The sequence below is a fragment of the Argentina anserina genome, chromosome 6 (assembly GCF_933775445.1).
Source record: "Argentina anserina chromosome 6, drPotAnse1.1, whole genome shotgun sequence".
In the NCBI taxonomy this organism is placed as follows: Eukaryota; Viridiplantae; Streptophyta; class Magnoliopsida; order Rosales; family Rosaceae; genus Argentina; species Argentina anserina.
Window position 1 is genome coordinate 12,610,835 of NC_065877.1, and position 68,986 is coordinate 12,679,820.

At 38.6% G+C, this 68,986-nt stretch overlaps 9 protein-coding genes across 13 annotated transcripts; 5 read left to right on the plus strand and 4 right to left on the minus strand.

Annotated features, from left to right (window-relative positions):
* Positions 1-3,495: 3,495 nt before the first annotated feature.
* Positions 3,496-10,313, minus strand: LOC126800654 (DExH-box ATP-dependent RNA helicase DExH1). 2 transcript variants are annotated; one of them, XM_050528050.1, is made up of 16 exons: positions 9,994-10,313; positions 9,763-9,908; positions 9,558-9,657; positions 9,217-9,456; positions 9,020-9,115; positions 8,012-8,287; positions 7,002-7,205; positions 6,768-6,923; positions 6,471-6,563; positions 6,153-6,367; positions 5,679-5,838; positions 5,258-5,531; positions 4,991-5,183; positions 4,717-4,903; positions 3,915-4,283; positions 3,496-3,826 (listed from the first exon to the last, which is right to left on the minus strand). In XM_050528050.1, exons 1-16 carry the CDS (start codon positions 10,279-10,281, stop codon positions 3,698-3,700), a joined length of 3,126 nt encoding a protein of 1,041 aa, XP_050384007.1. In that variant the 5' UTR covers positions 10,282-10,313; the 3' UTR covers positions 3,496-3,697. The 2 variants fall into 2 exon arrangements, with proteins under 2 accessions (XP_050384007.1, XP_050384008.1); XM_050528051.1 differs by lacking the exon at positions 9,994-10,313 and having other exon boundaries at positions 9,558-9,661; positions 9,763-9,902.
* Positions 10,314-10,558: 245 nt separating this feature from the next.
* On the minus strand, positions 10,559-11,399 carry LOC126796907 (LOB domain-containing protein 24-like). The gene is made up of 2 exons (XM_050523619.1): positions 11,247-11,399; positions 10,559-10,861 (listed from the first exon to the last, which is right to left on the minus strand). Exons 1-2 carry the CDS (start codon positions 11,397-11,399, stop codon positions 10,559-10,561), a joined length of 456 nt encoding a protein of 151 aa, XP_050379576.1.
* A 2,008-nt stretch (positions 11,400-13,407) lies between these two features.
* LOC126800653 (uncharacterized) lies at positions 13,408-27,366 on the plus strand. Of its 3 annotated transcripts, none has more exons than XM_050528048.1 (28): positions 13,408-13,629; positions 13,759-13,853; positions 14,388-14,487; positions 14,787-14,891; positions 15,050-15,212; positions 17,348-17,465; positions 17,597-17,659; positions 17,782-17,862; positions 17,981-18,072; positions 18,161-18,311; positions 18,659-18,745; positions 19,670-19,789; positions 19,863-19,991; positions 20,114-20,211; positions 20,305-20,428; positions 20,784-20,888; positions 21,043-21,181; positions 21,992-22,102; positions 22,194-22,254; positions 22,884-22,956; positions 23,817-23,999; positions 24,099-24,209; positions 24,582-24,740; positions 24,839-24,997; positions 25,236-25,469; positions 25,920-26,093; positions 26,411-26,523; positions 26,649-27,366. In XM_050528048.1, exons 1-28 carry the CDS (start codon positions 13,467-13,469, stop codon positions 27,181-27,183), a joined length of 3,846 nt encoding a protein of 1,281 aa, XP_050384005.1. In that variant the 5' UTR covers positions 13,408-13,466; the 3' UTR covers positions 27,184-27,366. The 3 variants fall into 3 exon arrangements, with proteins under 3 accessions (XP_050384005.1, XP_050384004.1, XP_050384006.1); XM_050528047.1 differs by having other exon boundaries at positions 13,409-13,629; positions 20,781-20,888; XM_050528049.1 differs by lacking the exons at positions 13,408-13,629; positions 13,759-13,853 and having other exon boundaries at positions 14,469-14,487; positions 14,787-14,896; positions 20,781-20,888.
* A 418-nt stretch (positions 27,367-27,784) lies between these two features.
* On the plus strand, positions 27,785-29,258 carry LOC126800656 (syntaxin-121-like). The gene is made up of 2 exons (XM_050528052.1): positions 27,785-28,562; positions 28,652-29,258. The coding sequence occupies exons 1-2, from the start codon at positions 28,007-28,009 to the stop codon at positions 29,053-29,055; spliced, it is 960 nt and encodes a 319-aa protein (XP_050384009.1). The 5' UTR covers positions 27,785-28,006; the 3' UTR covers positions 29,056-29,258.
* Positions 29,259-36,583: 7,325 nt separating this feature from the next.
* Positions 36,584-37,111, plus strand: LOC126796908 (uncharacterized). Its single transcript, XM_050523620.1, has one exon. The coding sequence runs from the start codon at positions 36,584-36,586 to the stop codon at positions 37,109-37,111; it is 528 nt and encodes a 175-aa protein (XP_050379577.1).
* A 4,817-nt stretch (positions 37,112-41,928) lies between these two features.
* On the plus strand, positions 41,929-43,745 carry LOC126797600 (syntaxin-121-like). Its single transcript, XM_050524255.1, has 2 exons — positions 41,929-42,598; positions 43,122-43,745. The coding sequence occupies exons 1-2, from the start codon at positions 42,067-42,069 to the stop codon at positions 43,472-43,474; spliced, it is 885 nt and encodes a 294-aa protein (XP_050380212.1). The 5' UTR covers positions 41,929-42,066; the 3' UTR covers positions 43,475-43,745.
* A 140-nt stretch (positions 43,746-43,885) lies between these two features.
* LOC126797598 (uncharacterized) lies at positions 43,886-47,717 on the plus strand. 2 transcript variants are annotated; one of them, XM_050524253.1, is made up of 13 exons: positions 43,886-44,200; positions 44,297-44,317; positions 44,400-44,500; positions 44,606-44,663; positions 44,768-44,811; positions 44,912-44,992; positions 45,121-45,191; positions 45,327-45,437; positions 45,695-45,777; positions 46,136-46,195; positions 46,393-46,609; positions 47,166-47,249; positions 47,430-47,717. In XM_050524253.1, the coding sequence occupies exons 1-13, from the start codon at positions 44,179-44,181 to the stop codon at positions 47,494-47,496; spliced, it is 1,020 nt and encodes a 339-aa protein (XP_050380210.1). In that variant the 5' UTR covers positions 43,886-44,178; the 3' UTR covers positions 47,497-47,717. The 2 variants fall into 2 exon arrangements, with proteins under 2 accessions (XP_050380210.1, XP_050380211.1); XM_050524254.1 differs by lacking the exon at positions 46,136-46,195.
* Positions 47,718-47,836: 119 nt separating this feature from the next.
* On the minus strand, positions 47,837-50,799 carry LOC126797597 (33 kDa ribonucleoprotein, chloroplastic). The gene is made up of 4 exons (XM_050524252.1): positions 49,365-50,799; positions 49,169-49,270; positions 48,537-48,848; positions 47,837-48,444 (listed from the first exon to the last, which is right to left on the minus strand). Exons 1-4 carry the CDS (start codon positions 49,911-49,913, stop codon positions 48,199-48,201), a joined length of 1,209 nt encoding a protein of 402 aa, XP_050380209.1. The 5' UTR covers positions 49,914-50,799; the 3' UTR covers positions 47,837-48,198.
* Positions 50,800-53,765: 2,966 nt separating this feature from the next.
* On the minus strand, positions 53,766-58,667 carry LOC126798515 (nuclear transcription factor Y subunit A-10). Its single transcript, XM_050525515.1, has 6 exons — positions 58,485-58,667; positions 57,570-57,829; positions 55,822-55,913; positions 55,612-55,680; positions 55,093-55,233; positions 53,766-54,675 (listed from the first exon to the last, which is right to left on the minus strand). Exons 2-6 carry the CDS (start codon positions 57,814-57,816, stop codon positions 54,271-54,273), a joined length of 954 nt encoding a protein of 317 aa, XP_050381472.1. The 5' UTR covers positions 57,817-57,829; positions 58,485-58,667; the 3' UTR covers positions 53,766-54,270.
* Between the last annotated feature and the right edge of the window lie 10,319 nt (positions 58,668-68,986).

Below are 68,986 nucleotides of genomic sequence, written 5' to 3' on the forward strand. Positions count from 1 at the left end.
GGTATTTTCCCATTTGTTCTTTTTGGGAGGCATCGGCACATGCAACTCCTTCTTTCTCATGGAGAAGCATTTTTTCAACCAGGGATCATCTGAAGACTAATACTTTTTGGCAGGTGCACTTGGGATCATAAATTAGTATTTTTCATGATAACTGGCTCTTGGGTAGTGAGTTGGGGCAGCCGGTTTGCTTGCAGCCGGGAGACCCTGAGATTGACAGGGTTAGTGATCTTATGTCTGGTGGGGGTGAACAAGATGCTACAAAGATTCGTGGTATTTTTCTCTTATGGATGCTAATCTTATCTTGAGTATTCCTCTAAGTCGTAGGGTTGTTGATGATCGTCTTTGTTGGAAGTTAGCTAAGGACGGAAAATTCTCAATGAAGTCTATGTATCAGTATGTTTTCTTTCATTCATCTAGCTATTCACGTATTCATGTCTCTGTGGGGGAGAAATTTTGGAAAATGCTTTGGAAGACCAGAATTCCTAATAAAGCAAAGATACATGTATGGTGAGTCTGTATTTTGTGTGCTTAGGGAGTTTGAGTGCTAAAAATGTTGCAGTTGATTCTACTGTTTGTATTTTGTGTGGATTGGATGGAGAGACTACTCTTCATCTCTGTCGTGATTGTGAATTTATGCAGACTGTGTTGAGCTTTCTTCCTATCCTCATATCTATTTGTGCTCGATAGGGAGCTATTCATACTTTAGTACTGTCATGGCTAGTCCAATGTGCATATGAGCTTTTCTGTGCATTATTTTGGTGACCTGCTATTTGCTTTATGGCATGTCTAGAATGAGAGAAATGAGAGGGTTTAGAATCAAAAATATAGGGTGGCTATTGATGTTCATATGGATTTGTGTACTCATTTACATGATTTCAGGAACTATTTTGCTAGAACTCCCAGTTCTCGGCCTCGGCTTGGCACTGTGAGGTGGACACCGCCACCGGTTGGGATTCTGAAAGTAGACATTAATGGTTCTTATAAGCATACTACAAGGTTGGGTGGTATTAGCTTTGTTATGCATGATTTCAGTGGTAAGATAATGGCGGGAAGAGCTTGACTGGTTTGGGGCTTGCTCTCTGCTGAACACACGAAGTTGTTGGCATGTAAGGCAGGGTTTTGAGTAGGTGGTGATTGAAACTAATGCTCAAGAGGTTTCTCGTCAATTAAAGCCTTCACTTATGCCCAACACTACTGTTCTTGGGCGTATCTATGAGGATGTTTGGGCAAAGTTGTTCACTCTAGTGTCATGGAAGTTGTCCCACGTTCGTCGAACTGGCAACATGGTTGCTCATAGCTTAGCTGCTCATGCTTGTTCATTAGAACAAGTTGCTTTTTATTTTTCAGTTCCTAGTTTTCTTGAGGCTGCTATTGCAGCTGAACTTTGTATCATTTGATTTCTTTCTCCTTAATATTAATTTGTCCTTTGAATAAAAAAAACAAATAAACACAAGAATTTAACTAGTGTAAATCTTCCTCAAGGTAAAAACCATTACGTAACATAGTCTACACAAGATCAACTAACTATTTGAAGATTGTACAAGTCAAGTAGATTTTTTTAAATGAATCTCTTTTATAAGCAACAATGCAAACTTGTTCTATTCTTAACAACCTGAAGTTCTTATCAACTTGAGTAGATCAAACTACAAAAACAGTTTCTCGATTTTGAATAGCAAGATCATTCTTCAATATCTAAAGCCTCAGTTCCAATTCGAGAGAGCCAACACACATGTGCTGCCAAGGTTTTCCTTAAGATCTGTTCAAAATAAAGCAACACGATATAACCAAACAATTAAACTGAGAGTTAACAAGTGAATATATATAGAATATATAGAGGTATAGAGGGGACCCCCCCCCTAATTTGCTCTCCTACAAGATCTGATCAAGGATATATACAAACAAATAAGGGCAAATCAATTAGATCAAATCTGTATTAAACAGATTAAAATAATTAGAATCAATCTAAAAGAGATGGACACAATTACCACTTAAACGAGATCTGCAATTTGATAGCACTTTGATGCTCCAGAGGAGGATATGTGGTGTGCTCCTCATGGAGCGTATCTTGAGAATAGGTATGTGAAGAAAGAAATGAGAAAGTTAATGGGGTAAGGACATACGGTTTTTGTGATTAAGTAGAATGTTTTAAAGTGCATAATACTTTGTTTATTTGTGCAAATGTTACCAAATCTTCACTTGTAGAGATAAATACTCATCATTGAGAGCCTGAGTTTCGAGACATGGCTATTAAAGCAATTGATGAATAGAGACAGAACAATGAAAGAAATACATATCAGGTTCTCAACCTTGATGATGCATGGTCATACATTGTCGTTCCCTATCGATATACACCTTATAGTGAATGGTTATGATATTCATCAAGCTATGGAGCTAAATGCACTGAAGGTATGGAACTTGTCTTCCTCGTTGAGTGTTAAATTGTACTTTCTTCTGTTAAGAGTTCGTTTTCTTATACGACATAACAACTACTGCTATTTTTATTGGATTTAGTTAAAAGATGAGATGAAGTGGTTCAATTCAGAGGCATAATCGATTGAAGGGGATTTCAACACATTAGAGTCAAAGGAAGATTTGAGATCTGTGTTAATCGCAACACCTGTTTTGGTGTATAGTCTTGAACTAACTCGAGCACAGATATTACGGAGAGCCCTGAACTATAAAGATTTTTCCCTGTATATTCTAGTAAGTAGATATAGTGAAAAGATATAAAAGATATGACAAAATATAGCTCAATAAGATCGTTTCATGTATTGAACTGTCGCACCCCAACTTTCTTGAGTAGAGTTCGTGTGACCACTGTTCTAAAAAATGTCATTTATTCCGCCTAGGCGGCGTTTAGGCGCTCAACGGAGGGTTGCCGTTGCGTTTTTACGCAATTCGGTCGTTCATGGCGGTTGGATGCTTAGGCGGCCACCTAGGCGGTGTTAGACGGTTTTTGACCTTTAATATTTTTTTAAATCTCATTTGTTTTGATTTGGGGATTTAGCTTATAATATTTAGTTATTTACTTTTTGTTCTAAATTTCTAATATTATGGTATTAACTTTAGACTTTAAATTATTATGAGTTGAGACTATTTTAATTTTTGAACATTAATATTGAGCATTTTTTTACTCATTATATATTTTAATTATATAAATAGTATTAAATATATGTATAAAAATAAATAAAATATTTAATAATTCGAAAACCGTCTAGGCGCCGTCTATACACCCGCCTAGTTGTCTAGGCACTAGACAGTTGGTGACCGCCCGGCCACCGCCTAACGTTTTTTCGAACCTTAGGTGCGACTAATATTAGTTAAAGAATAAAATCATGAGACTAGTGTAGTGACTGTAGTCCCTTTGAATGAATTGCAACAATAAAAAGCTCTGGTCTCATTTAAAACATGGATTGTCCAGTTTTTAAATACTAATGCATTCAAACATGATTGAACAAAAAGCCAGTAAAGGGAGCCAAAAGAACATGATAGTGCTACTGTTTTCCAGAAAATTATGCAGCTGAACTGTGTTCAAAAACATACAAGTAATTCGGTAAGTTAACATGTTACTATCCTATCCATAACCTTCTATATTATTACATGATCCAGTAAGTGCCAAAACTGTTTGAACTTCCTTTCCTATAGAAAAATGGTTGGATAACAGAATCGTGCTGACTGAACACAAGGAACTAAGAATTTAGCGTTCAATTGGGCTATGCAATAGCTCAACCACAGCAGATACCACTCTCTTTCCCTCACTAGACACATCCAATGCTGGGTTGTCAATCTTCCTGTTTAGAAGCTTGTCAAGTTCACGGCGCAATCTCTGCGAGAACCAATAATGAAAAACGAAACAATTCAGGACATGTGTACAGAAACAATAAAATTTAGCAAAATATCCCAAGAAACGTTACCCGAATCAACTCCAAAACACTCTTTGATGCAGAGAAATGAAGGTAACCTCCGAGCATCTCAATGCCCTCCCCAGTTTTGGTTGGGATGAGATTACCACCAAATAAAAGCAGAGAATAATCTGATATATTTGTAGAGTCTCTGATGTAAATGCTGGCTGTCTTCACTTTTTCACTATAAACCATGTAAGGCAGAGGGAATAAATGAATCCCAGCATTGACTGATCCAGGATGGATATCAACTTTACCAACTTCTTTAGTGTAGAACGCTGTTCGCTTTCCTCTTCTTTTACACTGCACAACATTTGGATAAAGCCCAGCACAGAGAATTGCAGACACCATCTCCAAGTCATGGCTGTATTCATTGTAAGCCTGCACACACATGCTAAGGTCATATTACAAAAGCGGACTCTTTCTATAGACATATGCCACTAGACCAAATAACTTGGAAGAACAAAAAAAGGAAAGAAAACTAAGTGCAGAATCAATAAAATCATGCAATGGGGACCCTAAAAGATGATCAACCAAAATAATACTTGATTGTACTGTTGGTAAGACATCAAAAAATTTGTTACTTGTCTTGCAAGTTACAGGGAGGAGAAGATACAAATAGTAAGGAAGGGAAGAACAGGCCTACTGAGTTCATAACTTGAAACAAATGGTTTCCAGCTTTTATATAAACTCCTGAATAATTTTGTTTTTGTTACTTCTCTCTAACTAATGGTCTTATGTTATCTTCTATCCCCACACACACACACACACACACAAAGGATGCCAAATGAGCCCTTAAAGTTCAGAGGCTTACACTAGCACCCTTAGATTTGTCGATAAAGCCAATGGTTGATAACAGATCTACAAACTGGAGCCTCATATCCTCCATCATCTGCAAGGTGACTGGTGATAAAAAGTTATCCCAACAGAATGATTTTCCTGATCCGTTACGTTTTGCATCTTTCCATCCTTCAAAAGCTTTGACAACTGCTATGTGATCACTGCATAAATGAAAAATTTCAAGATTAGCCATAAAACCAAGGTCAAACTTCTGAATTCCAGCAATGATGTTCATCAAATGAGCTTACCTGAAAGAATCACCAGCAAAGGATCTTTTTGCAGCATCAGCTTCCTCTTTCCTATCTATTGGTAGGATAAATGGGTCTCGATGAGCAAGGGCAGCAGCAATTGTTAAGGCAGGATTGAGGCATTGAAAGATAGAACCCATTAGAAGCATCTTTCCGATGTTTGGATCCAATGGAAGTGTGCAGAGATGGCGGCCTAATAGAACAAGATTTTTCAATCAACTATGGCAGTGATATAGTGGATAGGTATTTGCATAAATTAAGACATACCAAGAGGAGTAAGCTCCTCCATATCATCTAAAGCTCCAATAGTCTTGAGAAGTTCGATGGCATTATGAACTGCAAGAGAATCTGGTGGTTGAAGTGCTTTTGCCAAAAATGATTCAACAGCTCCAAGCTGCAAACTTTTTATGTGGAGGCATAGCTCTTGCAAAGGTGTCCGAAGAATTTCAGGTAACTGATATTGGAGCATTGCATCATGAATCATTTTTGGATATAGTCTGTAACAAACACCAGGTTGGACACGGCCTGCACGCCCTCGTCTCTGAAATCATCTCACCAAAGTCAGAAACTGTCTCCTCTTAGCAAAAAAGATTTAGTACATGTTAAAGAAACAAAAACAGATCCAGCTACACAGGTCTCAAGAAGAACAGATAAAGCAACTGATTTGATGCTACTGCTCCTATTTTACCTGATGTGCTGAAGCCTTTGAAATCCATGACGGCAAAAGACAAGCCAACTTGTTTAAGGCATCATAACTGGTTTCCTTTGCCTTTCCACAGTCTATGACATATACAACATCATCTATGGTAATGCTGCTCTCTGCAATGTTTGTCGCTAGCACTATTTTTCTACAAACATGGATAAAGAAATTTAAAATTTAAAAGGGCTGCTGAAATAGAGAAAATGTAGGGATACTGCCAATGAACAATTACACTATGGAGTGTGCAAGATAGTATAGTGATTCCACTAATGTTAGCACAGACAAATAGAACTGAACCGCAAAATCTCCGCTTGGTTTACTACTACTATACAATAACCAATCAAAATACCATATGGCCCAAGAGATAATCATAAGAAAACTGATCTATAGAAATTAGAAGGTAAGATAAAATGATGGTCCTAAATGCCTGAATGAAATTGTCCGAGACAACAATATGCTTGCCTTTTGTTAGGGGGAGGACGATCAAATATTTCTCGTTGATTGACCGTAGGCATTGATCCATGCAGGGGAAGAACCATGAACTTCTCAGAATCTCCAAGGAATCTATTTCCCTTAATTTTGTCAAGTAACTTTGATATATCATCCCAGCCCGTAAGGAACACGAGAACTGCTCCCTCTCTCTCATAGCGACATATATGTTCCACAGTTGCCTCTACCTACAAATGATAAGGTAAGTAAAACACATCAATTAGAAGATATAAGACAAAGAATCTTCAAGGAAGTCACGCATTTTGGACAGTCTAATAGCAAGTGGCTTACCAGACCCAAATCAAGCTGTAAACCAGACCAAGCTTCTAGAGACTTTCTTGTACATGTGCTATAAGTTTTGTAGCGAAGATCAATATCAACATCCTGCAAAACCCCACAGATTTACCCATAAATACTTAAAGAAACAATGTAGGAACTGCTGGAAGTTATAGGTCGGAAACAAAGGATCTACACTAAGTTATCAAAGCATTTTGTGCACCAAGATTGGTACAATAGCTTCATAATGTTATATAGATGATTTAAAATTGATTTGGTAAGAAGTTCAGAATAGTAGGAAGGTAAGGTTGCCTCAAATAGTTCTGTTAATGGATCCTTCTTAGAGTCTTGCTGTCTCTTTCTCCTGGAATTTCCTCTCTCCATCTTGTCGGACTCTGACTTGATTTTGTATTGAGTTTTCTCCAAAATATCTTCTAGAAATAGCTCTGCTACTGGAAACGTTAATCCCTGCAATTTCAAAAGCATATGTAAGCTTAGAAAGAACATGAGAATAAGTCATGTAACAAGAGTATAACAGGATTATACCGGTATATGTATTGTTGGGGCATTTCCAAAGTACTTGGAAAACAAATCAGCATTAATGGTTGCACTCATTAAAATAAGTCGTAGATCTGGACGTCGAGGAAGAAGGTCACGCAAAATTATTAGCAGAAAGTCTTCGTTCATGCCTCTTTCATGGATTTCATCAACCAATAAATGGCTCACACCAGTTAACTGTGGGTCTTGAACCTGCACAAGTTCACATCAAACAAACAACATTGTCAGGGATAGTGTGTACATGTACCAATAAGATTCCTGATATATCACTATTATGATGAAGTATTTATGTAACCAGTACCAAAGACTTGGTACCTTGGAATTCTATTGATACTTTTTAAGACTGTACAAATTGATTTTCACAATCAAGATTACATTTTTATCATCACTTTTCAAATAAATACACATGTGGTACTAATTTGAGATACATGAACATACAAGCATGTTCTTATGAAGAAAAATTAATTAAAAAAATGATTTAAAATGACTTAATGACATTTCTAACCAAAATAAGCTGATACAAAATATATATATAATAAAAAGTAGGTTAAGTATTTCTTTCCACACGAAATAGTAGGTTAAGTAGTTTGCGTCTTCAAAACAGATATCCACAAAAGGGTACGAGATAGAGATTTAGCTTAAATCTCCAAAGAGAAAACATTGCGAGTTATTCCTCTAACAATTATAATATAACACTAATATATGTATATCCAGAATAGTTCACAAAGTAAAATTTTGTTTGGGTATCACATGAAAGATTATGATCTCCTAAAGTAAGGTACACACTAGGATAATCACTTGTTTATACAGTGGAGATTGAAACAATTAACTGAAAGAGTCAACAGTCAAAACCAATGTAAATCACATAAATTGAGCCAAACTACGCATTAATCACATGTCCAGTAATTCAAGAGCAACATATTGATGTGTGCCAGGCATCTGGGTGGAAAAATAAGGATACTACGTACTAGAAATATAATTAAAAATAATAATATTACCAACTGACGAAGTAATACTCCAGTGGTGCAAAATAACAATCTAGTTTGAGCAGAGCGCTTTGATTCCAGTCGGATCTGATAACCAACAGTTTCACCAAGATTCTCTCCCCTTTCAGAGGATATACGAGCAGCAACAGACACAGCAGATATCCGACGAGGTTGAGTGCATATAATATTGCAGTCAGCACCATGCAGACGTGAGATCTCATCTTCTAGAATAAACTGAGGAAGTTGTGTTGTTTTGCCACAACCCGTCTCACCTGAGACTACCAACACCTATTGTATAAAGACAAAGATATATTATTTAGTTCAGCAATTAAGAGACTCTCTGATTTACTAAGGGTTTCTCACATTTTAAATTTTACAGAATTACCTGGTTTTCTGGAATCAACTAGCCAAGTATCACAAGCCTATCAAGATGCTAGACCACATTACTGTACCCCTATTATTCTATAATGAAACACATGAACCTCTAAGTTGACACTGTCAACCTATCCAATCACAAATTTATCATTCCATTTCAACCTTCTTCCTTTTTAAAACACCTATAATGTGTATTTTTAAGGAGAAAAGGAATGCCTAAACTGTGTTTAAAATATACAAATATATACATGTATAAGTTACATATGCAGAGATAACTGGTTCATTACCATAAAAATCCTCAGTTGTACTATATTCATTTGTAAAACTGAAAACACAACGGGACATTCATTGATCATTTGCAATATAATACATTAAAAAATTTCTATCTCAAACTTACATTCAATTATAATGTAATCGGTGATGATCAATCACCACATCAACAGAAACTCGTGAAATGTCCCATTAGTTTTTTTTTTTTTTGCATTGTGAAAATAACACATTTGTGTGTATCAATGCCAATAATGCATTAATGCACAAAGTTTCTCGCATACGAATAAATACTAAATTTATCAACTCCTAAACTGGTACAGGTTCCACAGTTTCCCATATAGAGACAGGCAAAATTAGATTATAAAAATATCACACCTGATTTTCAGAAACAGCTCTCAAGAACTCAGACTTCACATTGCATGCTGGAAGCTTTTCTCGGAACATCAGCATTTCTTTCAGACTATTACTTAACTGCATAGATATGACCAAAAGAAAGAAAAAAAATCAATTACTTCACATTTAAGCAGCAACATATGGTGTCAAACTTCAGAATTTATATATGATATATGTACCTTTATTTTTTCTTGTGACTCCTTGAGTTGAAGGCTAAGTTTCTCTTTCTCCATACCAGTATCAGGCTCCAACCTGGAGCAAGGCCTGGTTGCATTTTCATTAACAGGTGTTTGTTTGATTCCCTGGCCAGAACCAGACGCGGCCAAAGCCACATTGCCAGAAGCTTGTTTGCTTCCCTGCCCCTGCGAGCTCTGCAAAAGACTTCCGACTCTCTCTGCAGTCTCTGTAGACATCCGAATCTGCACGAAAACCAAAAATGTCAAATACTTGAGTACAAACTCAAAATAACAGTACGAGAGAAAACAAAAACAAAAACAAAAAAAGAACAAAAAGATGCTACCTCTTTTTGTGTGGAACCATGAACATCATCAAGGTCGGCGCGGTAATCCGGCAACGGCACCTTGCTGACCACAATAGCCTTCCCCTTATTATAAGCATGGCTTCCTTTGCACAAAGCACACATAAAACACACAGAAACAAATTACATTAAATTCCCCGACCAACCACAAATGCACATTGTTCAAATTCTCCGTTGCGAAACTTACAAGTGAAGCCCTAGCTCATAAGCCATATCATACAGGGTTTGCTGATCATGCCGACTAAAACTACGCCGGATTATCATCTCCTGCTCAGCTCCGCCTTTAAACTGCTCCATCTTCCCCCAGTACTCATTCGAATCAAGAACCTCCATCTGCTTCCGTATCAACCACATATTCAGACTCAAACTCTCTCGACCTTTATCAACCAAATCAAAAGAGACGAGTATTAGCGATTACCTCGGCGGCTTGTTGCCGCAGTCGCTCCGCTCGCCAGACCGGGTCCCACCAGCGCTGTTCGCCGCCTCGTCCTCCACGGCCTCCGCCGCCGCGACCACCACCACGACGGCCTCCGCCGCCGCGGGAGTTGGGGCCGGCACCCCTGCGGCCGCCGCGGAAGTTAGGGCGGCTGGACATGGCGAGAGTGGAGAAGGGGGAGCGGAAAGTGAGGAGAGGTGGAGCGGCGAAGAAGTGAGTGGGGAGGAAGCGGTGGGTGGTTGTGCGGAGAGTGGAGAGTAAATAACACATGGACTGCGCAAACTAGTAGTGGGTTCGCGGGAGTCACGGTTAACAGTGGTCTGGTCTCACTCCGACTTTTTTGGCACATAAATGTTTGTTTGGCCTTCCACTAAGCTTAGGAGGGGATTTTCAACTCGTTCGTTCGTGCCGTTTCATGTTCCACCATTCTAAGTAAATTCTTACTTGCAAGTTTGGGGACAATTATATCCTTATTTATTGAATTAAAGGTTTGAAACTATATATGTTTCTTCTTATGACATATAATTAAGAATAAAAAAACTTATTATTACTTCAAGGAACTTTGGAAGGAAAAACTAAATCCAGTCTGCCCAACATTGCTTTGCTCCTGCAAAAGACTTAGGTTGTCTTCAACTTCATCAAGAATCTGCATAGCTTGAGCTTGTTGTCCAATATCAGAGTGGAGGACAATGTCAGCTCGTGTCTTAGCCAATTCACTTTCAACTTCGTTAATTTGTTCAATTAATCGGGAAATGACCCCAACACATCCGTATACCGGATCTCCAACTCTGTATTCAGCCTCATAATACAAAGTGTCTGCAGCTTGAGCCCGAAGATCAGCTGGGAGTTGCTGATTAATTGTGAACAAATTTTTAAAAATTAGTCATAAAACAAGATATACAATCAATTAACATATAAAATCAGAATATATATATATATATATATATATGTTTTGTTTAAAACAGTGAGGAGCTGGACTATTCAAACTCGAAAGTTCGATGAAGCGATGGAGTATACGCTAGTTACCACTAAATAAGTTAATTGACTACAATTTGTAGTAATTAAAACACCATTGTTGAAATATTATTGATTCTTGTCCTGAATCATATATGCTTTAGTTTTTGGATCTTCTCCTTCTTTAGGCTGTTTGAAGTTTAATTAGAAATCACTGAAAATAGAAATAGTTTAGGATATACCGTATAAGCTGAGTGATACTTAATATGTATATATGTTACCTGGAGCATTCTTGCAACATTGCTGGCACCATAGATTCTATGAACAGAAGCAAATCTTTGAGGATTATTTGGTGGAAAATATGGAGCGAATGTGCAATCTGAAGGGCATCTCCTTCTCAAAAATCTACAAGCTGCACAACGACCATAAACCATAGCTCCAAAATCTAGAGGAGGATAAATCAAAATCTCAAGTAACCCACGAAAGAATTCATCAATTTTGATCTTTGGAAGAAAAGAAATCTTACAAAGATTTTCTGTAGATTGTGTCTAAATTTTTCAAGATTACAAGTATATGTACTGTGGTATGTGTTAACTCTTAGAAAGGTTTTAATCCCAACGGCTAATTTTTTCCAAATTGAAGGAAAATGAGGTTAATTTTCTTAACATGGCAGTAGCAGACGTATAATCAGGGTAATTTAATATGTTCTTCAACTTTAACAAAAATGTCACTAGGATAGTATGGAAGGCTGTGTGTTAGCTCTTAATTAGTCCAACGGCTACTAAAGAATGTTTGGAAGTTTTTTTTAGCATGGTAATAAGACTTATAATTAGCTAATTTGACTGCATGCATCACAAAAGGTTTCCCTAATATTTTTAAATTTGGTGCTGGATCCCTTATTTAACATACATTTTCATTTTCATTAGCCGGAAAGTCACTCTATAGTTAGGGAGATTAATTACTTAAACTAAGATTTTTTTTTTGCTTTAATTATACAGGGGTTTTATTTGCACCTCTAAAAGTGTTATATGTACCTCCATTACTAACTACATCTCCCTAGCACTTTATAACACCTTTAAATTCTAAAATGTACCTCTTTTTACTTACCAAAATACCCTCACTCTCCAATTGAATCGGAATGAATATATAACCAAATTAGAGTCGAAGGATTAGATGAGGGTGTGTGGGTGGGATGAACTAATTATTAAGCTTTGAATTTGAAATCTGGGTTTTTTTTGTTCCTTTAGTAGAGCCACGAATTTGTGTTGGGAATTAGACGGAATGGGCATCCCACTATACCCCCTCATTCAATTATTACTTTTTCTGGTGTATATATGCTTGTTTCTTTAGTTTGGTCATTTGTTATTGAAAGTCTTTCCCACCACCAGATCTTAGCCTCAGTAGAAGAAGACAAGAAACCATAGTTCTAAAATTCAGTATTTGGGTTGGAAATTTCAGTAATTGACCCTAAAATCCAATTGAGCGAGAGAAAGAGAATATGTGGTAAAGAATTGGGTGCAGAATCTTGACATAAGTTTTAGTTGGTCAGAGCCTTTAGATATGCTTCATTTAAATATATATAACGGCTGAAAATTGTCGTCTTTATTAGTGTTTTCATTTGAGTTAAAAAAGTCAAATAAAATTAGAAAAATGGCAGAGCTACACATGTCATTTTTGGAAGCGCAAATAGAACCCATATACAAAGAGAACAAACAAAAATAAACACTAACGATCATAGATATTCAAAATATCCGACTAGACTTTGACCTAGTTAAGGAATGACACTGGCGAAAGTGCCACAACCAACGAGAGTTGCATCCACCTTAGCTTGTTTGCTTGAACTTGACTCATGAGGCTTACAAATTGGGTAGGCTACGTCCTTACGTGACTAGCAATATTAACAACTATGATTAAATACTTGTGACACCCTATATTCTAGGTGTAAAAATAGTTTTGTCATTCTACTTTCAAATTTAATCTGTATATCCTTTAACTCTTATTTGTTAACAGTTTTGTCCTTTTACTTTCAAATTAAACTTGTATATCTTTTAACTCTTATATTTTAACAGTTTTGTCCTTCTTTTTTTAAGAGTTTAGTCAATTCCGTTAGTTGACCGTCAAAAAATTCCGTTAAGCCGTTAAAATGCCTATATACAGATTAAATTTGAAAGTATAAGGACAAAACTGTTTTTACACCTAACCTAGTTAGTCTAATCATCGAGTCATCGGACTACAAAAGAATTTCTAACGACGGGCTTTACACCGACAAATACAGACCGAACAAGCCCAAAAACCGACCCGAAATAGCCAGGCTCATTGACGACAGTCCATACAACAAAAACCAAGTCGCATCTCTTCTCAAAAATCCTTCCCATTCTGGCTCTCTGTTTTCCATCGACGCCTGGGATCTGAAACCCCCCGGAGTCACCGAGTCGCATTCAGCCCGAGCTCGCCCTCGTCCCACCTAGGCGCATTGTATTGCTCAATCGAAGAAGACGACCATGGCGGATCCGGCGAATACGCCACTCGGCAAAATGCTAATGGAGGAGATCACTCCGGTGGTGATGGTGCTCCGGACGCCTCTGGTCGAGGAAGCTTGCCAGAAGAACGGCCTCTCCTTCGTTCAAATGCTCAGGCCTTTCTGCGTCTTCAACAACTTCGACGGTGAGAGCCAAAAGCCTCTTCTCTCACTCTTTTCACTGATTGATGTATTTGAAAATATCACACGTTAGGGTTTCTGAGAGTGAATCAGAGTGAGATTTGAGCCATGTATTCGTCTGTTTTTGATCACAGTGCCTGTTCGGACGGCGAGTGATCAACCTTACCGGCTTCAGAAGTTCAGATTACGCTTGTTTTATGACTCTGACGTCCGCCAACCCGATTTGGAGGTAAAATTTTGGTTCATGTGAAAGATATTGGATCCTTGGAGTTCCGAATTTTCGATGAAAACCTTCATTTCAGTTTGGATTATAGACTGATAGCTTTGTGGCTTAGTCTTAGAGCTTGTGCAGTAGCACCAGATTATTAGTAACTTCACTCGGTTTCTTTGGTTATCAGTGTACTAGTGGATAGTAGGTTGCTCTCGTTAACATTATGATTTCAAAAGAACAAAGAGTTTAAAAGAAAACATTGTCAATTTGGTGCGGAGAGCTTCAGTGGTTAAAAAATATAAGCTTTTCATTGAAAAAACTCAGATATATAACTTTGTAGATGTTCTATTTCCCTCGTAAGTTGGTAGAAGCTACCATGTTGCTGTGACATAAAGTTGGAGGGAAGTATGTTGTGGAGATTTAGGAGGGTTTTGGTTTTTGAAAATAAGCTGCATTGTGTATGTGTTGTTTTATGGTTTATGGTTCAGGTTAATTTAGTCTGAATTCTGCATATGTTGGAGCATGAGATGTATTGTTTTAACTTTGAAATAGGTATCAAAAGAACGGATAAAGCAAGTAATAACTCAGGCTGGGGAGAAGAATCTTTCAGAGTTGTGCTCGGAATTGCCTCAAATTAATAATTCTCTTTCCAGTAAGTACCTTCCTCCCTCATGTTGATTCATGGTACAGTTTCTTACTAGAAATATTGTGTGAGTGAGGATATCCCCTTTGAGATTCTTTATGTCAGTCCATATAGTAGTTCCATTCTGCTTTCAAGGGAGTCATATTGTATGTAAACTATGTATTATTCTTGTTTCTAGATACGTAGTGCGTGATTCTATATTTATAAACTATCTTATGCATCTGTAGTTCATTGTATATACTTGGAACTGGGATCTCTTGTTTTGTCAGATGGGCAGTTTGAGAGGGATACATGGCTTCTTTTTGCAGGACCAGAACCTGAAGCTCTGCCATCATGGTTTCAGTTTTTCAACAAAGAGCTTGTACATACAGTTTCTTTTTCTGACCACGAAGCTTTTGATCATCCTGTGGCATGTAAGGTGTTGAAACTTGTGAAATACCGATCTTTTGCGATTAATTACAGCATGTGCTCGACACTTATAAACTCTAATTCACGCTATTAATCATGGTTCATAAAATAATTATATTTGAGTTATATTCTATTGTGAGTTTGTTTCTGTTTTGCCTTTTAGGTCTTATTGTGGTTTCTTCGAAGGATGATCAACCCATCAACAGATTTGTGGACCTCTATAATTCGAACAAGTTGCCCTCCCTGCTGAACAATGGAGCTATGGACCCAAAGATTTTAAAGCATTATTTACTGGTGCATGATAATCAAGACGACTCTTCAGAGAAGTACATATATTTTCTGGTTTCTTAATGATATTAGAATTGTTATCTAAGCTGCATGTTTTTAAATTGCTATATTTGCTGGTCAGAACCTAGCATGAATTAGTTGATGTCTGCATAATTTCAAAAAGTTTAGTAAATACATTGAGGAGGCTAGTAACTAGGTGTAATTATAAATCAATGAGGTATCTTTTCTTCATAAGAGATGAACATGATAATCTAGATAATATTTTTTAATTTCTAGAAAATTAAATTATAACTTTTGTTGAAGTTAAAAAAAAAAAAAACTCGTTCAGTTTTATGGTCACCACCAGTTCTTACAAGATACCTGTCTTGGGGTTAGTTCCACGGTCAACCTGACTTGTATTTCTTTGGAAGACACTCTGGGTTGTAAAACTCATCAAGTATTTGAATGGGAGCTGGAAAGAGAACTTGTGGCCATTCGGACTCCGTATTACTGTTGATGTATTGGTGGTGGAGATAGCAAAAAGGTGCAACCTGCTTGAAGTGCTAGAAATGGAAGGAGTAGGTTGTACGAGCTGGTGTGACTTTGGATAATTTATACACAAGAAAGAAGTGTAAAGGAGATAGCATCAGTTTTGGGATGGAGAGGGGAGGTGGCCATTTAAGTATATAGCTTTGCTACTTGGTGGTAACTGGTACCCAAGGCTGTTGAGTTTTTTGGATTCAATGGTGGAAACGGTAGAGAGGACTAGAAGGTTGGAACAAAGCTTGCTTATAGTATGGAGGAAGAGTAACTGTACTTATTCAATTCAAGTAATTCGCTAGTCTGTCAGTCTCTATGTTTCAATTGTTTTTTCACCTGGCTGAAAGAATTGAGAAAATGATTAGAGAATTTTTGGGAAGGGGTATGAGGAGGAAAGATGGTTAACTTATTCAACTGGGAAATGCAACTGGAAGAAAGAAGACGTTGCACGCATGACTTGGGATGGGGATGTGAATCTTCTAGAAAAGGATAATTTAGACAAGTTTTGTGTGATATGTTGTCATTAGATATGAATAGGGGTTGCGAGTAAATTGCAGAAAAATTTTGTATTTTGATTTGGGGTTTGAGTTTTTTTCTTTTTTTTGAATGAAGCCCCAGAAAATCAGAATATCAAGTGGCAATGCATCATCGTATTTTTGCTTGATGAAAATATATGGTGGGTAACGAGGAATGGATGAGGTTGGGATGGAGAAAACCAAATTATATAATTGTTAGATCAGTCATTTTCCATATAGCTAGGGTGTGTAATAATTTCTGTACTCTTCATGAGAGTTCAGATATTAGGTTAAGTGGGACCTCTAATAACATGGAAGCTGGGAGCTTAATATCTTACCAGTGCTGGTTTCATCTAGACCAGACAAAAGGAAGTGGATGCTGGAATCAATAGGCGAAGTCTTTGTAAATTATTCGCATTTAATGGTCGATCCCTCCTTGTTTGAATATTTCTGCAATATGGAACGGGTGTTGCCTTGGAGTCTCCCTATGGGGAAGCCAAATGCATTAGTAATGGTTTGTGTTTCATGGTTTAGAGCAGAAGATATGTTTCTGTTTCCATAACTGGTTGAAATATGTTAAGCACTTATGCTGGTTCTGAAGCTGTGAACCATTAGATTGTACAATGTCAGGCTACATTAACTCTACAGAAAATGGTAATTTTAGGGAGTCTAATTTCAGGTGGGATGATCGTATAGATAAGTGGTAAAGGCTGTGACCTTATAAGTGAAGATTACAAGTTCTATAATAGGAGGAGGAAAGGGATCAGTGCTCTGGTCTGATGTGGCGTAATAGCTGTATTTTGGGTAATTTGGATAGTTAGTAATAAAGAGTAATTTGTTTTTCTGGGAAATGATTTGCTTACAGGCTGGCATGGGCATTGGTTTCCTCAGTATTCAGACATCGTTCATCGAAAATGCACTTCTTTATAGTTGCAATGCTTACATGGTCTAGTTATGTTACTTTTTGCTGTAGGTTTGCAGGACACTGTATTGAGTTGAGTCGAGATCTTTCACTCTGTTCTTATTTGTTTTTGTGTGTTCGTTCTTGATACACATATTCTAGGGGGTTTAGGAATTCTAAATAAGGCAACCACGACAACCATGGAAAATTGACTGGTTCATCTTATTTACTTTTGCAGGGCAAGTAAAGTATTAATTCAAATGAGGAGCACTTTTGGCTCTGATTGTCAATTACTATGCATCAATTCTTCTCAAGATGGTATAGTTGAACATCAAAATAATCCCTGGGTGATTCATGTAAGTTAGTCAAACTCATGTTGTTACATGCATTTTACTGATTTCCAGATTAACGTCTATTGTCAGAAGTATGTCTAAACTTATTAGATTAAGTTACCCTAATGTTAGATTTTTGTGTGTTTAAATGACAGAGTTCTCAAGATTTACCTAGTCAACCTCTTCGTTGCTTCCTTACCGTTGATGATTTTAATGAGGTAAACTGCTTTCATAAATCATTAGCTAATGTTCTTATAATCCTATGTAGGGTTGATGATTCAAATTTTTTGCTTACATCAGAATTTGACCATGATCTCCAATTTGTACAAACTGGGAACAGATAAAAGATCTCATGCAAGATTTTTCGTCTAAGCACATTATTCCATACATGGAGCAAAAGATACGTGTGCTGAATCAGCAGGTATTTTCAATAACATATTTTGTAGTTAGGGAACCATTTTACATTTCAGTCTATAATTTGTTTCACATCTCTTCTACAGACATATTTGATTCTAATGTCATATTCTTTCCTTCTCCAGGTAGCTGCAACAAGAAAGGGTTTCCGGAACCAAATAAAAAATTTGTGGTGGAGAAAGAAAGACGACGTTGTTGATTCACCCAGTGGCCCGACGTATGTCGTGCAAAATATTTTATTTTTTGTCGTCACCAAGTGTTTAGTCTCCGTTCTTCTAATATGACTTTTTAATTTTCTATTCTAGGTATACCTTTACCTCCATTGAATCTCAGATTAGAGTTTTGGGTGATTACGCCTTCATGCTACGTGATTATGAACTTGCATTGTCGAACTATCGCCTACTATCGACAGATTACAAGCTTGATAAAGCCTGGAAACGCTATGCTGGCGCACAGGTGGGGGTTTAATGTCTTCAGGATTGTTTTCCAACAGATAATAAATTCTAAACTGATCATGTACCATATTTAAATGACATGATGGGCACTTTCATGTGGCAATGAAACTTTGTCTAACATCCTGTGGGATCACTTGCTTATCTATATCAAATTTTATATTGTCTCTAGCATCTAAATGTCACATCAACTGGACATAGCATGGTTTAAGTGACGTAGAAGACAATGTGGCCCCTTTCGTTTATCCTTTCCAAAAATTTGCGATTTATTCATGTTTGTTTTCATAGATCTGCTTTTAATTTCCTTATTTGATTACTGTAAAAGGGTTAACAATTGTATTTCTCGTGCAGGAAATGATGGGGCTTGCATATTTCATGTTGGACCAGTCAAGAAAGGAGGCAGAGAGTTGCATGGATACTGCATTTACTTCCTATTTAGTATGTATACATTCAATTTCCATTTTTTTTGTTTTTATTTTTTTGCTTTCCTTTTCTTTTCTAAAAAGGACTACTCATTCTGCGAAAAAAACACCTACCACATGTGTGAATAAGACCTAAATTTACTCAGGACTCTTATCTTTTAACACCTCGCTACTGTTGGTTACAAAAGAACACCGTCTTTAGAAACTATAAGGATCTGCACAATCACATGTCATCCAAATATAAAATAAGCATATTGTATTTCAAGTCAAACATATTTAGTGGCATTAGTGCTATATAGACAAACAAAAAATCTTAATACCACTTGCAGAGGTTAGATTATCTTACCAGTAACGATCCAACAACCTTGTTGTGGACGGCCGGAACTAGGATTAGACGTGTGTGTGTGGGTGGGGGTCCAAATATAAGTGGTAAATAACGATATCAATAATACATTAATCTACTAGGAAAGATAATTTCAACAACATAAGACAAATAAGAAAATCATAACTAATTATTCACTGAATTAATATTGCATAAGCTTATTTTTTAGCTTAAGACATGATTATGCGTGAATATAGTTGATGAATGCATGTAGAGTTTGAAAAGCTGGTGGCGGTCTGAACCCCCCAAGATCTAGACGTAGGTCCACCACTGGTTGTGGATAAACCAACCAACCCAAGGGAGTGTTCCCGTCCTAGTTGAACAGTGTCTTAATCTGGACAGCAATTAAACACATCTACCTGAAGTTCATCTCTCTTATATGTTGCATATAACCTATTTTAAACAGCTGCGAAGCTTCTTATCAATTCCATCTTTGCTGTCTACAACTTTCCTAGTTGTTGTTCTATTTTATTTTTCAGAATTATGTGGTTAAATAATACAAAACATGCAGCTTTCTCTCCTCTTTGTTTTTTTTAATGTTCAATTGTATTCTTGCAGAAATATGCATTATCTAGTCAGCAGAATGCAACACGATGTGGTCTTTGGTGGGTAGAGATGTTGAAGGCAAGATATCAATACAGAGATGCTGCCACCGTTTACTTTCGTGTCGGTGCTGAGGTAATGATCATTCTTTCAATATGTTACATAAGGACAATTCTCTTTCTTGCTGCTGACAAATTTTTTTTCTCAGGAGCCTCTACATTCCGCTGTGATGCTTGAGCAAGCATCCTATTGTTATTTATTGTCCAAACCACCTATGCTACATAAATATGGGTTTCATCTTGTTCTTTCTGGTGATCGTTACAAGAAATGTGATCAGGTAGCTATATCATAAGATCATAATAGAAAAGCATATTCTAAAGATCATGAGTAATTAACAAGTTAGTTTGTTAATTGCTGCAATTTCTGATTTTTCCCTTTGTTGCCCTATATACTCTCCAGATCAAACATGCAATTCGCACATACAGAAGTGCCATGTCTGTTTATAAAGGAACTACGTGGAGCCATATCAAAGACCATATCCATTTCCATCTCGGACAGTAAGTTAACTTGGACCTGGGTCTAGCTTGTGATCCCTTGTATACCTTGTTGGATAAATTATACCGAATTTTCTTCATACCATTCTGTGTCAGGTGGTACGCTCTTCTAGGGTTATATGATTTGGCTGTATCACATATGTTGGAGGTTCTAGCCTGTGGGCATCAATCCAAAACAATGCAGGAGTTATTCCTGAGGGACTTCCTTGAAATTGTTCAGGTAGGGGAGGGAAAATGGCTGTGTTTGTTATTTATCCATCTATTGTTATCAATATAAAATGTGGGTTGTGTTATCTCTCTCAGAGAATTTGTCTGGTTTGGCATGACTTTTTAACTGTGTGTTTGTGTACTTTTTGGAGAAAAATACATATATGTCCTTTGCTATTCCAACCTTGTGTCCTTGTAGAAAGTTCAAAATAACACTTGAGTCTGAAAAGTTAAATATGATCCTGCTAGAAATAGGAAAAGCTCTTGGCTAGACAAACTGGTGGATAATTTCTCTAACTAATAGTGAATGTTGTGAAACCCTACTTATCACTCTCACTGATTGTTACTTTCTGTATATCCTACAGAAAACTGGGAAAACATTTGAGGTTTCAAACCTGCAGTTGCCTGAAATCAACATTCCATCTCTTAGGGTCTTTTTTGAAGATCATCGAACGTATGCTTCACCTGCAGCTGTAAGTTGTAGTACCTTTCCTAGAAATGTTTTAATTAATGGTCTCTCTCTTTCTCTGTATCTCCTTTCGTATTTTTATTTTTTTGGTTTCTTTCTTGTTATTTTTATTAATCTCAGTTGATGGTCGTGGCTTGTGTTGTATTTAAACATTCCAGGCTTCTGTTAAAGAGAGAATATGGCTCTCTTTAGAGGAGGAAATGGTTCCATCTTCATCAACTGCCAGAACTAATTGGTTGGAGTTGCACTCAAAGCTTATCCCAATGTACAAAGAATCAAATGTTTGTGTTGCAGGAGGTATGATGTGATTGTGTATTGCACTAAAAAAGTTGCATGGTCATTGGCAGTGTTCTAAATATCGGATATATCGACCGATATATCGGCGATATATCGGTGATATTCAGAAAACGATACGATATCGCCCATATTGGTCAACGGTCAAATATCGGTCAAACTTTGATTTTTTTTCCTTCAATTTTTTTAATATTTCTTTCCTCTCTTTTTTTGGAGAAGTTATTTTATTTTTCATTTTTCATATATATTTTTAATTTTTATATATATTTTAAATATATGTGATGAATTTCAAGCCTAATTTGTATTATTATGTGCCGTTCGTGTACTTTAATTGTCACAAAATCAAGTATTTATTTTCTTTAGTTTACTTAGTACCGTTTTTTTAGTTGATTTGGTACATATTGAAGTATAATTTTATAAATTTTATTGAAAATAAGCAAATCCGATGAAACCGATATATATCGATATATTCCCGATATATCCCCGATATATCTCCGATATATCGTTTTACCCCCAACCGATACAATACCGATAAGCGATATTTAGACCATTGGTCATTGGTCATCATATGTCAGAATTTCACGAAAAACCTTCTAGGATTGAATATCAAAAGAACATGAGATTGTTATCAAGATTTATTTTCCCAGTCCTAAATTTCAATTTAGAAGTAGGTGGTAACAGATACTGCAACATTCACTTGTTATATATGCTTGACTAGTATCGAAGAAGATAGGGCTGGGTTTTATTTATCCAAAAAAAAAAAGTGAAGATATAGTTGGCTGAATATCTATCTTGTTCATCACCCATTTGCAGAAGCAGTCAAGATTGATATTGAGTTCAAGAATCCTCTGCAAATTCCTCTCCTTCTATCAAGTGTTTCCCTAATATGTGAGCTTTCTGCCAACTCTAATGAAGTGAAAGCGGGTAATTACTCCCCTTGCTTTTATTTTTCAAGTTGATTGTCAATAGTAAGTATTACATTTACAATATGGCTAATCAATCTGTGATGATGCAGATGCAAATAGTTCACTGGTGGGGGTTGAAAATAATGATGATTCAATGACATTAAACCACAGGTATCTACTTTATTTAAGCAATTGATTATTTTAATTGAAGGATTTGAAGGTATTGGTGAGGTATCTGTTAGGCAACTCAACCCATAGCTGTAGGCATTCTTTGAGTCTTTTGAGTTAGTGAATATCCCAATTCTAATATTAAATAGTTTTGTTTGATTTTTATGGAAAATGAAATGAATAGACTACCTCCACTTATTGATTGTTTGAGAAAACTAAAGGCACAGAACCAAATGGCTCCTTCTGAAGCATGAATGTATTGATTTTGATCAGCACGAATGCACGATAGACAACTAAAGTTATAGAATGATATTAAGTTGGTGTATTTTTGATTGAGCCGTAGACTAATTACATATGATTTTATTGTGGGAAGTTTGAGTGTCAAAGGCTTCTAGATTCTAGCTATATGCCAATATGCCTTGCATTTTGCTTCTTACGATTTTTTTTTTCTATCGATGGTTATGCTTTGTCTTGTGGGTGAGGATACGTCTCATTTAACTAATGAACATGAATTTGTTGTTGTAAAACATGACAACATTATTGCCGCAAATTCAGTTTCTTCTTTCTTTTTTAAAGGATCATTAGGTCATGTTTGTAGTAGCTAAAATGAATATATGTTTTGAGCGGTGCAGGGATGCAAATTCTGAGACATTGTTTTCTTTGTCTGATGTGGACGTTTCATTGAGAGGAGGTGAAACAACTCTGGTGAGTATTTTGTTTGATTGGTGGAAGTAAATAAATGGCTTTTTGTCTTGCATGTAATTTCCTTATGACGACTGTCGTGAAATGTGAATTTCAAATATATAGAATCATGTACTGAAGTGATGTTCTCTTCTGCAGTTAGGATATTCCCTGCTGATAATAACCCTAATTGCCATCTAAATATTTCTGAATAGATATATTTCTCCTTTGTCAAAAGGATGTCAGTACTGCTGATGATAACTGCAATTGAGATATTCACAAAGATACCATAAAATGACATAAAAGTTAGTGAACAAATTATGCTGACACTTACTCCAGAGGTCAACTGGAAATTATCACGACTTAATTAGAAAAGAGGTGTTAATTAGATATTCTCTGTTGTGGTAAAAATTGAATAATTTCAAGGAATTCATTGTAAGTTCAAATAAGCTGTTGTTATATTTCATTTCATTAAGCCAGTGTGATCCACAATAGTGGCTAGTGTGAATGTAATGGCAGTTATTGGTAAGATCTATACTGCAATTTAACATATGTTCGCATGTATATTTCTTAAGCAGATAGATAATGGAGGTTAAAAGTAATTAGCTGATCATAAACATGACTTGTATAAATGGTATTTCATTCTGTTTCGGATGTTACGATATACTAGTGTTAATTCTTGTATGTCTACTTCCTGTGTGCATTGGTTCCACTATATTTTACATATGGAAAGAACTAACATCTCTTATGAGTTACACTGTTTACATCAATACGACAATACCCTAACAGTCTTAGTTTTCATGTTCTCATATTCTACTGATGCATAATGCTCCAACCTCATTTTACCTTTTGGGTTTCTCATTTTCTATTTTTGGTACTTCCAGGTGCAACTAACAGTTATTCCCAGAGTAGAAGGTGTTTTACAAATTACTGGCGTAAAGTGGAAATTATCAGATTTTATTGTCGGTTTCCATAAATTTGACACTAGTCCGGTGAAGATAACCGGAAAACGGAGACAGAAGGCTAAGCGTCCTGAAAGAATAAATTTAAAGTTTGCAGTGGTTAAGGTGAATTTCCCCCCTCTTTTTCTATCTTCATATTTTGCCACATAGACCATGTCAGGGAAAAATTTTCTTTTCTGTTAATTGTGTTCTTTCCAATATCAGAGTTTGCCCAAGCTTGAAGGTGTCATTCATTCACTACCTAAAAGGGCATATACAGGAGATATACGACAGTTTGTGTTAGAGTTGAAGAACCAATCAGAATTTGCTGTCAAGGTATGAGCTTTTGCACTCAATCATCTTACAGTACTTTTGTAAATGAAGATTGTGCTCATCTTGAACTTTGTGACATCGGAATCTTAACGCCCTTATTGGCATGGTGATATCATTGCATGAAGCCATGAGCTATTGATGTAAACGCTTTTCTATCCAGCTCTTGGGTAGCATAGCCGAGTTTGTCTATATGTCATCTCAGGGGCTGTATCTGAATGCATGTCTGTGCATCAGTGTAATTATATGAACTGATGCAGTTTATAGTCAAGCTCAGCTATATGTCATGTCAAAAGGGGCTAACTTTGTGTCTGAATTGTCTGTGTATTGGTGTGTGATTATATGAACTTCTGAACTGATGCAGTTTTTCTTATACAGAATTTGAAAATGAAGATTAGTCATCCCAGATTTCTAAATGTTGGGAAACAGGAAAGTTTGAACTCAGAGTTTCCTGCTTGCTTGGAAAAGAAAACATCTCCGCATTCTGATACACGTTTGGACCCCAACGTGTCTCATTCTCTGTTTCTATTTCCAGAGGTCAGTATCCAATTTCTTCCCAGGTGTTTGAGGAATTATTCCAAAAATTGTAACCGGTACGTTTCTGATGTTTTATCTCATCTGTCTCTTTTCTCTAGGATACCACTATTCAGGGGGAAAAACCGTTGCTGTGGCCTCTTTGGTTTCGGGCAGCTCTACCTGGGGACATTTCTTTGGACATATCTATATATTATGAGATGGGGGATATGTCGAGCAGCATTAAATATCGCACATTACGCATGCATTACAATTTGCAGGTGAGCATATTATAACTGTGAGAATTTCTTGATGTAATTAATTCTTTAAAACTTGATAATGTTTTATGTTTATTATTGATGTTGATGTCTGAGTTTATATGGTGACCCTTGTGTCATTTATTATTATTATTATTATTATTATTATTATTATTATTATTATTATTATTATGTTTATGTTTATGTTTATGTTTATGTAAGTAAAACCTGATCAGTGAGCTACTTATATTCATTGACATAGGTATGGCCATCATTGGATTTGTCATTCCAAATCAGCCCTTGTCCATCAAGATTGCGGGAATTCCTTGTTCGTATGGATGTTGTTAACAAGACCAGCTCAGAGAGTTTCCAAGTTCACCAGTTATCATCTGTTGGTCAGAAATGGGAGGTCTCATTACTTCAACCTGTTGATGCCATTTTTCCTTCACAATCTTTAATGGCCCATCAAGCATTATCATGCTTCTTCATGCTTAAGGTTAGTACAGCAGCACTGGGACTCCCTGTTTATATATTGAACACCTTTCTATATTGCCTTTATCTATCGTTTTAATGTTTTACATTACTACCTCCATATATTAACATCATGCTGTATATAAAATGGTTAAGGTCTCATGGCCGTTTTCTAGTATTAGTTATGTATATAATACATATCCCTTTCTATTTATTTATCCTTGGTTGTTTTAAGGATTTATGCAATACTTTTTGGATCCTGCTGCACAATTATCGAAGATAGGGGCTTTACACTATTTTTGTTTAAAATCTCCCTGTTAAATGTTTAAGCCTAAGAATCTCTTTGGTTGCTTGACATTTTGCATTACTGTCCACCAGGCTGTGATAAATGGATTGCTGGTATATTAACATTTACTTGTGAACTTTCTTGACTTGTCATGTCTTTGGTTGTAAACTGCTATCGTTTTGTATTCAGAATCGAAGCGAGCCATCAACTTTTGAAGATGAAACGTCCTCTTTTTCCTCGCTTCTGGGAACTGATGTGAGATTGGGTGCTGAGGACAGCTCTGGACCACTTTTCGATATAGCGAGCTCACCACTGATGGATTTCCACCATTGTGAAAGACTGCAGCAGGAAATTTCACATAAGGTTGGTTCTTTTGTTGCTATATTGTTTCTGTTATTTGTATTCTTCATTATTCCTCATTGCATTTGGTTGTTGACTTCTGAATCTCCACATCCTAATTGGTAGCCTGGTTTGAATATCGGTGATGGTAATGAATGGACCCAATATTCTTTGAGCATTGTTTTGTTATTGTTAGATGGTTGTAAAAAGGGCAGAGGTGCCAGATAATAATTGGTCTTGTCACTTACTGTTCATGGATTTTTTTGATGAATCAGCTTATCCTTGTGCGTATTGTTGTTCCTTCTCAGCAATTTAATCATATGGTATCTTCTCTTGGTCAGGGAGATGAGAATACAGTTGACTTCATATTGATCTCTCGACCACTGAAGAGTGATACATACCCTGTGGTTTCTGATCCACCACAGCTTTTTTCTCATCATGCATGTCACTGCAGGCAAGTAGCAACAGATTGATTAAGAATCTGAAATACATCTTGTTTTTTTTGTCTATTTTAACATTCTGATTTTGCTTTAAATGTGTTTGGTTACACTAACACTTGTATGGTGTTTATTTTTACAGTACCGAGAGCACAAGTCCCATATCATGGCTAGTGGATGGTCCTCGAACCTTATATCACAACTTCACAGCTTCTTTTTGTGAAGTAAATTTTCACATGACTATATACAACTCATCAGATGGCATTGCTTCTGTAAGCATAAAAACCTATGACTCCAGCAATAGTGATCCTTTGAGTGATTCAACTTCAGTTCAGTCTGCCACATCTTCTAGCAACCAAGATGGATGGCATGATCTCTCGCTAGTTAATGAAATAAAAGTGACTTCTGATGTCCTTGGCATTCGGACTGGGAAGTCATCATCAGTGGAGAGTATTTCTCCATTTATTTGGTCCGGGTCAAGCTCTACTAAAGTCGAACTGGAGCCTAAGTCAAGAACTGAGGTTCCCCTTCAAGTTTGTTTGTTCTCTCCTGGGACATATGATCTCTCAAGTTATGTTTTGCACTGGAACCTTTTACTTCCTAACGGTGATAGTCGGCAGTCTACCGGGGCATGTCAGGGATATCCCTATTATCTTACTGTGCTCCAGTCTGCCTGAAGTTTTCTTTCCTTTTTTACTCCCCTCTCAAATTATAGGCACTGTCGATGTACCATAATTTTGTAACATTGGCCTGTGTAATCATTATATTTGCCATGTAAGGCATATAGTAGTTACAGGTAGTTAGCAGAGTCAATGAAATTGTTCTTGTTCAATGATCAATAATCATAGAAATGAATACTATTCGTTCTTCGCCATTTTATACACGAATGCTGCATTCTGAATAGAAATACATACTTACGTGCCGCCATATGCTTTTTCTTACCGTCTCAAGCTCATGTGATTCAACTCTGAAGACAACTCATTACTGGCCGACTGGTACCTTGTTTGTCTGGTAAAAACTAATAATTAGAACACGAAAATCTTTCACTGATTTTTGCATAATTACATTCCATATGGCACCCTCAAAACCGGAGATGAAGCCAAAAACGAAAGCGCAGAGAAGAAGAAGAAGAAGAAGAAGAAGAAGAAGAAGACAATATCCAAATTCAAGAAGCGACCTAGTCCAATTGAGAAATAGAGGTTCTCAGATGATAAATATATAAAGCAGCAGACACCAAGCTAATTTTCTCTACCGTGACGCGTTTACGGAAATTCCAAACTGTTAACACACTTCCTGCCATCCTTCCTTCCTCTTTCTCCTTTCTCATTACAAAGACCGCGTCCATCATCAACTACGTCGTTGACTATTCTCAAGCCGCCTCCACCAACTCTCTCTACTTCTTCTTCTTCTTCTTCCTCTTCCTCTCTAATCCTCCCCGCATTTTCTTCTCTCTATCTCTCACTTTATTGATCTTATCCAAACTCCGGTGAGTTGTTAGAGATGAATGATCTGTTCTCGGGGTCCTTCTCCCGGTTCCGCAGCGAGCCGGACAACGACGAGCACGTCATCGAGATGTCGTCGGCGACGGGGGCGTCCGGCACCGGCGTCAATCTCGACAAGTTCTTCGGCGACGTGGAGTCGGTCAAGGACGAGCTCAAGGAGCTGGAGAGGATCCACCAGAACCTCCAGACGGCTCACGAGCAGAGCAAGACGCTCCACAACGCCAACACCGTCAAGGACCTCCGATCTCGTATGGACGGTGACGTCACTCTCGCTCTCAAGAAGGCCAAAGTCATTAAGGTCCGCCTCGAGGCGCTGGATCGCTCCAACGCCGCCAACCGGAGCCTGCCTGGCTGCGGCCCGGGGTCGTCGTCGGACCGGACCAGGATCTCCGTCGTCAACGGGCTGAGGAAGAAGCTGAAAGACTCCATGGACGGCTTCAACTCGCTGAGACAGAAGATCTCTCTCGAGTACAGAGAGACCGTCCAGAGGAGGTACTACACCGTCTCCGGCGAGAATCCTGATGAGAAAACCCTCGACCTCCTCATCTCCACCGGTAAGATTGAATCAAACTTGACTCCACTATTTGTATCATTTGGGTTCTAGTCTGCATTGTTGATGATGGACATGCTCATGTCGCTGCAGGCCAGAGCGAAACGTTCCTGCAGAAGGCGATCCAAGAGCAAGGCAGGGGACAAGTGCTGGACACGATCAACGAGATCCAGGAGCGGCACGACGCCGTTAAGGACATGGAGAAGAATCTGCAGGAGCTGCACCAGGTGTTTCTGGACATGGCGGTGCTGGTCCAGGCCCAGGGGGAGCAGCTGGACGACATCGAGAGCCATGTCCAGAGAGCCAGCTCCTTCGTCAGGGGTGGGACGCAGGAGCTGGGCAAGGCCAGGGTGTACCAGAAGAACACCCGCAAGTGGACTTGCTACTTGATCATATTGTTGCTGGTGATTGCTTTGATTATTATTTTGAGTTTGAAGCCGTGGAATTGGGGCGGCGGTAACACCACGCCAGCACCGCCACCGCCTCCAGCGGCGTAGGAGGAGCAGTGTTGTTGATATTGTTATTGGTTATGGTTACATAGTAGCAGTAATTTCAGTTATTGATTTGTTGTATATTTTTTGAACTGTGGGGATTCCTAAATTTTCTCTGTAATTAGATTGCAATCCTGATCGGGTAACCGGGTTGCTTTGCTCTTTTGCAATCTTTAACTATGCATCTAAGAACTGGTTACGATTTTTCACCTTAAGTTTGAACCCAAGGTGTATAAATCAGTAAAGCTGTTTTCCCGTAGTGTTTAGGAGAACTCTTTCGATCATACATCTCTTTCTGCCAAAAGTGGCAGTTTTTGTTGTAGTGGAGAACTGAAGACTTCTCTTTAGAGATTACTGTTTATCTGTCAAAGGACATGTACCGAAAATCACGTATACAATTCACCATTCAAGTAGGTGAAAATCTGAATATCTTCACTGAAAATTATACAATTAATCGTAAGTCATGGGATGAACCAATTGGCAGTGGTCATGGTCATTGGTATTATTCGTTCATTTCGTTGTGGGGTAGCAACGGGGGCGATTGCAGAATTGAATAGAAATGGCTAAAAAAATTGGTAAATAAGTAATGCACTAATGCTGCTTCCTATCCCAAAATTGGCAGTTTTATAATCCTTTCTATCCCAAAGAGCCACTGACTATAGAACAAGAGGGGTCAAGTGGGTAGAGCATTATTGACTAGAGACTTAATGTTACATGACTTACATCCGAACCTCCAAGTGAATCATGAATATTCCACATTTTCACATCAAGAAAGTGATCCCTCATCAGAAAAGAAGAAGAAGAAGATCTAGTTGAGCTCATTAACAATCAAATGTACCCTGTCTTTTGATTTATGACTTGTGGGAAATGTCGGTTGACATGATTATACCGCTGTAAGTATTAAGCTTCTGTATTTCTTTGTAAGTATTACACAAATCATATAGAGATCAACATGTGTTATGTTGCATGGATCAATAGTGAATGATTACAGACTTGCAGTGGTCGATTGTCGGGGTAAACTGGACAAGTCATGGTAATCGTTTTTCGTATCATGTTGAAAGGGGAAGCAATTAGGTTATTAGCCATGAAACTATATGATTCTTGAAAATAAGATTTAATTTTAAGGGATATATTTTCTCAAAATGATTAAAAAAAAGTAGTGTTAAAAAACAGGACAGTTTAGAGAAGCATTCTGAAGGGGATGAGATGGCTGTCATGTACTTGGTTTCTCACTGTTCTGAACTTGTGACTCATGATTCATGAGCCATGGCATGAAGTAATGGTTGTTATGTACTTGGTTTAACTTCTGGTGCTCGGAACATACATACTTCTTCGGTTCCGATTGCTAAAAGTTGCGCCCTCAAAGATGGTCTACTTGCTGCAATTAAGCTCAACATTCAAGCCCTTGAAATTGAAGGTGATTTGCCCTTATTATCAATTGTTCCTTTGGTGACACCTCTCCTCCTTGGTTGATCAAGTCAATCATTAGAGATATCAAAACTCGCATTGGAAACATCACAGAAGTCAAGATCTCTCATGTTTACAGAGAAGCAAACTTCTTTGTGGATAGAATTGTAAATTTAAAACTCTCATTGTCGTCTCCTGCTAGATGGAATGATATTCCCTTCCAGACTAATTTAGCTCTTATTTTTTATTCTTCTTCTATTGGGCGCCCTAAAGGTGTGTGGCTCTTTATGATTTATTTTTTCTGTTAAAGAAGAATGTAAGTCTAATTAGTTTACAGAAATGTGTGATGTTTTTTTAACATAAACTTAGACAATTTTAGTGACACCAAATGTAGCTGAATGCAATCGTGCAATGTTGTATATCATGTGCGGGAGCTTATTCAAGGAACCAAGGTGCACTTGAACCTAACAGATTGATTTAACGGACGTTAGTGAACAAAGAATTAAATGCAGTGAAAACCCAGAAACTCAAACAAGTGCATCGAATTACCTCGCAAGATTGGTCCTCGTTGGCCTCACCCCATTGCTAATGAAAAGGTCAATGGGAAGGGCTTCTGCTTCACCCACTAATTATGGAGCCATGTAAACCTTAATTAACAAACTAACCATCTAATCTGGGTTGAAAACATATGTCACTTGCTGGAAACACACAGAAGCTTTGGGTTTTGGAACCTCCAATCTCTCCCTGACATTGCGACAAATATCTCAACACCACAGAGATGCCGCCAATTCAATCCAAATTCCTAATTCAATCTGGGAGAGACGTTTACAATTTCGAGATCCCCAATTCAATCCGAAAAGGCAGAAACAATCTAAGCTCGACCAATCACCAATAGGCCAAAATTCTATAACGCAGTTTGATCAAAACCCAATCGAATTTGAAAAATATTTAAAGCAACATGGAGATCTCTTATGCAAGTTCTTGACATAGGCTTATTGCCCAGCCATAATCAGCGTGACTATTAGCACACTTAGACTCAAAAGTAACCCAGTCCCGCAGTACAACCAGAAAGCCAGCCACACCAGCTGTGTAACGAGCCGCTCCGCGGCCCGAATCGACTACGGACACGCCCTCACACGCATCTTAAAGGGAGCTCCAAAAAACACATCCACTGGACTTAGTCCCACATCGGAGGATGAGTGAATGATCTAACTCAACTCAACCATAAAAGGTCAAACTCTTGACCTCATAAGTTAAGCAAATTAAACCACTTATTGTTACTATGCATAAATTACTATCTATCTGACTTAAGCATTGGAGAGTTAAAGACCACGCCGCCGTGGTCTCCACTCTGACGAGTTGTGCTACTTGTGACAGCAACGAGAACAAGGAGCATGGCGTAGTCAGTGCACGAGTAGTGGAGTGTATTACCACAGCGCAATATACTACATTAACATTGACGTCGTTTGTGGGAAACCGTAACAAAGAGTTCCCGTGATACACATTCAACACCTTGTAAAACAACTGCATTTCGAAATGAGCACCCCTAACTCCTTGCCACCCAACCCGGTCGATGGTTACGTGGAGGACATCACAGACCTTAGCTTAAACAATCCCCTACCTTCCACAAATGATCTCATAATTCTCACCCCCACTCCCGGGACTGTTGCGAGCACTAGTGCGTAGGGGTGGATTGGTAGGTATACCAACCTCATTTTTTCAATATCATGTACCAACTAACATATAATCGGTATGAAAAATCCACCTTTAAACCAACTAATAACGTTGGTATACCAACTAATTGGTACGGTTGGTAATAGGCTTCTACCAATATGTTTATGGCCCAAAAATTTAAAGGCCAATCCAAATAAGTAATAACAAATAACAACACAAATACAAAGTTTTATACAACTTCAACAACCAAATTATCAAGTACAAAGTCATAAATTAAACATGCCAAAGTCCAAAAATTATAAATTTAACAAAAATCTACGGTTGAGATTTATTTTTCACTAAATTTACGACTGAAATATTTATGGATATATATAGTTTTTAAGAATATATATATTCTTTTTTATGAGTTGTTGTAATTGCAATGATAGCCTAGTGGTAGTTGGCTTCAATTTGCGTGGAAGAAGATCAAATTCGACTCACCATGGATGCATATATTAGAGTTTTTTTTCATAAAACTTCTATTTCGGTTGCTACGACATACCATGGTACACTAAAAAATTGTACCACCTACCAACCATCTTTTGAAGTATGGTACGGTATACTGTACCGTGTACCATGTACTAATTTGGTGGTATATCAATACATTTGGTATTTGGTACGGCTGGTATGCGACGCCCGACCCCGTGGCCGCTGCAAGGTTAGCAAACATGGCAAAAGACCTCGTCGAGTGTAAGTAGCGAGAGGCGATCAAGCGCAAGAAGGCTGCAACTTTGCAGGCCGAACTTGACAAGATGAGAACAAGTGCAAAGGTAACGTACAATCAAAAGGGCGAGAACAAGTTAATCTGAGCATTAGCTTAACCCCCTCTGAGCTTGCTAGGAAACGGCCTACATCCCCCAAGCGCATTCGTAACCATGAGGAAAGGAGTATGAGCGTCACTTCCCGCTCACGACCCCACACTGGTGGCAACAATACGGACCCACGCTGGCCTTAATATTACAACAGCTAACTGCCATAGAGCAGCGGGACGCCAATCCACGTTACCAACCAGTATTCCCAGTCAAAGAGCCCGAAGATAACGCCGTACATGGGTGAGGGAGACTCATTCCGGCACATCGATAATTTCAAGAAAGTCACTGTCAGTAGAGAGTTCGATGACGCCACACTCTGCCACATGTTCAGCGAGACATTGGATGGGGACGCCATGAATTGGTTTTTCGAGCAGCCAGCAAATTCCATGGACTCGCTCACACAGTTGACCACGACGTTCCTTAACCGGTTCATCCTCATGGTTGGCGCAACGCACACCACATACGGTTTGTTCCAAGTGAAGTAGGAAAGCAGAGAGACTATGGGTGCCTTTGTCATGAGATGGCAGACAGCCGCATCCAAATGCCGCAACCTTAACAAAACATTTGCTCTAGCTGCATTCAAGGAGGGATTGCGGTCTGAGAATTTCATGTTCCACATCAATGTAGACCCACGGATGCATGACGCCACCTATGATGAAATCATGACAGAGGAGGTACGGTATGCTCAAGAAGAGTATGTCACATACGCGGAAAAGCGAATGCCTGTGCCGTCAGATAAAAGTAGTGCGACGCAGTCGTCCGTACCTCCAGGCACGGTCCCTATACATCGTGAGCTATTCCCTAGAAATGAGGACCACAAAAAAGGAAGCAAGTGAGAGTGGCAACAATCGAATCGCCACGACAGGCGTAATTATGATCGACAAGAGGGCCGAGGTAAACACAGGAGGCCGGGCGGCGAGCGCCGCGACAACAAAAACTTTGGTCAAGTTAACGCGAAGGGTCACCGCGGTGACCAGACACCGCCGAGAGAAATCTAGAGAGAAAGCCTTGACGACTTCTTCCACAAACAAAAGGAGACATTAAGAAAGCCAGGGATGCCACAACACCCTTAAGCCGAGACAGATACTAGTAAGTGGTGCAAGTTCCATGATAATGGGAGCCATAACACAAATGATTGTAGAACCCTCCGCACAATGAGAGCCAATGGTGATACAAGAGCTAGGACGGTGCATCCAAGAGCACAACAAAACGTGGTGGCATCGGTTGAGAACTTATGCTGCATCAATGTAATTGAGGGTGAAGCCCCAATGACAAGCATGTCCAACCCGCAGCCATCACCCGCGACAAGTGTGCGCCATCGCGGGGGGAAACGCCAAAAGGCCAAAGGAATTATGGAAGCAGATCACCTTCACTGAAGAGGAGGAAATCGACATCTCCCTACCCAATTAAGACGCATTCCTCATAGATGCAGTCTTGGGTTGACAGTGGGACGTAGGCAAAATGATGATCGATACGGGATCCACAGTTAATGTTCTATTTAAAGGATGCTACGAAAAGATGGAGCGTAGTGGTAAGAAGTTACTACAAGACCACGAACCAGTGATCAGCTTTTCGAGAGACATAACCCAAGCTCTGGGCTCGGACTACATGACAGTACGCATTGGAATTGTGCCATGCACAGTCTGCGTCGAAGCTGAGTTCATCGTAGTCGATGCCTACAGTTCATACAACGGGATCATCACTCGGCCTACTCTCAACCGAATGTGAACTTTCATCGTGAGATATATGATGCTCATAAAGTTCCCAACCCCAAACAGAACATGGCAGGTCCGAGGATCACAATTTGCGGCGAAAGAGTGTCAAACACGCGCAGTCAGGCACACGCGCAACATGTACGAAATCTTGGCAGTACATGCTGCAACAAACTTAATAGACAAAGTCGTTGATGCAAGAGATGGGGAAGTGGCAAAGAGTAAGGGCAAGAAAAAGACTACGCCTTACGAAGCCAAGACACCGGCGAATCCCGAATCTTCCTTAAAGAGCATCACACCCTTCCCACAACACCCAGAGCAAAAGATCAAGATCAGTGCTACCCTTAGCCCTGCAGTAGAAAGGGATCTAACCAACTTCTTCAGAGAGAGCATGGAAGTATTTTCATGGTCATATGAAGATATTCCTGGCATCTCGCCTGACATCATCATGCACGAGCTACACATCAAACCTTCCACATATCCAGTCAAATAAAAGAGCCGCATCGTTGATGACGAAAAAAGTATCGTGATACGACAAGAGGTCGACAAGTTGAAGGGCATGAAGTTCATTAGGGAGGTTCAGTACCCAAAGTGGATTTCAAACTGTGTCATGTTCCGTAAAGCCAACGACAAATGGCGGATGTGTGTGGATTACAAGAATGTGAACAAGGCATGTCCTAAATATAGCTTCCCTCTACCCAGAATTGACCAACTAATTGACGCAACAACATGTCATGAGTTGCTAAGCATGATGGACGCCTACTCTGGGTACAACCAGATACACATGAACCCTGCGGATCAAGAAGCTACGACCTTCATTACGGACAGAGGCCTTTATTGCTACAATGTCATGCCATTTGGGTTAAAGAATACAGTGGTTACATACGTACGATGTGTTACACAAATGTTCTATAAGCACATCATCAGTGAGATTGAAGTCTATGTAGACAATATGTTGGCCAAAAGCGTCAAAGCTGAAGACCATGTGGCCAACCTTAGAACCATTTTCAACGTACTTAAAAAGTACAAGATGCGGCTGAATCTAGAAAAGTGTTTTTTCGACGTAAAGAGAAGCAAGTTCCTGGGCTACATCGTTAGCCAACGCGACATAGAAACAAACCCGGAAAAAGTGCAGGCCATTCTGGACGAGGCGCCTGTAATGTAGCGGAGTACGAGGCACTGATTGCAGGACTACAATTGGCCTTCAGCACTGGCGCAATGAGTATCAACGTATTCAGTGACTCTTAGTTGGTAGTCAATCAAGACACCGGGTCTTTCACCGCCAAAGACGAGCAATTAGCAGTTTACTTGGCATACGTCACGGCGCTATTGAAACGATTCAAATTCTATCACTTCACTCAGATTCCAAGGCCAGTAACGCAAGGGCGGACTCCTTAGCAAAGCTTGCCACGACGCAACTACATCAGTGCCATAAAGATATCAGGGTCAAAGTGCTCCACCATCCTTCCATCTCCAAGACCTTATAGGAAATATGCCAGATAGAAGAACAACTAGGCTCGTGGATAGATGAGATCGTAGCATTTAAACATGATGACAAGCTACCCGAGGACAAGGATGCCGCAAGACAGCTAAAGAGGCGCGCTGTGAGATACCACTTGCAAAACAACATACTCTATCGCTAATGACTTCTAAACGCCAGCTTAAGTTGTGTCACAACTGAAGAAGGCAAACAGATCTTGCAAGAAATTCACAGTGGCAACTGCGGTAATCACTATGGCAGTCGCGCACTAGCCTGAAAGACATTGTGGATAGGCTATTACTGGCCCACACTTGCAGTCGACGCACATGAGTTAGCAAGATCCTATACTGCGACAACCCTCAGAACCACTATCATACATAGTCAGCGCATGGATCAGCTGCCTCAGGGGCATGGATTTCCAACTTCCCGTCGGAAAATCCCAGTTCAAGTGGGTCATCGTGTGCATCGATTATCTCACTAAGTGGATTGAAACTGCACCCTTGGCCGCAATAACAACTGAGAAGGTCCAGCATTTCCTACAACGCAATATCTTTTACCGCCATGGTACGCCGGAGTCCATCATCATGGACAATGGCAAACAGTTCAATAATGACCTCCAAATCACGTGGAGCAAAGCAAGGGGGACTACGCTAAAATTTGTCTCTGTCGCACACCCCAAAACTAATGGGCAAGTGGAGGCCGCCAACAAACTAATCAAATGTCTCATAAGGAAGAAGTTGGATGATGCAAAAGGACTTTGGCCCGAGAAGCTTGACGAAACATTATGGGCAATCCGAACCACGCCAACAGAGGCCACGGGCGAGACACCCTTCTGTCTAATGTATGGCACAGATGCAGTACTCCCCATCAAAGTGATCAAACCAACACAACGGGTTACACTGTTTGAACCCGAGACCAATTCGAGAACATGCAACTAGACAAAGACCTCTTGGAAGAGAAACGCATTGTAGTGCACCACCGCAACATCCTGAACCAATAGCGTGTGGCACACTTCTACAACTCTCGGGTGAAGAGCAGAACACTTCAGCTCGGGGACTGGGTCCTAAGATAGTTCAAACAAAGGTTACCAGACTACACCCGAGATGGGAATGACCATATAAGGTTGTAGAGATCATTGCGCCCAACACGTACTATGGAAGATAAGTAAAGAGAAAGACTAACCCACCTTTGGAATATGGAACAGCTTAAGTACTACTACAAGTAAAGGTCCGCGCGTAGCGCAACACTTAGGGACTTGGACAGTTTTAAGTTCTTATGGCACACTGCTAAAGCTATCTTTGTAAATGTTCGGCTACGACCAAGCTATCAATGAAATGATGAATTTTTCAAACCATTGATTCTTACTACGCCAGTACACACTGGCGCATTACGACAATTAAATTCCTTCGGCAGACTATTTCATTGTGCGCGCAACAAAGATAGTATTGAATGTGTAACCAAAAGTCTAAAGCACAATCACACAATGTTTGCTATGGCAATAAACACATGGGAAACGGGTAACTTTGACGGCCCAATGGATTTAGTTCATTAAATTAATCAACAGAATGACACAAGGCCCATTATAGATAAAAGCTAGATAAATACAAGGAAAACGCTTAAAGAGAGCGCATCGAGTACAAAGGGTGTTCTTCCAGTTCGCCCGCCACATTCTTCCCCAAGCACCATATCTTCGGATATACTCCCTTCTCGCTCCTCTCCCATAGCTTGGACTACACCGTATTACTCAGGCCGCGTCGTCTGCTCATGCAGTATCCGAGTCCGTCATTTGCCCTGGTTCGCCTTGCGACGACTGTGCATCCTGGCGCTTTTCGAGGGAGGAGTAGGAGAATGAGTCTCTGGATTAGAATCAGACATGTCATTATCAGAAGATAAACCAGTAGAAGAAGAGTCAGAGAATCCTTACCATTTTCCTCATGCGCGTCGTCGTCCGCAGCCAAATGTAGCTGCGAGAAAGGTGGCACTACCTGATGTGGCATGTGTGGCGCCTCCAATCCTTTCTCTTTCAGCCGCACCTCATAATCTGCTGCGCCACCATGTCGCCCACGGCCGCGACATAATACCCTTCCAGGTATTCCATCATCTCTGGTAACGTCTTAAACGCTTTAACTGAGCTGGCCAAGGCCTCTTCAACTACGTGTGTTTTCTCAGCTGCCGCTTCCTTTGTCACCTTCTCAAGCATATCCTCCACTTTAGCTAAGGCTGACTTCGCCACATCCCTCTTCGCAGTCATCTGCTGCGCCAGAGATTCACTTACCTCTCGCCGGCAACCTCTTGACGCAGATCTTCTTGCAGGTTCGCTGCATTCTCTAGCTTTGCTCGGGCATTCACATAGTCGTTCTCTAGCAGCAGAACCTTTGTAGTGTGCCCGGTGTCGCGCTCCGTCACTTCAGCGCGCAAGCACTGCTCCTCCATGACTTCTTGATCCACGTCAGACAGGTTTAACACCAGCTTCGCCGCATTGGTCGCGGCCAGACCTAAGGGACTACACACATCCAAACCTGATCCCTCAGGCCGCCGCGGTCCCCAGATCCTGGCACGTTGGCCTATTGGCACCAACTTCTCCAGGTCTGCAGCGCCGAGTTGGCTGAGAGGACTGCAGTCAAGGGCTGAGAGGTCTTCATACACCCGAGAGTCGGTGAAAGTCAGGGGCCCCTTCTGAGTGGTTTTTTACCTTTTGGGCTGTGACCATCATATCGATCACATGCTCAGATACCGGTGCAGCCTGCGAACCTGAGGCACCGGCCTTCGTCTTGTGCTGTGGAGCGACCACCTTCTGCACCTTCTTCTTCTTCTTCTTCTTCTTCTTCTTCCCCTCCAACGACTCCAACGACATGGCCAGCCGTAGATCAGAGTCTATCCACCCCACCCGCTCCGCATCACTGCGGCGGGGCATGCCTTGCTCATTTGGCAATGACGCTTGCGTCGGCACTGCCAAGTCTATGGCATGTGGCGCGTTTTCAACCCGCTTCGCGGCAGTGTTCACTTTCTTGCTTGCCTCCACCGACTGCTTGGCAATCACTCATTGCAGCATGTTTAGAGCGATGCCTTCGGTGTCCGCAGTCACGTGGGGTCTTCTTGCTATAGTAACCTCGCGTAGCAAACACGTTCTGAATTCTCGAAGTTCTTGTTAACCGAGAGCGTCGTAGCTGCACAAACAAAATCATGGATAAATACGCCCAAAAAAATCGTGGAGCGTAGTGGCATCATTTATAGTGGTGGCGCAACAATCCTTGCTCAAACAACAAGTATGGGTTGGTTAACACCTTCAAATCGTGGATCAGGTCCTGCCTTTGGCACCTCCACAAGTACGTCACGTGATTGACACACTCGACTTCATGTTCTGATAACACCAATGTTCTCCTTGCTACACAAAAAAAAAACGTACATTAGTACACAACCATTACGCAACACACAATCAATAAACAAGACGCATACATTTAATAGCTTGAAAATGTGAGGGGATGCACATTTCTGGGAGATACTCCTTCCTGTGGATACGTCCGTACTCCCACCCACTCTCTACAATAAAGCTATTTTTTTCGCTAGCTCGTCTTCGTGGATGAGTTCTTCAACACTTGGAACTCGCTACGCTCGTCCCCCCTGACAAATCACGCAGTCCCTCCATTCCCATTGGGCTGGTTGTAGTCTATCCTAAAGAAGTGGAGTACATTCACCGCAGTAGGAAACCAACACCCCGACAGATGGAAGAGTGAGCAGAGGCCGAGAATCACCCTCCACATGATGTAGCTTACTTGGCCAAAGCCTAAGCCAAACTCTGCCATCAAGTATTGCAGCCACGGATCTAATGGTAACTCCACTCCCAGCTACAACACGGAAGGGATGACCAGCGCGTACTCCTCAAGCAGCATCGAGCCATACTCATCTGCATTAATAGCCCACGCTACGACCGTATTTGGCAGCTTGAGCTCCTCTACATATCCCACCACTGCGGTAGGGTCTGCTCCTTGTGGCTCCTCCACTTCCGACTTCTTCACCCCGCCATCGAGCCAGCGTCGTACATGCACTGGACTTAACGCCTAACTCGACGTCGACGTTCCAGACGCAATCGTAATACGCTCGCGCATGCCTGGGTCTCGGCCTGGCATCAGATGCACTTCGCTCTCCCCAGTTTCCTCATGGCCTGACTCCATTGAATTCAACGAGTCACTACAATCCCAATTGGCTAACACCTTCGCAAAGACTGTGGCGCGACTACTACTACGCAAGGGACTACCTCTGCTACGCCGCAATAGATCCAAGTAATTAGCCTCCAACTCACTCGTCCAAGAATCGGACAATGTCGACGTGGACCAAATCCCCTCTTCAGGAGCGGAATCGCTGTCAGTTAGTACATTTATCCTAGGCATTACGCCGCAGCAAGCAACACCGCAATCAAACATGAACAACCTAAACCTAGAAGTTTGAGAGTCAATCAAATCTAGCCTAGAATATCGCAATGACGAACATGAAGAATATGACGAACACCAAACCCAGATTCATGCGACATTCATCGACAACCACCCACACAAACACCTTAACTAGTTGAAAAATAAGGAACGAGAACAAGGAGCACGGCGTAGTCAGTGCACGAGTAGTGGAGTGTATTACCCTAGCGCAATATACTTCATTAACACAAGTCAAACATTCACTGTGAAAGGCAGGAGCTGTGGTCACTCCAAGGTCAGAATTCCCTCTCATCTGCCAACTTTCTGATGAACGATGAACATGTAGATGTCAACAACGAGGGGAAGAAGCTAACCGCCAAGGTCGGCCACAGAGAACTTTGTCAGGCCGGGTCGATGAGTCATAGTTGAGTTTTTCTATTAACGGATGTTAGTGTCAAATGCAAAATTAGATCAGATAAAGGGCTGGGATTTAATTTTGTACGTCGGTTCACTTAGACCTTAGTGCCTTGAATAAACTCCCATCATGTACATAAAATCACTGAGATATGCCTAAAGAAGCATAAGAGAGATATCATAAATCAGAGCATCAGTGGAGGAAGGAGCATTTTCTTTGCAACCACGACATTGACATTGAAATACGCTATGAAAGTAATGAAACTAACTCATGAAACATGATAGAACTGATTGGGAACTGAAAATAAATTCGTTTTAATAATGGATCCCTTAACAATAGTTCTTTCCAACTAAAAGTCGTAGTAATTACATTGCAAATCACAATCATGCTGATACACAGCCATTGCGAACCAAAATGGCTACAGTCAACTATTCAAAAGTTTCTTTTTTTTGTTGTGAGAAGGCAGATACTCAATTGCAATTGGACATTTCACAATTCAACCAATATCCACTTCTCCATTCAGCCATGGTCATCCACATTTTTACAAGCTCTTAGTTTCGTACATAAACATTCAACTGTTTGATCTAAAAATAAAAAATAAAGGCTTCCATCTGATCCAATATTAATACCCGGAGCATGCCTTCCCCTTTTACGTACCTTCTTCTACTTCTTCAATTCAGGGGACCTGATCTCCTGGCCTCTTCTGAATTCTGTTTCAGGTTTAGGCCGATGGCTTATAATACCGATTACCGAACGAGATCCTCGAACCTCTCCTTAAAGTAATCCCTAATCTTCGACCATAAAAAATTAAAAACCCATTTGATATTAATAATTCATGTGCCAACCTTTTCTAGAAGAACATATCATTCATAGGTTTCGGTCGAAAAAACCTGTTTCCTAGACTGCTTAAAGGGGACTCTTCAAACTTGCCACTTCGCGTGCGAGACTTGACCCCCGAGTCAAGAACGACTGCTTCAACCCAATAAACCATTCTCCTCTGTATAACTTCTCCAATTAACCCCCAAACTTATACCATCAATCTCTGAATCTCAATCGCACAGTTTGACTAATCATGAACGACTTGTTATCCAACTCCTTCTCCCAGGCCTCGCCGGACCACCATGTCATCGAGATGGCCTCCATCGACGCCTCAAGCGACCTCAAGAAGTTCTTCGAAGACGTCGACTTGATCCAGACCGAGCTCAATGACTTGCAGAAGCTCAACACCAGCCTTAAGAGTGCACACGAGCAGAGCAAGACCCTCCATAAGGCCAAGGAGATCAAGGACCTCCGGACCCGGATGGATGCTGACGTGAAACTTGCCCTAAAGGCGGCTAAGCTGCTTAAGGTCCGGTTGGATGCGTTGGACCAGTCCAACGCCTCCTCCAGGAGCTTGCCGGGGTGCGGTCCGGGGTCGTCCTCGGACCGGACGAGGACGTCTGTGGTGAGTGGGTTGAGGAAGAAGCTTAAGGATTCTATGGAGAGCTTCAATGACTTGAGGCAGAAGATTTCCTCCGAGTACAAGGAGACCGTTGAGAGAAGGTACTTTACGGTGACCGGAGAGAAACCGGACGACAAAACCATAGACCTTCTTATATCTACCGGTAAGATTTCTTTTCCTTTTCAGGTTAATAATTTTAGGTTGAAAAAATTTAATTTGTGTTGCATCTTTACAAAAGAGTTGAGTCGCGAAAACATTGAACTATTGAATTGTGGTCAAATACACTGATGAACAGGCACACTATTTGTGGTCGACGACGCTCATGAATGAAACATTAGAAATCAAATATATCTTAATCAATCATATGATAATCAACTGGTAATATGTAAGTTACCTTTTAGCTAAGGGAGATCGATGCAACTGGCTATTTGTTGTTTAGAAGAATTTGCATTTTTAGTTTATGATCTTGTACCTCAAATTATACATTGGATGTGACATATGAAATAATAATGAGCTAATAATACGCACTTTTTTTTACCATGTAAATTAAAGACAAGTTATAGACTTATTGGCAAGTATGCTTACAATTAAGGAGAAAGTTTCACTCAAAATTGTGCAGATATATAATACAAAAAATACGAGTAACATTACCCTACTTAATCCCGTACACATGATACACTATGCAGGCGAAAGTGAGACGTTTCTGCAGAAGGCAATCCAACAGCAAGGACGAGGCCAAGTCCTAGACACTATATACGAGATCCAAGAGAGGCACAATGGTGTGAAGGCCATGGAGAGGAATCTGAACGAGTTACACCAGGTGTTTCTGGACATGGCAGTACTGGTTCAAGCTCAGGGTGAGCAGATCGATGACATAGAGAGTCACGTCGATCGAGCTAGTTCGTTCGTGCAACACGGCAACCAGCAGTTGCAGAAGGCCAGATTCTTGCAGAAAAACACACGCAAATGGACCTGTTATGGTATCCTAATCTTGCTCATCATCCTCGCAATCATATTAATCCCCATATTGACTAAGTAAGGATTCAGATATCTTAATATTCCGGTCAGTTACAACATCAGATGCATATAAAGTTTTGATCGATTTTATTTTTCTTCATATGTATGGTGGCCTTGTAAGTACATACTCGACTCTTTTTGTTGGATTGGGTTTTGTTGTATACGTAATTACGTACTTTGTTTTCTCTTGATGATCGGGATGTACACATTGTTTGAAGAAACTGTTTTTGCGTAAGGTTAGTAGCCTGGCACCATTTTGATAAATAAATCGAAGTTGTTCACAAGTGTCATCATACCTATGTGTTTTTGTTTTAGCTTCACAAGGATAGTCTCTCTATTTCAAACTTTTCAAGAATGACATTTCTAATGTCAAATACATATCCGATTGTACTAATTCTTTCTCGAGTTTAATTATAAATAAATCAACATATCGTCTATAATCTCAATAATAAATTGCTCAATAGTTTGGATTTAGAACGTGAAGTGAAACCCCTAATCAATTGTTTGGCAAGCTACATTACTCGATGAATAAAGTTCGATAAAGTGGCTATAAACCTTGAAAAAGACAAGGCACTAAAATGTAAATCAATCGGAGAGTTCATCTTTTTTTATCTTAAATAAAAACCCTCCATTTTTCTCGGAAAATAAGATAAAAAGACGTATATAAAGCCAAAAGAGACCAAAGTCGACTGGTACCAGTTTAGAAGCACAGCGAACACGGCTGCTATGGCGACGGTCCGCATGATAGGCAAGTCAATCACACACTCTTTCTTCTTCTCTTGTATCCTTCCTTGTTCACTCCAACCGAACTGATCAAATATCTCATTCTCTCCCCACTCAACAGATATAGCAGTTAACTTCACAGGTCAGTCAGCCACTCTACTCTTGGTTCCCATTTCGAATTCGATCTCCGTCATTCTTGAAAACTAACGAGCACAGACACCCAGATGGAATGTTCAAAGGCCTCTACAACGGGAAGCTGTGCCACGTCTCCGATATCGCCACCGTTCTCGCCCGCGCTTGGGCCGCCGGCGTCGACCGCATCATCGTAATCCTCCTCCTCTTCTCTTATCTTCTCTTTCTTTCTGATTCTATGATTCTATCTAGTCTAGTCAGCTCTGAAATTAGAATTACGGTTTTGTGGATTGTGTAGGTGACTGGTGGATCGCTTGAGGAATCAAAGGAAGCTCTCACTATTGCAGAGACTGATGGTTTTTTTCCTCTTTCTCTCTCTTGTTTTATCATCACTACGTTGCTATCAATGTGTGAAGTAATAGCCCAATTTACAGAGTTTTGCTATTGGTTGTTTTCTCAGCAAGGCTTTTTTGTACTGTGGGTGTTCACCCAACTAGATGCAAGGTCTGTTTTTCTTTTAATTATTTGTGCTTTTTGTTGTGGAAAAATGTGTATGTTTGATGATAGTTGTAACTGAATGTGGCTTATTGTGTATCTGGGTCAGGAATTTGATGAGAGCGGGGATCCGGATAAGCATTTTCAGGCGCTTTTGTCGTTGGCCAAAGAGGGAATACAGAAAGGGAAGGTATATTAGCCTATTGCTTTTTATCATTACTTGTGACGCACTTGTAAGAATTGTGGAGGGTTCGGATATTCAATGTTGTGTTGCTACTGATTATGTGCCGCTTATGTTCTCCTCTTTTTGTTTGTAAGGTGGTTGCAATTGGTGAGTGTGGACTGGACTATGACAGGGTTCAGTTTTGCCCTCCGGACATTCAAAAGAAGTAGGTCAATTTTCTGAGAGAAATTGACAAGATGGATTTTTTTTTCTTTTATTATTTTTGCTCGGACGTTCCTTATTCTTTCCCTAAAATGGTGCATTATGTGGTTTTCATTATATGTTTTACTGTTAATTTTAGGTACTTCGAGAAGCAGTTTGAATTGGCTCATGCCACTAAGCTGCCCATGTTTCTGCATATGCGCGCAGCTGCTCAAGATTTCTGTGAAATTGTAGAAAGAAATAGGGACAGGTGAGATTCTACCATCAAAATTTCCTGCCAGGGAAAATAGGAAAGTGTAATTTCAGTCACATCTTAGATCAGAAAAATTACATGGATATTCAAATTTCTTAAAGAGAAAGATAATGAATTCAACTTTTTTCTCTTATTTTTTTGCTATTTGGTATAGAAGTGGGCATCAACAGACGTTCCATAACTGTCTCTCACTTTATGTGATAGCCTTCTGCAATCTTTCGTGCATGAACTTGCCTTCCTGTTTTATTTCACAGATTCACTGCTGGGGTGGCCCATTCATTTACTGGTAGTGCAGATGATTGTAATAAACTTCTTTCCATCAGCAACATGTATATAGGTGAAATTTTCTAAAATTTCTTTTAGTAGTTATTTGTCTTTCAAAAGAGTTTCTAAGTTTCATGCTTATAATGCTCTTAGAAATTTCTTAGATATAGTGTATGTCGAATATGGAACCAGAATGATCTAATATGCCTAGATGAATACATCAAGTAATGGCTTTTGATTGGTCAATCTCTTGAAATATATAGTGTACTCCATCACTCTCCTATGGAGAAAGATTTGGGGGAATAAATTGTTCCAAATAACATGATTAAGGTCATTGTAGTGCATAGACTGAAAATTTTATTTGCATGTTGTAAGAAAGAGTCTGGGGCTTCATAAGAGTAACTCATATATGTTTTGGTAAATTTCCACAGATAAAGCGGACCTAATTCTTTTAAAGAGACATGGTTCTATAGATCGAATTATGACAGAAAGTTTGTTTTAATGCTTGGAGGCAATTTGATTTAACCATTTACTTTTTCTGGGATAGCAAAGGGGTACTGTTGTCTGACCTGTCCTGTGCCTTAGTATCAATAATCTTTCATAGTTCACAAATAGCTGCTATGACATATGGAACTTTTCATATTCCTTTAAGTGGGGCTCATGGATCTTAGCCTTTTGTTACTAACAGGTGTGAATGGTTGCTCATTGAAGACAGCTGAGAATCTTGATGTTGTGAGGGGCATTCCTGTTGACAGAATGATGATTGAAACAGATTCTCCATATTGTGGAGTCAAGAATAGTCATGCTGGGGTGAAGTTTGTGAAGTCCACATGGCCTTCTAAAAAGAAAGAGAAGTATGATCAAGAGTGCATTGTTAAAGACCGCAATGAACCTTGTTTGGTTCGGTAAGTCGGAATCTACCACTATATAATGAACGTCCTTTATATTTCTCTTTTCTGCTTCTGTTTTAAAAATAGAATATTGAACCAACTTGTATAAAGAGAAATCTTGTAGTTTGGCATTGAACTATAAAACTTCCCATGAACTGTTTTAAAGTATTTTCTACTCTTTCAAGAAATCCTGGCTCTTCAAGTTTTACAGTACAATATCTAATTACCATATATGACAAGATACCATGTAGGGGTGTGGCCTGCTCTTACTAAATTATATCTTGAAAGTACATGCAACTTGTTACTGTGAGAAGATAATCCATGAATTTCAACATCTGTTGCAGATTTTTAATTGTGATAGTTGAGATGACAATCTCTCAGTAGGAAGCATAACACTTATTTTGTTTGCCAAATCTTGATACTAAGACACTTCTAGACTCTCATTTTTCATAAAAGATAACATTAGTACATGAATCGAAGTTGGTAATAGTCTTTGAGAAGTGCCATTTGCCCTTTGTTGTATCTCCTAATTATGCATCTGCTTCTTCATTCAACATGACTTTATTTTCAGGCAAGTTCTTGAGGTGATAGCCGGTTGTAAAGGACTCAGTGATGTAGGTCAGCTGAGCAGGACACTATACCTGAACACTTGCAGGTATTTTTTCTGGATCTTCTTGAGTTCCTTCAACTTGTCTGTCTGATGGAACACCTGAGTATATTTATATATACTGCAGCCATGATGAGTTCTGCCGGCCCAACCTGAGCATGATCAAGTCAGAAATGTTTCATACTTTCATTAGGATATCTAACTTGATAACAAGCTATCCTTTTGCAGGGTTTTCTTTCCTCAAGACTTGGATTCTGCAGCAGATTCTTTACTTGCCAGACTCGACCCTCAGTGATTTAACTAAGTTCCTTCTTGCAAAAGGTTATTCAATTTCTTTTTCACGGTATGCATCATCTTTCTTTTGGAAATGTTTTTCAGCATATGTTGTGGATAGTAACCACAAGAGTTGCATACCTTTTGTATCTTATTTGTGTACTGCATTATATCTGAAAACCGTAAGACATGGTTCTTAAAGAATTAGAAAATTGCTAGTCATTTGTTCTTGAGTTGAGGAAAGATCTTGGCTAAGAGTTCAGATTCTTTATCTCGAGCTGTATCTCAATTTCCTTCAAGTTCTATTCAACCATTTCGATACTTACACTAAACTCTATAAATAGAAACTTGATATACTTACGTGCTGACAAAATGAACACAAGAAGTCCCCATGTTTTAAGGCATGGTTGGGGTACGAGGACGCATGCCGGAAGCCAAAAAGAGGTTTGAGTAGCATAACAATTCAGACCCAAAAAGAGGAAGAAGCAAATATCATTCCCTTTCTGATGCTCAAGTTCATTGCATTGAGGGCTACAAACCTACAATCATGACCTTTTGCTTTGAGCCTTTGATCGATACCAATTTGGCAATTCGTATACATCGTTCAAGTGGGGTACAGATGTGTGAAAAAGACTAGGTGAAGGAGTAAGAATAAATTAGTGGCAAGGAATTGGCAATTTATTTTCACAACTCACATTCAAGCAGCCACTCCTTATACACACGTTCAGATGCTAACACTGGAAACCAATTCACTGTTGTCTGTGTCTTCTGTTGTATCTGATGCTGGGGAAGAAACCACCTCAACATTGTCTGTAGTGTCATCTGCAGAAGGTTCAGATGCTGAGGGAGAAACCAATTCACCGGCCTCTGTGTTTTCCTTACTAGTTTCTGCTGCTGGAGGTGGAGTAACAGTTACAGTCCTTGCTCTTTCTGAAGCCATGTTTAGTCGCAATTCCCGCCCATCAACCTCCTGTAATACAATTCAGACAGGACATATTATTTATTACAGAACCAGTGATCAGTTGGCATAGTTTCACCTACAAGGAACATGATTCTTCTTACCACTCCATTCATGGCAGTCACAGCAGCTTCTGCATTGGCAGCAGTGTCGAAAGTGACGAATCCAAAACCTCTGGATCTTCCAGAGCCCCTCTCATAAATGACCTTGGCACCCAATAGCCCTGGCCGTCCTTCAAAGGCATCTTTAAGACCCTGGGAAGTCAGGCCCCAACCAAGGTTCCCTGCATAGATCTTATTAGGACTATCTATGTAGACCTTGTAGCCAGTATTTCTTATCTTAGGTCCCAAAATCTCCCTTTCACCTCCTCTTGGCACTTCGGGGAAGTTTACCCTCACAGTTCGGCCGCCTACTTGCTGTCAACCATTGCCACCACCAAAAGAAAAAATTAATCCCTGCGTTCAAAAATCAAATGAGACACAAATGGCAGCAGAAACCCCCTCCAGCAAAGGATCTCGGGGGTTGCCCCTCATTCGAAGTTCAAAGATAAACTGAATGTGGTGCTTGGCGATGATCAAGTCAATTGGGGAGCCTTAGGAAGCAAGAACGTAGAAAATCAGGTATTGTTTTCTTGCTTCCTAAGCTTCCACAACTGACTCGATCATCGAAAATTCCCTAGATTCTTTGCTGTAGTTGTTTTCTGCTGCCACAATAATCACATATCATTGACACTTACAGAGCCATCGAACATCCGAATGGCCTCTTGAGCTTCCTCAACGTTCGCCAGTGTAACAAACCCAAAACCCCTGCTCCTATCAGTAACTCTATCATATATAATCTGCACACAAATTTCAACCAAAAACAAAATCACCAACAACTCCACAAACCCATCAACTTAAACAATAGAAACACCAGGGAACAAAAGCTCAAACCTCCGAGTAAGTCACAGTACCAGCCTCGCCGAAAATCTCAGACAACTGGGTAGAAGTCATAGAATAAGGCAAGTTCCCAACGTAGAGCCTCCCAGCGTCGCTTCTGTCAGACCCTTCTTCCCCCTTTGCCTCTTCCTCTCCTTCTTCTATAAGCATTTCTGCTTGTGGGTCCTTTTCTTCTTCTCCTTCTGAGCATTCATTGCCTTCTTCTTCGACTTCGACTTCGACGCCGTCTAAGGCGGAAAAGGGGCGGCGGAAATGGTGGAGAGAAGAGAGGCGAGAGCAGACAGAGAAATGGGCTTTGAGTTTCAGGGGTTTAAACTGAGGCTGTAAGTGAGTTGGAACTTGGGTGAGTGAGCGAGTGATTGAGAAGTTGGAGATTTTGTTGCAAAGTGAAGAAGAGCAAGTAGTGCTGGTGGAAGCCATTGATAGAGAAGCAGTCGACATTGCGGGACAGAAAATGGAGGGATTGGTAAGAAAGAAGGAAAACAATATTATGAGGAACAAGGTTTGCGGCACTACTTGGACTAAGATGAGGCTCATGGACATGGATAAGGTTTTGCCTTTCCATTTTCCTTTTAATAACAATTATCCAATGTTTTTCTGAGGAGAATAACCAATTCAATCATGGATATTTAAGACTAAGCTTATGTATGTGTGTTTGGTTTGGAGCCAAATGACAAAAGTCGAGGTCTCCTTCTACTTGATATATTCCACGAAAAACAATGTGTCAAATCTTCACATCTCAAGTCCACCCCATCAAAGAAGACTTTGGAACTTCATGTGGGTTATATTTGGATAGATTGCATTGAGCTTAATTGGAAGGAGTGAGATGGAGATGGAGATGGAGATGGAGATGGAGAGCAACATAATCCTGGAGAAACAAAAGCTGAATGCTTCTGATATTCTCAGAAAAGCTCTTACTCTTTCTGCAAACACTAACTTCTTTGTCTTCACCACCCTGGCCTCCCTTCCTCTCTTCTCTTTCTTGCTTTACTATCAGCCATTTAAACAAAAACTCCAGGTTCAGATCTCAGCGACTCTTAAAGAACCGGCCGCTGTATATTTCTTTAACGACTTTATCTACGTTTGGAGTGATCCTTTTCCTTTTGAAATACACCCACAATGGAGCGAAGGATTTCCAGCCGAGTTGATTCAACTAGCTCTTCTCTATCTGGTACCTCTCCATCTCCTAGAGGCCAGCACCGCGCTTATAATTGCTAGTTTGTCATCAAAGATATATATCATGAAGATCGACAAATGAGTCTCAAGGAGATGGTATGGAATCAACCTTTAAACCAGACTGAAAGCTTTTCTGATCACATCTGTCTATGTTCTCGTGTTGTCGACCTTTGGTGTTGTACTCACATTCGTATGGTCTGCTGCAAGCTACTATTATGTATTCAGGTACTTTCTGCATGGTGTTGGGTAGTATGTGCAGCAGTTCTAGCAATATATTTGGCATGGAATGCTGTATGGAATTTGAGTATATTGATTTCGATCAATGTTTTTAAAGACGAAAGCGAAGGCGAAGGCGAAAGCGACTAGGGGTCGCCTCGTTAAGGCGAAGCCTCAAAGAGATAAGGTGATCGCCTTTCCAACAATGATTATTTTAATTAAATACATAGAAATGTAATTTAATGTATATAAATTGTATTTTTTATTTAAAATATGGTGTGATTTGAATGAAAATTTGGGGGAAAAACCCAGCCCAAAACAAATCCCATGAGATAAGCCCAAAGATGTTTGAATTGGCCAAAAGAGAGTTTAAATAAAGTTATTTGACGTCGGTTTTGACCAAAAGAACGAAAAAAACCCAGAAAAGCGCCTCCCGCCTTATCAGCCGTCGCCTTCTCCAAAAACGACCGCCCCGTCGCTTTTTCATTCGCTTTTCCAGCAGCTCCCCCAGGTTTGGACAAGCGAGGCGTTTTGCCGTCACCCCGCACCAAAGCGAGGCATCGCCTTTGAAAATACTGATTTCGATATCAGAGGGGTTACATGGAACCAAGGCGTTTGGTCTAGCGATATATGTAAGCTTCGGCAACGAGTGGGCAGGGTTTCCTTTGATGCTTATGTTCTTTGCTTCGGGAATTAGTTTAAGGTTGCCATGTCTCTATTTTGGCTGCAAATAAAGATGGAATGCAATGTTTGTTGCAGAAGTTAGCTTATTCTGCTTTGGAAATGTGCTCGAGTGGGTCGTCTTCATCATTTACTACCACGATTGCAAGAACTGGATTGTGGAGAAGAGGTTGATGATCAGGGCTAAGAACAGTGCTCGTGAGCAAAGCTGTGTGTGAAAACTCTGGAAGCAGAGGCGAGGTCTGAATGTCATCAGAAAACTCTGGTGTATACAACATTTTGTTCATCCCTAATTAATGATACAATAAAATTATGATAAGGGTACAATATCAACTATGACAGAATGTTTTCATGTTTTCTTTGTTCTATTAAAATTTGGAAGGGTTTAGCCTAAAGCTTAAGCCATATATGGTGGATTAGACCATCAATGTATCTCGAACAAGTAAAAAGAACGCTTCTATAGACTAAATTCATTCACAAGCAGTTTAGGCTCCTCAAGAGTCTTATACATAAAACTCAACTGAACTAACAGTCTCACTGTTCCATCATGAAAATCATTCGATCTGATTTCTGCTATCCTGTGAATTTATCTTTTAATAGACGATCATTACACTAGAGGCAGGTTGGCTTATTAGTTCCCTCTACAACCAACCCTAATTTGGCCAAGTACCCTAGATAACCCAACCACGGCCATGTCAAGGTAGTAATTAAGGCTGATTCAAGAAGTCAGGGCCTCCTAGGCTGCTACTCAGTGTAAAATGAAAAAACATGCAACGTATGGCAAAGTCTATTTTTATATACGCATTGTTGTTGTCGAAATGAAGTTATGATTATATATTATGCTCCTCTTTGATTATTTTTGTGATTCTTGTTGTTTGTATTTTCTCATTCCTAACCAAACGGCGGCTTACTATTTCTTGTTGCTCATTGTTAACATATATATTTCTTCAAGAAAAGGGGAAAAATAAGAACTTTGAAGTCGAGATTACCGAAGTAGTGCATGACTTGGATGCTTGAAGTCCACCCCATCAAGGACTTCAAGTCCTTTATATGTGTGTATTTAGAATATTAGATTAAGCTCAACTGGAAGTGAAAGCTACTAAGCAAGCGCGATAGTTTTCCTAGTAGCATGGAGATGGAGAGTGACATAATGTTGAGGAAGCAGAAGCTGGGTGCCTTTAATATACCTAGGAAAGCGTTTGCTATCTAGAAATATCAACTTCTTTATCTTCTCTATTTTCGCTTCCCTTCCTCTCTTTAGTTTCTTGTCTATTATCAACCTTTTCTGCAAAATTTCCAGTATCAAGTATCAGAAGTTCTAATTAGTACAGGTCCAGCCTTTGTTAATAATTGTTTTGAAGACTGCATGGCTAATTCGAGATTAGTCACATTACCCTACGATGTGACCCCTGAACGGAACACAGGGTCTCTAGGTGAGGTGATTCAACAAGGGCTTCTCTATTTGGTGCCTCTCCATATCCTAGAGCTCATAAGCGCACCTGCAATTGCAAAGTTGGCCTCGAATATATACAAAGAAGAGGCAACGATGACTCTGAAGGAGATGATACACTATCAACCATTCAACAAAGCCAGATTAAAAGCTTTTCTCATCACATCTGTCTATGTTCTTGTCTTGTTGACCTATAGTGATCTACTTGGATTTGTATGGTCAGCTGGAAGCTATTTTTTGGTGTTCAGGTACTTCAGCCATGAAAAACTCTTAGCTTTATGGTGTAGTATGGCAAGTGTAGTACTTCTAACAATATATTTGGCATGGAATGTGCTATGGAATATGAGTATTGTGATTTCGATATTGGAGGGGTTACATGGAACCAAAGCATTTGGTTAGTAACGTATCTAAGCACTGATAAAGAGTGGCGAGGATTTCTTTTGATGCTGAGTTTCTTTTCTTGGGAAGTAACTTTGCGGTTGCCATGTCTTTACTTCGGCTGCAAATAAAGGTGGAGCGGAATGTTTGTTGCACAGAGTAGCTTGTTGTGCTTCGCCAATGTCTTAAAGTTGGTCGTCTTCATGATATATTTCCATGATTGCAAGAACCGGGTTTTAGAAAAGAGATTGATGGTCAAGGCTAACAGAGCTGTGTATGAATAGCAAGTACATTGATGTTATCATCATGAAGCATTCAACATTCTAAGGTCAATGAAAACCCATTACATACCTACAATGCCTGTGTTTCATACGTTGATGCCATGTTTGTTGTCTGGAAAGGGATATACCAACTGTGATAATTCTTTTAGTTGGAGTCGGTCGTATATGAAAAATGAACAATTATTTTGACTCTTGACAGCAGTGTTCCTGATGCACATAAGATAGGGAAAGTTATCTTACATTATTCTTGTGAACTTGCACACCACAACACAAACATTTAGTTCTATACTGGTACATTACACCACTGGAATATGTCAAAAATACAGATACTTAAATTCTATAGTATCACACGCCACAAACTAAACTTCTTCAGGTCACAAAGCACATACTAGTCGCCAGACTCTCATGTTCTTATTCTGATATAAGGGAAGAGAGCCATATATATAAAAGTCTACTTAAGTAATTTGTGATGCATACGGGGTTTTCACTAGCCAACCTAACAGCAGAGATGCTTGGAATGGAAGTAAACACCCCGTTTGATCACGAGCCAAGAATGAGTTGCCTTCTGATAGCAACCAAATGGTGGTAGGACGATCCTGTGAACCAAAACCTGTTGCAAATAACCATACCAGTAACTACAACTAAGCTTCTCCATTTGGTCGCAGAAATGATGGGGTTAATGTAACAAGTTAGCACCAACCCCATCTTCCGCTTGCTATCAGACATTGAGGTTGCAGCAGTGATCCACTGCTGCGATATATTTCGTAGGCATAACCATGCCACGCGTGCCCTCCATCATGTCTGACAGAGATTGCACAGAGTGTCCGAGATGATGATTCCTTGAAAAACGATCAAGATTTCCCCTAGAGTACGTACTGGTCACCTCTGAGCCGGATATGTTGGAACTGCTGCCATTTGTTTTTGATGAGTTCAAAGTTCCACTTTCGGATTGCAAGACTTCAGAGTTCTGAAAACCAGAGTGCCTAAACAGCTGCATATCACCAACTTGCTTGATTCCATTTCCAGTTTTCCCATTGTTCGAAGTCTTGGTGTTCAGAAAACGTCCACCACAGCCCCTTGGTCGGCGCACGGCATGAAGATGCCGTGATTCATGCATATATGGCTGTATAAAGAAGAAAGATCATAGGCCACTTTAACTGAGTACCCTCCATACAACAAAAATGTATGTTCATCACATATTCATTTTGGTTTTGATTCAATGTTTTACCCAGTAATTTGGTCAAAACCTCACTATACTAAAACCTATCACATCAAAAACTGAAGCGAGGTAGAAATGAAGCAGGGAAAATTTACATTCTTGAAAGCCAAAGTACTCCTTAATTAATAAACCAAATGGTCACTCAATTTTGCTGATACATCTAAAATGTTAAACGCCTGTCTGAGAGTTTTAGCCACCTATATTTGTCACTTAAGATTTCATGTAAAATTCAGCTTTTACATCCAGACCAAATTCAATTGATCAAGTTTAGAAGAACCTCGTAGTTATTTTACTGGTACAATGAAATTTCGGATATCATACCTTACGGAGCCTAGCTGCTCTGTTCACCATGACTGCCTTTGCACGAGATTGTCTGCGCCGCATGATTCCGTGGTATTGCTTAGCATTGACATAGATTGGTCCTTCATCTGTAGTCAAGTTCAGTGGCAGCATTATGCGTCCCTGGTTCATTTTAAATGGACAAGTACGTGCATCAGTACAGTTGGCTATGCTTTTGAGTTGAGAACATATCATGCATTAACTAGAGCAACATCCCAGCTACTGAAAATAACACGTCTTAAGAGTAAAACACAATCAGGATTGTAAAATCAGCATAGGTTGTCATTAGGTGGAGTTTCATTTTCATATGCAATGTCATGTCCCAAAATATAAGATTTTTTTATATAGAGGTCAGCAGAAACTTCATTAGATGAAAATTGCACTTGAACTAGTTTTCACACTAACATGAAGTAAGAAAGGTAAAGGAAAAGTTGATGAATTCGCAGGAAAAACAGATGTGCAATTTTAGTTCCAGGTATGATGGAAAAGTGGAAAACTCACCGAAACTTGAGGTCCATATGTTGAGAAGAGTCCATAACATTGATCCATGTATGGATATTTTGCACAGATCTACAGTTCAATTTCAAAAACAAATGGACACTATATAAGCAGCAGACAGGAAAACCATATTCAAATTTTTTTTCCAAAGAAAAAAAAACATATTCAAAAATTGTTACTAAAAAAATGTGACATTTGGAATCGAGGGTTCACCATAGGCTGGCTGAATCCCAGCTCAAAATGACCTCGATGTTTTGGTGGAGATGATTGCAGAGAGATTGCTGGCTGCAATTTTTGCTTATCCCCTGCAAGTTAACAATCCCCTGAATGAGAAACTACTTTCGTGGTTAACAATTATCATATAGAGTTGACCAGGATATAATGAGTGGGATATATATAAAGCCTATCTATATGCACGTTCAAAATCTGGTTTCTCATACCATAATTAAATGATGCTGGCAACTAAGAATTTATTAAAAAGAATGGAATTCTTTTAAACATTAGGACAAAATGATATGTGAGGTATAGATAATAATTTACTGGACAAGGCTTGTAGAGGCAGAAGTTCTGGGAATTTTTATACTGCCTACTATTAAGCCAAGAGCCCAGTAGTCCATGTCACAGAAGGTCTGTGTGCGTGTATGTGTACCTAACTGATGTTTACATCCACGTTGAGTATGAAATCTATTGCTCCATCAGAGTTTCACTAATTAGCCCAACTCTGGTACTTTGTGATCTTAGACAGACAAACAGGTATCATTTAATGTGGTTTTCTTCCAGTTGGTTTTGCAGGAAAATTATGTTTCTTTTTTGCAGACTCTCCTACTTAGCAACATGACTAATGATCAATAAATCTGTAAGAGCTTGTTCACATCATGCTAACATCAGTAATTTAGATTGTTTTGGACAATTCTGAAATTATGTTTCTAGCCAACACTATCCCCAGAAAATACCTCTACTAACTGATCCGAAGTAATGCTGGGAGCCTTTCACCTCTTAAAACACGATGTAGAGAAGCATTTTCAATTAAAGATGACATGTTTCCATCTCAAGGTTCACTCGTTTATTAAAGATTCCTCAACTATCCTTATACGACATAAGAAATAGAATTATACGTAAAGATTCATAAAGATTCTTCCTTATCTCAGTAAAAAAATACAAAAAGTTAGACTAATGAAAGAGTCTAATATAATATCAGTTCTCACCGGAAGCCTAACATCTCAGTGCAAATACACCGATCATCCAAGAATAGTTACGGAACTGCTGCAATATTGCACTTAAAAAAAAGTCATGATTAATTGAATCATATGGTTTTTTTTTCTCTACTATCCCTGTTCTTATCTTCCACTAGTCTTATAACTAGCTAGTTCTACTTGAATATGAATTTCTAAGTTGTTCAGTTAGATATATTGCTGAACACTCATCACATATGGTGTTTGTGCAGATTTCTTGAAAAGCCTACGTATCAAGCCAAATTTACCATGATGAAGCCGTGAAGGCACAGAAAGTTTCTTATAGCAGCCAAAATCATCTAAGTTCAGTTTGTATAACTCTTTTCACCTTACATGACTATTCTTTACTTAGCACATGTGATTTTGGTGACGGCCGGTAGCTAGTTTTTGTTCAATTATTGACAAAATGCCACTGTCTAGAACTCTGATATAATAATAATAATAATAATAATAATAATGATAATAATAATAATAATAATAATAATAATAATAATAATAATAATAAATCTGTCTGATCCCACATTGCAGCCTAGAATCACTACTGTGAAAAAGGAAATTTACGGTGCAGCATATAAACTTAATATTCCGAGAGATATAATGTGAAGCAATGATAAAGAAGCCAAAAATGTATTTCCTTCCCCTTTTAGAGTTGCTAACTCTTGTTACAGTTAAGCAAGGAAATATATCTTTGAAAAATAGCTACATCAAAATCCAAAGGTAGGAGATTACCAGGGAAGACTGTGAACTGATTTGTGTTCCCTTTATCAAGTCCTTGTTCAGTACTGCCCCGCCCGGGTCGCTTAGTGGCAGTGAGTTGGTTTCCACTATCGTGAAGCTCCATGGTAAAAGGCTTAGAGTTGCCACATGATTCACCATAAGCTTGTTGAGATCCAAAGGCAGAACCCCACCAAGGTAACACTGATGTCAGCTGCCCAAGTCCTTCATGTTCTTTGTAATGAACAGTTTGCATAGCCATTTTCTTCCTCTAACTGAAATGATCTCACAAACAAAAGCAAAAGGTATAGTTTAGAACACCAACTGCAGCACTGAGCTATATTATTAGTAAAAGAGAGAAATGAATCGAATTGTTGTATCCACCAAGGTTGGTATTTTGTTTTGCAGAGAAGATATATATCAGAACTTTGATTTCATATAAATGTATCTAGCCAAATTCATGTAGCTATTAATCAAGTTACAGTGCAATAGTGAAGAGTGACTTAATTCAGTAAATTGGCAGCGAAATTATTAAGAGCCAAGAATAATATGCAATCAAAGAGTCTATTGGAAGATAAAGATCATCAGTTTCTGAAAAATAAGAAACAGTTAGACATTAGAAAAGAAGAATTCTTCTTTTGTCCAACTATCCATATGAACTTCCTTTTAGCAAGAGCTCAAAGCAAGAGAAATTGAGGGGGTAAAATATAGGAACAAAACTTGGTAAAATGAGAAGGAACAAAAACAAAGACCAAGCAAAGCTCAACAACAGAAAATCATCAAGCAGATAGAGCTCAAAAGCACCACGAACAAAGCAAAGAGAATCGTAATAGATACCAGCAACTTCTGGCACAGGAGAAGAAATCAAAGCCCACAAATAAACAAAACAAGCATGAAACTAAGTCAATAAGCTAAAGATTCTGAACTGACCCTCTAACAAAGTGGTTGATGAAGAAGATCCCAATTGCAGTAACTTGAGGATGAAGTGGAAGCAGAGCTTGATTAGTTAGGTCTAAGGAGAAGCGGAGAAATCCCATTTGCTCGGAGCCATGTCGGTACAATCCGAAGCAAAAGAGTGGAGAGAGAGAGAGAGAGAGAGATTAGAGAAGGGGAAAGAGAGAGAGACAGAGAAAGACGGCAGAGAGCGATGATATATGCGCGCGCACAGTACAGGTGTAATGGAACTACAGGCCAGTGTCCAATAAGTTTTGGCTTTCATGCAAACCCCCTTCCCTTTGTACTATGTGCCATTGTGCCAATACTACTATACTTATACTAAACAAACTTGAGACACTCCCACATTCTCTAGTGTCTATCAATTTTTTCTGCAAATAATACTTGCCTTTAAAATATGCTTGGGGCTATTGTTTTCTTAATAGTTGCCAACTTCAAAACCAAAGGGTCATGTTTTGAGATCTGTTGGTGAGAGGGTAGTGGCCACAAAACAAACACTAGCTATTGAGTATTCAGTATTGACCCCCAAAAAGATGAAAAGGTTGTCATGCTGTGTAAACAGTACCCCAAATCACCTACATGTTTTTTGTTTTCTTCATTTTTACCAAAAATCTAGATATATTGTTTAGAGTGAGCCATCCATTAGGGGAAAGTGGTGACACTGTTCACCAGTTGTCCTTTATTTATAGTTAATTACAAGTGCTTTACACATAAGTAGCCTAAGTTTAAGATAGAGATTGGAGATAAACTAATTAAGATATGTGCCTAGAACTTTAGGGCTGGTTTTTGTCCCTGATGTTTTTCTAACTCACTGTTCTAGCTAGTTTCCTAGAATATGGCCATAACGTCATTGGAGGACTGGATTGGGATGATGGTAGATTCTAAGAACAAACTAAAAGCTTTCTTTTTTACATCACCCTTTGAAAAATAAATGACTAGGTAGATATGTGTATGTGTCCTTATCATTTTTCGAATTGCTAGCTTCTATAATTGGATACAATGTAATTCTTAATCGTTAAGGATAATGAGGACCTTCCACAAAGGTGTCACTTTTTTTTACTAATACAGTCTAACCTCGATAAATGATAAATAAATATTTGATAAATTAATAACCTCGGTTAAATAATAATGTTTTCCGGTTCTGACTTAGGACCAGTGTATATAACTAGGAACGTCACTAAATACATAAGATAATTTTTTTTAATCTCTTTAGGTCTCATTGAATATATAAAGTAATAATTAATTTAATAAAATTAAAAAAAAATTAGTTAAAATGATTAACAATTGATCAAATATATAAAAATAGTGCATAAAATTCATAATACAAAATTAAGGAAAGTAATTATTTAAACTTATCATTTTAAAGTTACTTTTAAGCATGAAATTATACCAAATTTAGAAAACAATAAATATAGAATCCTAACTAAAAATAGACAATAGTAGTGAGACTAAACTCTCTATAAAATAACAGTAAAATTCTCTATAAAATAATAAGTTATTAATTTATCAATATATAAATAAATAAATCATTCATTTATCGATAATATAATAATCCAGCTAAAATAATAATTTCATATAGTCCCGACATTATTCATTTATAGATGTATTACTTTATGAAGAATTGATATTACTAAATTGATCGCTTATTCAAGGAAAATTAAGCTTTAGGGGGGTGTTTACAAAAGAATCACAACACTTGCTAGTTTCTACGTACTAAACATATGAATGATGCGTATCCAACAACTATACGTATATACATCTCTCAACTCAGGAATAAATTGTAATCCAACAAGATACGACTATATTGCATAAAATAGTGAAAATTATGAAACCAAGAAATATAAAATGGATTTACCTGTCTATTTCAATTTTGTATAGGATTGTATATATGTTACGCAACAGTAAGACATAGTCAGTCAATTAATAAGATTCTAGAATTAATGTCACTGTCATAAACAACGTTTGTACTTTGTAGATCCCACCTTCGTACTTAACGCGATCTAACTCTATTAGTGAACGTAAACTCTTACTTTGTATCTTGATCATAACTCATGCAGCAAGTGACCAGTAGTTAAGACAGTGTTGGCTTGAGCCTAAGGGTCATCATTTGGCCCGTGGATAGCCCAGCTCAAGGCCCGGTCAAAATCCGGTCTTATGGGTATAAGGTTGGGTAGAAGCCGAAAGTTCAAACTTTCGGCCCGACCCAAGGTTCAGCATGTTGGAGTCCATAAGGCTAAAGTCTGGCCAGGTCCTAAAAAGTCTGATCAAAAGCCCACTCAAAGCCTATTTATTTTTAGAATTAATAATTTTATATGTATCTGTTTATTGTATATGTTAATTAGTTAAATTATTTAGTTATATTTCTTATTTTTTGTATTATATTTAGTTAAATAGTTACCATATCCTATTTTTTTCTTTATTTTTTATAAAAAAATATATATTATACATAAATATAATGAGCCCAGTCCGATCTATTCAAAAATCTCAGCCCGGAAAAACCCGTAAAACCTAGATCGTGGGCCTCAATTTTATTAATAAACCCAATCCGACTAGAAAAATTGAAAAAATTATCAAAACTCGACCCGAAATCGGTAGTAGTGGGCCGATCCGGCCCATTGCCGACACTTACTTGAGCCTAAATTACAGTCAAGTGAATGCTCAACATTTTGTTTTTGTTACAATTCTCTACAAAATTTTACTATCAACTTTGCTGTCTTTGCAGTTTTCATTTCGAAAAGACATTTCAATTTTTAAACATTAAAACCTACAGCAAGGGTTTTAAAAAGTCTCATATTGTAACTGGGGACATGCAGATATTACAAAAGAATTCCAACACGTCTACAGATCTTAAAAAAAGTCTCGTTGAACGAAATTTTCATAAAACAAAGATTACAAAAAACTAAATGCTAGCTAGTTAGTCGGAAATGCAATTACAAGCTAGCAAGATTATCTCTCACTTCCAATATATTGAACCCTAGCTAGAAGCATGGAATTAAACATATATATAGCCGATTGTTGACTAGACGTACATAAGAGAATTCATTTGTTCCATCCTTTTAGATGGGAAATAAGCACGAATTGCACCAGTCAACATTGAGTAGTCATTACAGTACATTTATGTCCTCAAGGCTCGAGTTAGGGATCAATTGGTAGCCAGCAATGTCCCCAAAGATCATGGCTGAAGTGGATAGGGACTTTGGAAATGGTACATGACCTTCTCAAACCATTGAAAATATGTTTGCTTCATTTTAAGGGTATATTACTATTGACTAAATGATCGACCACTTTATGAGCTTAAATGACAATTTGGAAAGAACCATAATAGTTACATTCTGAAGGTGAGTTAAGAAATAGTCAAATTTGACCCCCTGCGGAGCCCCACTCTAAGCCTCGATCAGTTAGACAATTCCCGCATATATCTACAGCTATGGATGAATCTCACTCATATTTTATAGTCATCCGCAGGCAGATTGATGATCGTATTTGTTACAGGAGAAAAATCGGGGGTATCAAGCTTTTCGTAGCCTTGTATTTCAATGTGTCAGCTCAGTGAGACCTGCATACAACACAAGTTAAGTAAAAAACTAGCGGTGCGCCGGCCTTTGACTATTCAAAGCTTAAATTAGTATCCGGTACGGAATAAGTTCGAGAGTTAAGGAATTAGGAATACGCTACCTCTTTTAAGTGGTTTAGTCAGCCTATTTATAGGTGTATTAGGGAATGTGTATGACTCTTCCTTCGATGTGGGAATGTACGCCAGTACCTTGCGCCCCTTATTTAGGCGAGCCACCGTGGGTGACGTTAATGACGGTACCCGCGCTAGCAGAGAGGCTACTGGGTCAGCTTGTCTGCTTGCTAGGCCTTCTAGGTCTCCGGCCACTGGTCCGGCGGCCGGAGTAGGAGGAGATTAAGCTGTAGATCAACTCATTAAGATGGCGGTGTTAACCGTATTAATTCAAATATTTTGTTTTGTTTCAAACAGAAATTAACCTTAATTAATTGTTACATGATAATCATTTGTAATATCGCCGACTCGTACTATTTTGTCCCCGGATACAATAACATATAATGATGATTGTAACACCTCTCCTTTTACCCCACTAAAGCAATCGAAGGTCGAAATGAGTGATAAAGTTCAAAATAACAAGAGGAAGGACCACAAATTGTTGGTAGGACTATTTAATGTTTTTGCTAAGAATTATCTGCATATAGCTAGCCCTTGCCTAGTTGTCTTAGTATATTTTTGAGTTTTTCTTGTGAACATTGCTATTTGTTTTGTAACTCTTTCTTTATAGATTAGTCAAAGAGCTAGTACTGCTACTCAAATTAATAATTAGCCGCACAATAATAATGTGATGATAAATTAAGCAGCAAATGAATCAAATAGAAAGTGTTGTGAGTTAAAGAATATATATGCATGCTAAAGCAGTCCTCCAGATTTTGCTACTTCGTTGCTATTAAGCGGTGATAACAACAAGTGTACGTACTTAAACTCGTCTTGCTTCCCCGGCCGTGTGCTAGGATTTGTCGAAAAATAAATAAGCAAATAGTGAATGTATATATGATCTAGGAATTTAATTTGCAACACTAGATCAAGAGCTCAAAAAGCGTACAACTACCATATTCTATATCATTCTTTCTTACATCGATCATATAAACTCATGAAGTTCCTTAAAATTGCTGCTAATTAATTAATATTGATATGTGAATGCTATTTTTACCATATCAGAGACATTATTCCTGAGTCGTTTCAGTGGGAAGCTGACTTGGCCAAACACCTTGTTTAAGGGTTTGCAGGACATGCAACGGCTTAAAACCTATGTAGCACCGCACTTCTAAGGTTGGAGTATGTCCGACACTCCAAACTCTCTAATACTTTAACTGACACGTCATATTATCATTTTAGATAAAAAAACATAAAATCAAAACAAAATTAACCTAAGTTTTGTTTCAACCCCATCATTTTCCCTTTCTTCTTTTCTTAAATTTATTTCTTTTGAAATGTTATGCAATGAAATGAACTTGAATTCTTTATGCATTATTTCACGTGTTATATATTTATTTTATGCATTAATAAATATATTAAATTATATATAAATTACCGTGTGAACGCCGTGTCTGAATCTAAGTTTTTTTAATTTGTCGCGCAGTGTCGGTGTCACGGTATCGGTGGTGGCGGTGCTACATAGCTCAAAACTAATGTGAGATACACTTCGCTGAACTATTGTTTGATCGAATTCCAAACCCATGGGTTTCAAGTTCAAGTGTTTAGGGTATCCTGCTCTTTAGCTCTCGGGTTTTCAAGTGTTTCAAGTTCATGTAGTTTTTGGTTTTTGGCAGATAAAATACAACAAACCAATTTAATAGATCATTGGAAGATAGAAACTCTTCTGTATTCGATCCAGAGCTAGACATGACTCGTTCTTGCAGCCTTGCAGGTAGGGATGGTGCTTCAATTATATACATGACTCGTCCCTCTTTGCTATGAGTATCGTAACTAATTAAGTCCATCCACATGTTTCATTTTCCTTTTCCCCTGTTCTTTTGCTTTACTTTATACCTTTGGACCATGCATTTGTGTGGCCAGGTAGGTAAAGGTTTGGATTGAACCCATGATTTGAAAGATGAGACAAAGTTGATTGTCCCATTGTAATTGGTTACTGAAGCCCTACCTGGAATCCCGAGAAGCTTTGTGCTTTAGACACCAAGGTTTGCTTGTTTGGTTCTGGAATACACCGTAGTTAAGTTCAATGGTGACAATGAGTACAGTGAGCAACGGCCCCAATTAACGTCTAGTGATCGAAATGAGAGGTTTTGGTTGGTAAGACAGGGCCGGGTAAGAAAACCTATCAATATATTCTAGCTTTTAGGGTTAATTTCCAATACTTATGTCGATCTGTATATACTATATTCGTCAAGTAATACTGTAAGTTCATCAGTGTAGCTAGCTAGTTCAATCGAGGTCAGTTTAGTTATGCTAGCTTGTAATCTACTATACTTTTCAGTCAATTTCGATTCAGTTTCTTTGTAACGAAAATTAACAGCGTAAGTGATGATACCTGCAGACAAGCAGATAAGGGTCATAGTGTATATATCCTGCATTCCTGCTATACGTACGTATAGTTCAGATAATCGTACGTAGTCTCTTCTCTCCTCAATTATTCAAGATCGACGTCGATCTCTCAGTCTAAGGCCAAGTAGTAATAAACTAAGTAGTCGAATAAAGCATATACACAGGGGAGTGAGGGGACTCTACCTCTTTGGGAAAAAGCCAAATGACCCAAGAAAGCTAGTCGCTGGAAACACTTAATAACTATCAGTGATGAGCAAAGGTGTACGTTCTCGATCGATCACTTTTGCTCTCACAGACTCACAGCACTACACTCTTGTTCAGTTGTTCATGTTTCATCTGGAAAGGTTTCTCTCCACCAGAGTCCCAACAGTCTTAGGGTTTATGGGTTGTGACGTGTCCATTATGTACGTACCTGTGTACAGCACCACCAGAATGGTGCCTGCTGGCGCACCCAGTACCATCCAAGTGGAAATCAATCCCAAAAGGTGGACTGAGATTTTTATGTGTTTTTGTTTTTGTTTTTGTTTTTTGGTCTGAGAGATTTTTATGTGTTTGTGCATGTTAGATTTTGCAACCCACCTCATCAGAAAGCCAAAGCCTTTTCAATTCTGAGCTTTGGAGCTTTTCTTTAAAGTTCAAACCCTAACGATCGAGCATTTCCTGCGTTTCAAAGATGGAACTTTTTCTTCTTTTTTCTACAAAAGATTGCTTCCTCATTGACATCCATAGTGTGACTCACGTAAAAACTTATCGATCTTTTATATACTTGTTTTTACACGCGTGGGATCCGAGGGCTTATAATAACTTTAAAGCTATTCGATAATAGAGGAGATCGAGCTGGTAAAGCTAGATTAATCATCTTGTTATAAAGGGTAGCGTGATTTGCTCTTCATAATCTCTAGCTCTGTGGTGAACCAGCTTCATAGTACAATTATGATTTCATTGCACTTAAGTTCACTGTAAAAATATGGCCACATATATACTCCGAACCTTCATTATAGTACAGTACTTAGTTCAAATACCCTACCAATCAATTATCTTGGAGCTAGATATATACGAATTTGAAAAGGAAGCAATGTGATATAGGTTTAACTGATGCAGGCGTAATACAAAAATTACACAAAGTTTTACTTAACTGGCCGGAGGGTTTGGAAAAGTTATTGGTCGATTACTAGTTAGAGCCAAGCCGCACCTAAAAGATCAAAGGAGATAAAGAAGTAACATTTGTATGGATATAGATTTATATATAGACAGAAAAAATGCATGCTTCCTCACTTTTTAGCTAAAACCAATTTCTGAAAAGTATTATAGGGTGAACGAATGGGATTGCCACTAAGCAAGTGGATTAACGCTTCTTAATCTTTGTCCTTCCCAAGTAGTGGTGATTACATATTCTGCATGATGGTTAATTAAAGGTTGAAAATCCTCTAAGAATCTTCTCGAACGCCTTTTAAATTATTAGACCTTAATTTGATGTTCCTTTTTTGTGATGGTGGACCAACTTCCTAATACAAGTATTGTTGAAAAAAAAAAACTTATTAATCACAAGTGGGAAGAGTTCCTGATTTTTGTATTTGACTACAATAATCTTGATGTTATTGTTAATTATTTTTATTACATGATCAGCCGTATGCTTAACAGGCCTCAAATTAGTAATTATATCAGCAAAGAACATTATTTTCCTTACATGTTTTGCCTTTTTTTTTTCTCTTCTTGTTGCCAGCTCCTTATAAAGAGCCGTACTATTGATAAAGGATTAGAATGAGGTTCTGAAATTAGACTAATTGAGTTAAAATATATGCGTGTAACCTTTACATGCATATGGGTGAAAACGTAAAATATAGAGCTAGTCTAGAGACTAAGTAAGTTAAAATATGTCGTCTTTGTTTTAAAAAAAAACAGAGTTAAAATATATGCATATGATTTACCCATATGGGTGCCAATATTGATTAATAATATCAAAATTAAATAGAGTAAAGAACTTTCGGGCCTTCGGGGATCGATCTATTCACTTCATATTGGTATAAAGGGGTGAAAACGTACAGTAATGAGTTCATCATGTTTGATTCAGTGCTTGATACACTGTAGTTTTATGTTCATTAAAAAATTTAGTTGGCAAATCAAGGAGGGGTCTTAATTTGCTTTGTCGATACATGGGCCGGGTCGTCCTAGCTCCGCCCAATCTTCTCTGTTCGATCATCAGATGTCCCTCAGAAATGAAAAGGGCAGGTGCTATGGGCTTGTTGTTATTTGTTAATGAATGGGTTTAGGAGTCTCATACCCCTATCATCTGGAGAATGAAACTGGAAATCTATATGGACCCAAGGATCTAATCAGTTCCGACCCAACTACTTCGAAAGATTATTTAGAGAGAAATCCATGATAACTATGCAGACATAAATGCCGATTTGCACCCTAAATTTGGTTGAAATTGTTAATTTGCACCCCAAACTTGCATTTGAGTCAATTTACCTCCTAAACTTGATAAAAATTGCCGATTTATACCCCGAACTTGTATTTGAGTCAATTTACCTCCTAAACTTGGTAAAAATTGCCGATTTGCACCCCATCCGTTAAATTTAACTGTTTCTATCCAATTTTGCGTCACATGTCATGCACATGAGGAGTAATGTTGTCATTATATATTTATTCATATTGAATAATGAAATAAATTAATAAAATTACTTAAGAGGAACACTTGCTACAATGTTTGTTTTTGCGAAACATGTTATAGATTTATATATTTATTATTTTATGTGATATGGTATGTTAAAAGATATTAGAAAAAATATAAATAAATACATTGAAAATTAAAAATAAATGTGTGTTCCGAGAGAATTACTATTCTACCATTGTGTGTGTCTTAGTTTTATTAGGTTTCCTGTTAGAGATAGATTCGCATCTCTGTAATAGATTAGGACTTCGAATCCTACGGGATTGTGGTTATGTAATGCCTATATATTGGCCTCATTATCAATCAATAAACGGTTACGTTATGTTCTATTACGTCGTTATTATTCTCGTTTTGTTCATCCTCCAATAATGTGTACATATAAAAATTTATTTATACACAACACACTATATTTGAATGAGTGGGTATATTGAATATATAATTCAAAGTAGGGTTAAGTAGGTAGAAAAAAGATGTAAATAAATAATTTAATTAACAAAATAATCCTCATTTTAAAGAATATTTTTATTTATTTTTAAGAAAAATATAAATAGAAAATGACAATATTACCCCTCATGTGCATGACATGTGACGCAAAATTGAATATAAACAGTTAAATTTAACGGATGTGGTGCAAATCGGCAATTTTTACCAAATTTAGGAGATAAATTGACTCAAATGTAAGTTCGGGGTGCAAATTGACAATTTCAGCTAAATTTAGGGTGCAAATGCCTAAATATGCATGTAACTTCATTACAAATTCGTGTTATATTTTCTTTCCACAAAAGTATCTGAGAGAAGAAACAGATCTATAGGAAAAGCATATCACTTTTTTTTTGTGACATTTCATATACTGCTTGAAATGTAGGTATACAATAATACAACTTTAACAAAAGCTCTTGAGGGCCTACCGAAGGGAACTATGTGAGACTCCGTAAAGCAAACCCTAATCTTGAAAAACTTCTAAGTCAAAAACCATAGAATGCAATCCAAAAAACAACAACTATGACATATTAGGTAAGACTTAATTAACTTATTCAGATACTTAATTTACTTATTCAAATACATAAAACTTCTAGAGCCACCATACGCAAAAAAAGAGCCTCTTTGGTAGGATAAATTCAGTGGCGGATCCAGGAATTGGAGTCTGAGGGACTTGAGTTTGTTAATAAAATAAATAAAATATTATAATGAAAAATCTCGACGGTGTGAAATTTTTTTATTGATTAGAATAAAAAGATACACTTACATAATGAATCTTACTCTTCAAATTCAATACAAAAACAATAGTCTTTCTGAATCTTATCCTTAAATAGATATTGCCAAATGAGACAACGGTAAATCAGGATCCTACTCAAGAGCATTAACATTATTTGTTGGCTCGGGAATGGAAGATCTGGCTTAGATCATTAATATGTGGAGTGCATACAGATTGCTCAAAAATGGGGTTTGAACTTGAGGACTCATTTTTTTCTAAACCATGAAGTAATAAATTTTGATCTCTTTGCTAGAGGCTTAGACATTATAATTTAACCCATATAGATCAAAACATAGATATTCAAATTTGAATCCTAATTATCCAATTATTGAAACGCACTAAGTCACTAACAAATAACAAATCAACCAATATATCTTAAATGTATGTATACATATATGTGTATATATATATATATATATATATATATTATAATACTACATATTACTGTCTTTCGTAATGTAAAGTTGAATACAAGA

Excerpts from the sequence above, each read along its gene's own strand:
- LOC126800654 (XM_050528050.1), bottom strand. The coding sequence starts at position 10,281 with ATGTGTTATTTACTCTCCACTCTCCGCACAACCACCCACCGCTTCCTC. Across the intron at positions 5,839-6,152 it reads CGTCCTCCCCCTAACAAAAG|AAAAATAGTGCTAGCGACAA; the intron begins GCAAGCATATTG and ends CCATGTTTGTAG. Across the intron at positions 5,532-5,678 it reads CAAAGGCTTCAGCACATCAG|AGACGAGGGCGTGCAGGCCG; the intron begins GTAAAATAGGAG and ends AGATGATTTCAG.
- LOC126796907 (XM_050523619.1), bottom strand. The coding sequence starts at position 11,399 with ATGGTTTATGGTCGTTGTGCAGCTTGTAGATTTTTGAGAAGGAGATGC. Across the intron at positions 10,862-11,246 it reads ATGTTGCAAGAATGCTCCAG|CAACTCCCAGCTGATCTTCG; the intron begins GTAACATATATA and ends ACAATTAATCAG.
- LOC126800653 (XM_050528047.1), top strand. The coding sequence starts at position 13,467 with ATGGCGGATCCGGCGAATACGCCACTCGGCAAAATGCTAATGGAGGAG. Across the intron at positions 20,889-21,042 it reads CGTATGCTTCACCTGCAGCT|GCTTCTGTTAAAGAGAGAAT; the intron begins GTAAGTTGTAGT and ends TAAACATTCCAG. Across the intron at positions 24,998-25,235 it reads GCATGCATTACAATTTGCAG|GTATGGCCATCATTGGATTT; the intron begins GTGAGCATATTA and ends TCATTGACATAG.
- LOC126800656 (XM_050528052.1), top strand. The coding sequence starts at position 28,007 with ATGAATGATCTGTTCTCGGGGTCCTTCTCCCGGTTCCGCAGCGAGCCG. Across the intron at positions 28,563-28,651 it reads CGACCTCCTCATCTCCACCG|GCCAGAGCGAAACGTTCCTG; the intron begins GTAAGATTGAAT and ends ATGTCGCTGCAG.
- LOC126796908 (XM_050523620.1), top strand. The coding sequence starts at position 36,584 with ATGGATTTCCAACTTCCCGTCGGAAAATCCCAGTTCAAGTGGGTCATC.
- LOC126797600 (XM_050524255.1), top strand. The coding sequence starts at position 42,067 with ATGAACGACTTGTTATCCAACTCCTTCTCCCAGGCCTCGCCGGACCAC. Across the intron at positions 42,599-43,121 it reads AGACCTTCTTATATCTACCG|GCGAAAGTGAGACGTTTCTG; the intron begins GTAAGATTTCTT and ends TACACTATGCAG.
- LOC126797598 (XM_050524253.1), top strand. The coding sequence starts at position 44,179 with ATGGCGACGGTCCGCATGATAG. Across the intron at positions 44,318-44,399 it reads TATAGCAGTTAACTTCACAG|ATGGAATGTTCAAAGGCCTC; the intron begins GTCAGTCAGCCA and ends ACAGACACCCAG. Across the intron at positions 44,812-44,911 it reads TTCACCCAACTAGATGCAAG|GAATTTGATGAGAGCGGGGA; the intron begins GTCTGTTTTTCT and ends TATCTGGGTCAG.
- LOC126797597 (XM_050524252.1), bottom strand. The coding sequence starts at position 49,913 with ATGTCCATGAGCCTCATCTTAGTCCAAGTAGTGCCGCAAACCTTGTTC. Across the intron at positions 48,849-49,168 it reads TTCGGATGTTCGATGGCTCT|CAAGTAGGCGGCCGAACTGT; the intron begins GTAAGTGTCAAT and ends AATGGTTGACAG. Across the intron at positions 48,445-48,536 it reads TGACTGCCATGAATGGAGTG|GAGGTTGATGGGCGGGAATT; the intron begins GTAAGAAGAATC and ends ATTGTATTACAG.
- LOC126798515 (XM_050525515.1), bottom strand. The coding sequence starts at position 57,816 with ATGGCTATGCAAACTGTTCATTACAAAGAACATGAAGGACTTGGGCAG. Across the intron at positions 55,234-55,611 it reads CATATGGACCTCAAGTTTCG|GGACGCATAATGCTGCCACT; the intron begins GTGAGTTTTCCA and ends AAAATGAACCAG. Across the intron at positions 54,676-55,092 it reads GAGCAGCTAGGCTCCGTAAG|CCATATATGCATGAATCACG; the intron begins GTATGATATCCG and ends TTCTTTATACAG.